Raw genomic sequence first — 72,089 nt, forward strand, 5'->3', positions numbered from 1 at the left:
AGCTTTAAAGCTTGACTCTTTTTTTCAGCTTATTGAAGTATAACTGATATACAAAACTGCACATAATTGACATATAAAATTTGGTGAGTTTGAATTCTGAACTAGAGTTGTCAAAAACTGCCTCTGAAAATTTCAAAATAAAACTCATTTGCTTATTGGTGTGAGAAAATAAGTATTAATTCACTGACCTGTGCCAAAATCAAGAGTTGGATGCTTAAGAAACTGAGCCACCCAGGAGCCCCATGATTCTTTGGTTTTTAGTCAAAAGACATTTATGGAGATCTGAGACTATCCTTTTTAACAGGTAATACTCTAATTATTTCCTAAGAATTCACTCTTTTTGCAGCACCTGGGTGGCTCAGTTAGTTGAGCATCCAACTTCAGTTCAGGTCATGATCTCACGGTTCATGGAATCGAGCTCCACGTCGGACTCTGTGCTGACAGCTGGGAGCCTAGACCCTGTTTTTCTATTCTGTGTCTCCCTTGCTCCCACCTCCTACCCCACTTGTGTTCTGTGTTCCTCTCTCTCAACAAAATAAATAAACATTAAAAAGATTTAAAAAAATATTTATCTCCTTTAATACAGCAAATCTGTGAGATAATCACTCATATTGTTATTGCTATTATTACTATTCCTGCCATTTGCCAAATGAAGTAAAAGAGGGTGATTAATTTGCCCAAGATGAATCCTTCAGTTTGAAAGTTGTGGATTCCAGATTTGAACCCCTGATGCCTGATCTAGACCTTTCCTTTTAATTCCTATCTCCACACCCCACATTAGTACCTAAACATTGGACCTGAAGCAGATGTGTTTGCTGAAGGAAATTACTTTGAGATAATTGTGCATCTTTTATATATGGGTATCAAGTATGTGGGGCTGATCCCAGCAGGCCTGAGCTATTTTGAATAAAAGACTGTGAAGCCTCCTAGTTTTTTTCTATCCATCCCTACAGTCCATTTCTGAACTAGTCTCCTGCTTCCTGGGCTTTTATTAAGCTGCTGGACTGTGTCTCAGCCCTGCAGTGTTTATACCACCCCTGCAACTGCCCCCCTCCCCTCCCCTTTTCATTCTGTGGACTAAGTTTTTAGTGCAGCCTTCTCAAGTGGAACATTGTTTTCATTCATTCCAATTGGATATATAAATTCTGACCAGTGAGGAGCTCTTGTGCTGCCCTGAAGACTGATGTGTGCACAAGTTGGCCTTAGGTCACATTTCCTGAGGCCCTTGGTGTGTTTTTTGGGAAAAGAGCACTCAACTGAGCCAAATAACTGGAGACATGATCAGATGTGTATTCTCAGAGACTGTGTGAAAACATCAGTGCTTAAAAAAATAAAACATAAAACATAAGAAAAACAGGGCAGGAATATGGACTATGACAGTCAGAGACAATTCTCTGAGAATAGATATGTGACCCAGATGGGAAGAGTCTGCTTATTCTTTCAACATGCCCTGCCCCATTTCCAGTTGTTTCATCTCATATATTAAAATCATGGGGTACAATTTCAGTTTCTAATAGTGTATATGAAATATTTGCATTATAAAACTAAAACACATAGTTCACTATGAGATGTTAGGACATGAACACAATTGGGAGCCATTGAGGTGGGGTCTGAAAACAAATGCTGCTCCATGCCAGCTGCATAGCCTCAAGCAGGTTAGAAAATCTCCGTACCCTCATGCCTGAGGAGATGGGATGGTCAAATACTCTATAGAACTTCACTGTCCAATATAGTAGCTCCTAGCTCTATGTAGCTATTTAAATTAAATTTGAAATTAAATATTCAGTTCCTCAGTCATCCTAGCTGCATTTCAAGTGCTCAAGAGCCACATGGGGCTAATATCTACCATACTGGATAGGACATACATAAAAATCAACACAGAACATTCTATGGACAGTGCTGGTCTGTAAAAAGTGGATCAAATATAAATTAAACACCATGCTGGGAACATATTATCATTTAGGAAATAACAGTTTTATATTCAAGATTCTTGTTTGTGAATCTGAGAAAAGCCTGCTATATAAACCCACTCTATGCTCCAAGTCTTTTCCCTGTGAAAATCTGAGGGGCTGTCAGAGGAACACCATTAACCAATGCATTTATGAGAGGAAAGAGAATGCAAGTTAGACTTTGGAAGAACTGGCATCACCAGTACAAAAATCAGTAACTATACAAAGAGGAAAATTCAAAATCACCAAGAGTTCCTACATTCATGGTGGAAAGCAGCAATATTCTCATAATTACCAAATTAGGAAAAGCTTACCTTTTGAAAATATTCTACTGCATGATCACAGTATCCCCTGATTTCTTTAAATCTTCCCAAATAAAAAAATAATTTTAGTTTTTACAATGGTAAGTAGTTTAATTTCTAGGGTAGTTAACTTTTTATGTTGCTATCAATGTTAAGAATTTTAAGTGTTTAAATGTCATTAACTGAAATGGAAATATAACTGTTTGGTATATTGTACTTCTATCCAATGTCCTTGTTAAATATGCTTATTAAATCTAATGGCTTATCAATTTTTGTTTTTAATTTTCTGCTGTCTCCTATTAATAATTCTTTTACAATTATAACATCTTTTATTTCTTTTCTTGCTTTATGGTACTGGCTAGGACTGACAATAATAAATAAAGAAAATTTTGCCTATTTATTTCAGATAGAAATCTTTAAAATCTTTCATTTAAGAATTATTTTTAATTACAGATTCAATTTATGTAATAGGCCAGTCTTTCTTTTTTCTGCTCCTGTCATTTTTATTAATAGATGTGGCTCTAGAAATATGACCATTTTGTACAAATTTTCACACTTAATGGCTTAAACTTATTTCTGATATCCTATCACAATTTTTCATGTCTATTATTAATGTAGTGACACCACTTTAAAAATTCTCAATATTATTTGAGGCTTCTTCATTTTTTTCTTAACAAATTTCATACGTCTCAATAATCCATTTAAAGGATTACACTGGATTCATTACACTACTTCAGGTTTATTTTTTCTTTATTATTTACTTCAATCTGACTTCTGTGCTTTCTACCATTTTAAAATTTACACCATAAATCCTAAGAAATTCATTTTGGCAAACAAAATCCAATAATATATAAAATTATAAATCATCATAACACAGAAATGCTTATTTCTGAGGAAAAAATAGTAAATTTTTAAATATCTGAAAATCTATCAGTGTAAATAATCACATTAAGAGAATAAAGGAGGAAAATAATGTAAAATAATTTCTGAATGCAGAAAACTACAAGATAAAATTCAGCATAAATCCAGGATACATACTCTTAGCAATATATATATATATATATATATATATATATATATATATACACACACATATATACACATATATATATTATACATATATATTTATTAATCTACTAAAATATATTTGCAAGGGGACAAAGAGCTCACAGAGGAAATTAAAAAGCACCACTCGTGAGCAGAATGATAGAGAATGAATACATTATGAAAGGCTGGCCTGCCACAATACCATACAAACCTCAGTGAAAGAAAGAAAGGGAGACAAAGGACCACCATGAGTTAAACCAGCAAGAGAAAATAAAAGCCAGGGTCACACAGAGGACAGTGGCTTATTATGCCTGCATCAGGATCGTACGGATTCAGCAGCTTCTGCACAGTGGGAAGGGAGAATTGGAAATCACAATAAACTAAGACATCTGAAAGGCACTAAAGTGGTCTCGCCTCCAAAGCACTCTCTGCTAATGGCTTGCTGACAAAGAGCATTTCCACCGTAAGCTTGTAAGAATTTCCAGAAAATAAAGACCAGAAGAAATCTTGTCGCATCTACAAAAAGCATCTCACAGTGACAGTCATAAGACTTAACGCGCGCCCGCGCCCGCGCGCGCGCACACACACACACACACAGTCCCACGTAGACGTAAAATGGAATGAACAAAAAAGAATTTATAATTTATATGGGAGATATTCCAGAATAAAAACTGAGTGGAGGGGGGAGGATTATGATTTTTAAAACAGACATATGTGAAAAAACAATCGAATACAAGGTGTCTGAATGAACACTGGAAGAGATTAAATAAAAACCTCAAAGAGTTGTGATTACGTCCTCCAGAGCAGCCTGCCAGCAAGAAGCGTTGGGATCCGCCAGCTGGCATGCAGACTAGCGGGGGCAGAGGCCGGGGAAGGGGCGGGGCAGCCCCAGCTGCGAGAACAAAGGAAGATCCGCAATCGCCGTGCACGCTGCACAGACCGTACGGAATGAATAGAGGATTGACGTTGCCACCACAGGAAGTGTCCGCCGCGCGTGCCCAGAGAAGGCAGTAGGAACCACAGTCACAGGAAGAGAGCAGGGGGAAAGGAAAAGAGATGCACACTTCCCCGAAACAAGGTCCCCGAGCCGGCTGCTACCCTCCGGGCCTCTAGCCCAAAGGAAGGCACACAGGGGAAGTTCCGGTACCTTTTGGGGGGAAGAGGCTGCCATGGAAGAGCCTGCAGCTCCCACTGAAGCCTCTGAGGCACCTGGGGCATCTACGGGTGCCGAGGCAGCAGGGGAGGGTGCACCTGGGCCTAGTCTCCGCACTCGCCCGGTCTTCCGGCAATTTGCGGCTACAGGTCCGGCCCCCCTTCGCGCGTCACGTCTGAGGCCTGCCCAGGCTGCAGGGGGAGGGGCTGGGCCCAGTCGCTTGCAGGGCCGGAGTGGTGGCAGCTGGACGAAGCAAGTCATCTGCAGGTATTATCTGCATGGGCTTTGCAAGGAGGGGGAGAACTGTCGCTACTCACATGACCTCTCAGGCCAGCAGTTGGCCAGGGAGGGCCATGGTTCACTGCCTCCGGCCTCTGCAGACCAAGGCCCTAGCACGGCTGCGCATACTGAGACCCTGCCTCAGGAAGTGGCGAAAGCCCCCTCTGCTGCGCCTTCATGCTCCTTGCCTGTGATTGGCTTGGCTGCTGAAAGGGGTTTCTTTGAAGCTGAGAGAGACAATGCAGGCCTTGAAGCTGCAGGAGGAGCCAGTGTAGAAGGCTGGGAGAATGCTATTGAATTTGTTCCCGGGCAACCCTATAGGGGCCGCATGGTCCCTTTTGTTCCCAGGGCTCCTCTACAGAGCCCAGTGACTGAGAGGGAACAGATTGCAGTGGGCAGGGGTCAGCAGCTTTGCCGTGATGCTGCCATGGGGCAGTGCTTTCGTGGGGAGAGTTGTATGTATATCCATGGAGAGATATGCGATATGTGTGGGCTTCAGGTCTTGCACCCTGTGGATGCTGTGCAGAGGGCAGACCATACAAAGGCTTGCATTGAAGCACACGAGAAGGATATGGAACTCTCATTTGCAGTGCAGCGAAGTATGGACAAGGTGTGTGGCATCTGCATGGAGGTTGTCTATGAGAAAGTCAACCCTAGTGACTGCCGCTTTGGCATCCTCTCCAACTGCAACCACACCTACTGTCTTAAGTGTATCCGCAGGTGGAGGACTGACAAACAGTTTGGCAACAGGATCGTCAAGTCCTGTCCACAGTGCAGGGTTACCTCCAACTTTGTCATTCCCAGTGAGTTCTGGGTGGAGGAGGAGGAAGAGAAACAGAAACTTATTCAGCAGTACAAGGAGGCAATGAGCAACAAGACTTGCAGGTATTTTGCTGAAGGCAGGGGTTACTGCCCATTTGGAGAGAACTGTTTTTACAAGCATGCAACCCCTGAGGGCCCAGGAGAGGATCCTCAGAGGCAGGGTGCTGAGGCATCCGGTGCTCACTGCAGTCAACTTTTGGAGCCTACTCAGGTGGGAGAGGGCGAGATGCCCTTTAAAAGCAGTAAAAAAAAGCTTGTCATGCTTCGGCTGGCCAATCTGTTGTTTAAGTGTTTTCTTTCACTGGGAAAGAGTGAGCTTTTTTTTTTTTTTTTTTTCTCAGAGGACCAGTGGGACTTACTTCCGTATGAGCTGGAAAAATATTCCAGTTTGAATCTGTAGCATTATGCTGTGGCATGTGGTCTAGTGTGCTAAGGCTCTGTCATCTGCTATTGCTTGTTTGTTGTTTATAGACACATCTATCATTTACAGGGGCTATGGAAGCCATTTTTACAAAGCATTCATCTCTGTTTTCTTGTCCATCCTCATTTCAGGGTTATGCTGTTTTACTGTGGTAAACTGTAACAAAGTCCTTAAAGTTATTGTTCGATGAAATGAATATTACTGTAGTTTATGGTTTATTTTGTCATCTCTGTTTTCAACAGGATTGATTCAGTTCTAGTCTAGTGTTTACAGAATTTCCACACTCATTTTGAAGTCCCTCGAGAATAAATGTGACAGGGTGAAGGGAGAAGTCTTAACTGAACAAGGAGCTTTTTGCTACTACAGCCTTAAGAAATGGACCCTCGCAGGGCCTTTGTGGTACAACTGCTCATCTTTGTTGTTTACATGTCCGTTCTTTCCCTCATTCCTCTTCAAGTGCACTCTTTAACATGTGGTTACCTTGTGGTTTTGTGTTTTACTTGACCAGAACCAAGTGCGTATGTTTACATGTTTTTATCCTGTAAAGCTTGATGTGAAATTACTTACATTTCAAAGTATATATTTAAGAATTATATATTTGCATATAAATGTGTGTAAAAGTTATATCTTTCAAGATATATATAAAACATATACACTGTCATATATCTGGAAGAGCTAGAAGCTGAAAATGAAAGGCTAATAGTATTTGCTGTTGTGAGTGTGAAGTGTGTAAATGATCTTTCCTTTTCACAGGCTTCAGTGATTAGTATCTAATGAAAACATATTCAAGTGGCTGTGGTCAAATGTAGCAGACACAGATAAAGGATTTACAAAGTAGGACATTGGTAATTCCTTTGGTGGCATCGATAGCTCACTCTCCTATTATAAATACACACATGTGTGTTCCCATGCGATTTAGCACAATCACATTCCTTTTAACAGCACAATCAGCCTTGAACTCAGATATACAGTTCTTTGTATTAATATTTTGTATTGTCTCTTGACATTAAAAAAGGGGCTTTTGACAAGTTTTCAACATACAAATGACAAAATTATGAAAGAGAAAATAGAATAATAAAAATATTGGAACCAGTCAGAATATAAGAGTGAAAAGATTAAAAAAAAAGTGAAATGTATAAAGGAACAAAAACTAAACACAATAGTAATAAGGAGATAGTATAGCACAATTACACTATCAGATTAAATGAAAATGGTTTAAAAACTAAAACTCAAAGATTATCAGACATGATTAAAATAAAAATGAAGCTAAATGCTGTTTAAAATACACATCTACAGTATAAGAATACAGAAACATTAAAAGTAATAGAATGAAAAGCTAAATAACAATGCTGTGGCTTTTGTAATAGATACAGTTGATATTAAGGATAAACACATTGCTGGAGATAAATATGGTTGGTATATAAACATAATTTACATGGAAGATAAAACTATTCCAATTTTGTATTCATTTAATAATATGCCATCCGGTAATCAAATAAATAATTGATAAGGAGAAAAATAGAAAATTTAAATGGGCAATTTTCATACATATTTTCAGTAACTGAACAAGCAAATAAAGAATATCAATTGAATAGCACAATTTTAACAATTTATCCAGTGTAAAATGTGTAAAACGCTGTATGCATCAACTGCAGAATTGTTATCTTGGCTAACATGTGGAAATATACCAGATGCATGAGTTCCAGGAGATTCAGACTGCCCTGACTATTCAGCAAAGACAGGGTCCATTTGCAGTTTGTGACATGTGCTAAGCACTCTCCAAAGCACTAATTTAACTCCTAGACCAACTTTATGAGGTACTTGTGCTCTAATTTTTCTCATAATCCTAATGAGGTATAAATGAGGTTATATTACTTGCCCATATAACTATGACATATTGGAACTGCAAATGGAACTCTGTATTTCTACAACACAGTCTCCATGCTGCCTCTTTCCTCACCTACATGCTCAGGACCAGCTGAATATTGCTAATGGAAACACACATGCAATCTTTTAGTATGAATGGTTCAGCCAGGTGGCAAAGAGATGGACATAAATAAATTCCTAGAGAATGTGGGGCTGTGGAGCTGTTACCTTGTGGACTTGGTATTTCTTAGTCCCTTACTCATAACATGCTTTAGCCTCCTATATTTTTACACTGCCTGTTCCTTCTTACATGATTCCTAGTTTTATTGGTAAGTATATTTTTGTCATATTTCTTCCATATTGATTCCTTTTATCCAAAGAATTCACCAATCAAGAGGCTGTAGAAGTCTCACTCTTACTGTAATGCAGGGTGAGTGATTCAAAACAAAATTCAAATATGCTGGTTCCCCTGAGGCCACCCCAGTACTGCAGAGGAAAGAGGGCTCAGATGACCAAACAACCAAAGAAAAGGACCAGATGGGTCACTCACAAAAACTGTACTGAGACCAAAGTCTCAAAAAAAATGAGCTTTGAATAGTGGCTAAGCTGCTCTCAAGGAGAGATTTTTAAGTTGAGCCTGGAAAGCTTTGAAAACCTTGTCCTAGTATACACTACTTAATGTTGTGAAATAGCATGTTTTTATTCAAATAACATCTTGAATGATCATAATAAAGTTAAGGAGATACAGTGGAATAAGAATTATCAGAAGATAAAATGGTTTTGGTGACAAAGAATACTTACAATCTTGACTGCTTCTTACCAGCCGTGCAATCTGGAGAAAGTCACTTAAATTTTCTATACCTCAACTTTTTTATATGAGAAATGGGTACAGCACCATCTATTTTACAGGGTTGTTATGATGACCAAATGTAATCTGGACAAAGAACTTGAAACATAGCTGGGATTTTTAAAGTGACATGTGTAAAAAATAGGGCTTATGTGTGTTTGTGTACTTGAGAAGAGCTTGCACAAGAATTAATACTCCATGAAGTTTTTCTTTTTGAAATCTTTGGAACTTGTGTTAAAGTAACATTATTAGTTTAAGATTTTGTGTAGCATGGAGGCAAATTACCTTTATAGTCATAATTTCAAAAAGATGGAGTAATTTTTTCAACCAAAGTCATTCAGTTAAAACTAAAAATGTGCTATTTAATTTCTGATATATAGTAAACAACAACAAAAACATGTATTATTTGTGATGGATGTCTAAATAAGAAAATAAAAAATAAAATGATGTTTAAAAAAGGATTTCCTGTTCCCTCCTCAGCTCATTTAGAGGTCAAATAAAGGGATGTCACTGCCACCATAGCTATACAAAGTATTCCAAGGGCTTGTTCATGAAGACAGCTGGGCCACCCCTGTTTCAGTCAGAAACAAAGGAGCCCTTGCCACACAAAAGTTTGTTCTGTGAGTGATTCAGAGTTGTGCTGGCCCCTCCTCCACTTGGATTCATGGACTCAACCCAGGAGTCCAGACAGACGGTATCACTTTACACAAAAAATGCCTGTGTGAAACGAGTCTGATTTGCTTATGTTTCACATGACTAAATTTGGTAGATGTGCAGACTTAAAATATGCTAAAAGTTTACTTAGTACCCCTTCCCCTCTAACATATGGAAACCACTTTGTCTCACATGGCATTAAATCCATTTACTGAATTTCAAGATCTTAAAGGGAAACATTTCCAGTCCATAGTTGATACCCATATTGTCTTTATTTTGCACTTTTGTAAACATTTTGGGATCGTGGTTTTTGTTTCCACAGCAGATGCTAAACTGCAACCTCAGTGTGAGATGGAGTTGGGGTAGGGATGAGAAAAGGGAGTCTTGGAAAATAACACAGCACTAGTGCAAAAAAGTAAATTAATATGTGTCAGAATTTTTGCCATAAAAAATATATATCACATTTTCCAGTGTTGAATGCACACTAACAAAAATAACTATCAGATCATAATGAAACACATTTATATGAAAAATTATTAGTACAGGCAATATTTTCCAAGTTCAATACAAGAAAATTTGCCACTACCATTCAAAACTTCTTTTAAATATCTCTTACAATAATTGATGAAAGAGTGCATTCAAAGTAATTCATCAATATACATTGTCTAGAAAGACAAATTACATAATTAGGTATTCAAATCTGTAAATTTTAAAGAAATTGCAAAATACACATACAGAGGTAAGCAGAAAGAATTAAGAATCATTAAAGCAAAAATTAGTGGATCAGAAAATAGAAATATAAACCTGTTTCTTTGAAAAAATAACATAAAACATTAACTTAAAAAATAAAGGACAAGGTGCAATTGAAGAAAATAGGAAACAATAAATAGGAAGAAATCAATGATAAAAACACAGTAAAGAAATAGATAAATTCTTGTTACACTGAAGTCAGTACACTCAAATGGGAAAGAAATTTAAAATCTATATTAATATAATTTTTCAAACATTAGAAGACAAAGATCAAACCAACTGCTAATGAAAATTTAAAGTCGTCAGGAATGTACTTAGCCCTGCCCCCCAAAGAAAGAAAAGGAGAAGACATTTGGCCCAGAAATGTACTAAATCCTTTAAATATATTGTAATGCTATATAAGCCAGTCCAGAAGAAAAGGGATAGTTAATATAACTTATGCATGACCTATATCATCAGTGTCAGAATGTTACCAACACAATACAATGCAAAGATAACTAGAGTTCAAAATCATTTGTGAATATTGATGCTAAAACATCTCAAATGAAATATTTAAAAAATATATAAAAATCAGAAAGGAATAGGTTATATTCCAGGAGAAAAAGAATGGAAGAATATGAGACAATACTTATCTTAATATATCAAAATAATCATTTGGACATCTTCATATATCCAAATAAAAGAAAACTAAATTTGTGATCAATATGCTTATTTAAAACATAATACAGATGGGGCGCCTGGGTGGCTGAGTCGGTTTAGCATCAGACTCTTGATTTTGGCTCAGGTCATGATTTCATGTGAAATCAAGTTCCATCTCAGCTCCCTGCTGGGCAGGAAGCCTGCTTAAGATTCTCTCTCTCCCCTCTGCTGCTCACTCATGCATGTGCTTGCTCGCTCTCTTAAAAAACAACAAAAAAAACATAATACAGATGTATGAAGTATAAATATTTACATATGTATATAGATACATATATTGCATACATATGCAGTATAATGTCTATTTTTTAACGTTTTTATTAAAATTCCATTTAACATCTAGTGTTATAGTAGTTTTGGGTGTACAATATAGTGATTAAGCACTTCCATACATCACCTATGCTCGTCACAAGTGCCCTCCTTACCTACTTCACCCTCCTGTCACCCACCCTTCTCTGGTAACCATTAGTTTGTTCTCTAGAGTTAAGTCTGTTTCTTGGTTTGCCTCTCTTTCTCTCTTTTATTTTTCCCTTTATCATTTGTTTTATTTCTTAAATTCCATATATGAGTGAAATCTTATGGTATTGGTCTTTCTCTGACTTATTTCACTTATCATAAAACTCTAGTTCCATCCATGTCATTGCAAATGGAAAGATTTCATTCTTTTTTAAATGACTGAATAATATTCCATTATATGTGTGTATAGTGTGTGTGTGTGTGTGTGTGTGTGTGTGTGTGTGTGTGTGTATCACATCTTCCATAAGCATTCATCAATCCATGGACACTTAGGTCATTTATGTAGTTTGGCTATTGTAGATAATGTTGATAGAAGCATAGGTGTGCACACATCCTTTTGAATTAGTATTTTTTATATTCTTTGGGTAAATACCTAGTAGTGCAATTGCTGTATGATAGGGTAGTTCTATTTTTAAGTATTTGTGGAACTGTTTTACAGTTTGTACCAGTTTGAATTGCCCCCAGCAGTGCAAGAGGGTTCCCCTTTCTTCACATCGTTGCCAGCACCTGTTGTTTCTTGTGTTGTTGATTTTAGCCATTGTGACCAGTGTGAGGTGATATCTCATTGTAGTTTTGATTTGCATTTCCGTGATGGTCAGCTATGTTAAACATCTTTTCAAATATCTGTTGGCTATCTAGATGTCTTCTTTGGAGAAGACATGTCTTCTGCCCACTTAAAAAATTTTTTTAATGTTTATTTATTTTTGAGAGAGACAGAGACAGAATGCGAGTGGGTTGGGGCAGAGAGAGAGAGGGCACAGAATCTGAAGCAGGCTCCAGGCTCCGAGCTGTCAGCACAGAGCCTGACGTGGGACTCGAACTCACAAGCTGTAAGATCATGACCTGAGCTGAAGTCGGAGGCTCAAATGACTCAGCCACCCACGCGCCCCACCTTCTGACCATTTTTGATTGGATTGTTCATTTAGGGGGTGTTAAGTTTTATAAATTCCTTATATATTTTATATACTAGCCCTGTATCAGATATGTCATTTGCAAATATCATCTTACATTCTGTAAGTTGCCTTTTATTTTTGTTGTTTCTTTCATAATGCAGAAACTTTTTATTTTGATGAAGTCCCACTAGTTTATTTTTGCTTTTGTTTCCCTTGCCTCAGGAGACATATGTAGTAAGAAATTGCTATGGCCGATGTCAAAGAGTTGCTGCCTATATTCTCCTCTAGAATTTTTATGATTTCAGGTCTCACATTTAATCCATTTTGAATTTATTTTTGTGTATTGTGTAAGAAAGTGATCTATTTTCATTCGTTTGCATGTTGCTGTCCAGTTTTCTCATCACCATTTGTTGAAAAGACTGCCTTTTTCCCATTGGCTATTCTTTCCTGCTCTGTTGAAGATTAATTGACCATTTAGTTGTAGGTTCATTTCTGAGTTTTCTATTCTGTTCTATTGATCTATGTGTCTATTTTTGGGCTAGTACAATATTGTTTGATCAATACAGCTTTGTAATAGGATTTGATGTCCAGAATTGTGATGCCTTCAGCTTTGTTTGTTTGTTTTCAAGGTTGCTTTGGCTATTTGGGGACTTTTGTGTTTCCATACAAATTTTTGGATTTTATGCTCTACCTCTGCAAAAAAATGCTGTTAGTATTTTGATAGGGATTGCATTAAATCTGTAGATTGCTTTGTGTAGTATATGTCTTTTTTTAATGCAGACAGTCACAAAAATACATAACTAAGAAAGTAAATAAAGGAGATGAAAGAAAGTAAATAATATAAAATATTAAATATTAAGGCTGATTTGATTTTTTCACAATTTATAAAATAAACTATTATCAATTAAGAAAATGAAAAAATAGGAATGAAAAGCACATTATGCAATCACACACACATTAGTGATCAAGTTTATGAAAAATGCAAAATGCAAAAAAATAAATATTAGTAAAATTCAGAATAAAATATTTCAGCATGCTTATCCTTTTAATAAGTCAAAGGAGTGTAGTCATATAATTATCTCCTTTAATCAGGCAAAAACAAGGAGATCCCTCCTCTTCACTGCCAGTTAACATTATAGTTGATCCCTCAACAACATGGAGTTAGGGGTGCCACACTCCCATCCTGTGTAGTCATAAATTCACATACTTCTTTTGACTTCAAAAAACTTAACTACTAAAGGCCTGCTGTTGACCAGAAGCCTTACTGATAACATAAAAAGTCAATTTAAAAATATTTTTAATGTTATATGTATTATATACTATATTCTCAGAATAAACTAGAGAAAAGAAAATTCTATTAAGGAAATCATAAGAAAGAGAAGATACATTTATAATGCATACTATATATTTTTTAAAAATCTGCATATAAATGGACCTGCACAGTTCAAACCTGTGGTGTTCACGGGTCAACTGCATTTTGATAATGCAATTGCATACAATACCAAAAGAAATAGATATATAAACTTCAAAGGAAAATATAAATTTATTTCTTTCAGCAGATGATACACTATTATATGTTGAAACTCCAAAACTGTCCAGAAAACTTCAAAAGAAATAAGTAAGGTGCTTAGAAAAAAATAATATAATAATAATACATTTCACTTATAAAACAGCAGCCATGTAGAAAATGTAGGAGGGGCACCTGGGTGGGATAGTTGGTTAAGTGTTTGACTCTCGTTTTCGGCTTAGGTCATGATCCAATGTTTCGAGCCCCACATCAGGCACTGTGCTTGCAGCTCAGAGCTTGCTTGGGATTCTCTCTCTCTCTGCCCCTTCCCTGCTCTCTCTCTCTTTCTGTCTCTCTCTCTCTCTCAAAATAAATAAACAATAAGACATTAAAAATGAATGTAAGAAAGACATTTTTTAATGGAAACTAATTTTAAGTACATAAGAATAAACTTAAATCTGAAAAAGTTGAAAAGGAAGGAGAAAAAGAAAGAAAGAAAGATAAAGAAAGAAAAAAGAGAAAGTAAATTTACTTAAACACATGAAGTATTCTGAGAGTACTTGAAGAAATGAAAACATATACCATGGGATTTGATAGAGAACAAATATCACCATTATGTCAATTATTTGATTTAATTTATGGACTTCACATAATCCTAATAATGTACTGCTTTGGACTCAATTTTTGTGCCCCCCCATTCATATATTGAAGCCCTAATCCCCAGGAATTGGGGCCTTTCTGAGGTAATCGGATCATGAGTTTGGAGCCCTCATATGTGGCATTAGTGTCTTCATAAGGAAAGATGAGAGAATCTTTCTCTATCCACAATATGATGGTATAGCTAGAAGGTGGCTGTCTGCAAAACAAAAAGAGGGCTGTCACCAAGAACCCAACATGCTGGCACCCTGATCTTGGAGTTTCAGCCTCCAGAACTGAGAAATAAAAGTTAATTGTTTAAGCTGCCCAGCCTATGATATTTTGCTATAGTAGCCTGAAGTAAGACAGAAGTTGGTACCAAGTAGGGTGATACTGTAACATATATATATATATATATATATATATATATATATATATGTGTGTGTGTGTGTGTACATATAGATATAGATATATAGATATAGATATATAGATATAGAGATATAGAGATATAGATATATAGATATAGATATATAGATATATATGGTTACGGAACTGGTAATAGGTAGAGACTGGAAGAGTTTTGAGATACATGCTAGAAAAAATGATATTGGTGTGAAGAGACTTTTGAAGGTCTTTCACTCTAGTGAAAGTTCAGGAAGGAAAGAGGAGAGCTGTAGGGAAAGCTTGTATCTTCTTAGATAATACACAAAAAACACACAGAAATTGGTAGAAATAAAGACAATGATGGCCAATCTGAGAGGTTTCAGATGGAAATAAAGAATATGTCATTGGACAGTGGAGAAAGTGTGATTTTTTGTTATAAAGTGGCAAACAAGTTAGCTGAATTGTGTTTACATAATAGCATTTTGTGGAGAGTAGAACTTGTGAGTGACAAAGTGAATATTTAACTGAGATTTGTAAGCAACGTGTTGAAGGAGCACCTTGGCTTCTCTTGATTTCATATAGTAAAATGTGAGAAGAAAGAAATGAATTGAAGACAGAATTATTAAGCAAAAGGGAACCAGAAAATAAAGATTTCAAAATTATGTCTGCCTATATTACAAAAATAAGTGTGTTCAGAAGAGAAAACTAAGGTGTGGCAGACCAACTATTTGATAACAATATTTGTGTGAGTGTGAACCATAGGCCTAATCAGCTGCCCCAACAAGAACACTACCAATTTGAGTTTAAGGGAACAGAGAGAGAAGATAGAATGAAGGAAGGCCATGAGTGAAATTTGTTGGATTTTACAAGACAGGACTATAAGAACTATTTGGCTCTCAACATGCTCTATTCTTCAAGACAAGACAACATGCTCTATTCTTCAAAGGTGACTCAGAGATCATCAGGGTGCCTCCTCAGTTTCAAAAGTGAGTGTCATCACCTTGGCTTCAACAGGCCAGACAGCCTCTGCCCTAAGCTGTGGGGACAGGGCTGCACAGAACCTTGGGGACATAACATCTACTTGGCAGAGCCCTGGGGGTGTGACTCCCACCTAACAGTGCTGCAGGGAGAGGACCACTGCCCATTGGGTCCAGAAAGCAGACCATAGAGCCAAAGAAGATTGTTCTCAAGCTCTAAGGTATGGAGTTTGCCTTGTTAGGTTTTGGACTTGCTGAAGACCTGTCATCCTTTTCTTGTTTCCTATTTCTTCCTTTTGTAATAGGAATGTCTATCCATGCCTGCCCCACCATCGTATTTTGGAAGCACATAATTTATTTGGTTTTACAAGTTTATAGTTGGAGAGTAATTTTGACTCAGAATGAGTAGTACCTCAAGTATCCTCCATATTGGATTTAGTTGATATTTAGATGAAACTTTGGAGTTTAGAGTTGATGATGAAATCAGGTAATATTTTGGGGGCTGTTGGATGGAATGAATTTATTTTGCATGTGAAAATTTTGGCTGGAGATGGAATGCTCTACACTGAATATTTGTATTCACCCAAATTCATATATTGAAGACATAATTCCCCATGTGATGGTGTTTGGAGGTGAGAACATAAGAAGGTAATTTGGTCATGGGGATATGGGGACACAACTAAAAGGTGACCATCTGCAAACAGAAAGAGGGCCCTCACAAAGAATCCTACCATGCTGACATTACCAATCTCAGGCATCCAGCCTCCAAAAGTGTGAGAAATAGATGTTTGCTGTTTAAGCCAACAACTTGTGATATTCTGTTATAGTATCCCAAACAGACAAAGACAAGTAAAAATAGATCATGTATAGCTAAAATAAATAAATAAACAAAGGAATAGAAAAATAAACAAAGCTATTGTGAAAACTTATATGAAGAAATGCCAGAACTTTAACATTTTAGAATTGAAAAGTAGCCAGTCTTGAACCCTACCAGATCCTAAAACTATCATATGCCAGCACCACGAAGAGTGAGGTATTGGCACTTGAATTTAGAGATCAAAAAGTTATATAAAAAGGGTCCAGAAATAGAGACAGACACGTATGGGAATTGAGTTTATGGTAAAAATCCTAACAAAAATAACTTAGATTATTTAATAAAAATTGATAGGTAAGCTCAGGAAACTAAAACATGGGATTCATATGTTATACTTTACACCAGTATAAATTTCACTTATATAAAAATATAAAATATAATTGTGAAACCAAAAATCAACAGAATCAACATAAAATAATGTTTTTTATTTAAATCTTAATAGTCAAAATTCTGTCTATGACCTGATTTACAGAAACCTTAAAGAAATTTTGACAATAACTGTAGCAACTCCATGGAGCTTTACTATGTTCCAGTTTCTATTGTAGGATACATTATCTCATTTAATCCTTTCAACAAACCTAAGAGGTAAGTAAGATTGTTATCCTCTTGTAACAGCTGAGAGAAGTGAAGCTCAGGGAGGTTAAGAGATGTGCCCATGGTGACAAGGTTGGTGACAGATCTGACTCTAGGGCCCATTCTCGCAGCCACTGCACTGCCTTATATATGTGACCAACTTAAAATGACCCTAACAAGTTTGACATGAGCAAGACCAGAACAAAATATCAAACTACAAAATAATGGAATTCATAAAACAAGGAAAGAACTTATTTCCATAACTTATAAGGTGATCCAATAAAACAACAATGAGAGACCAATAACAATAAAAATTGACAAAAAGTATCAGTAGACCTTGTACAGAGAACAAAATACAAATAGATTTAAAGGCAAGAAGAGTTGTTAAACATCACTAATCATAATGCTTATTTATTGTTTTAATTTTAAAAATATTTATTCATTTTTTGAGAGACAGAAGGAGACAGAGTGCGAGTGGGAGAGGGACAGAGAGAGGAGACACAGAATCTGAAGCAGGCTACAGGCTCTGAGTTGTCAACACAGAGCATGATGTGGGGCTCAAACTCATGAATTGCTAGATCATGAGCTGAGCTGAAGTTGGCTGCCTAACTGAGACACCCAGGCACCCCTCTGATCCTAATGCTTATTAAAACTACATGGAGTTTCAATCTTCTTTCATTTTGTCAAAGACCCAAACATTTGAAAGTACATTGTACTGAGAGCTGGGGAAATAGTCACTCTCATTTATTGCTAGTAGGAGTGTAATTGGTACAATTTCCATAAAGTAAAACTTGATCATATCAATCAAATCATAAATTCACATATACATACTCCTTGACCAGCCATTTTTTAATTTAAATGTGATTTACAAGATATTCTACACGTATGAAATCATTCAAGTACAATGAGTTAACTGCAGCTTTTATTATATAGTAAAAGATTATAAATGACTAAAAAAATCCAACAGTTGGTAACTGGTTAAAAAACAGTATAGACATACAGAGGCATATTATGCAGTTACATTTAAAAAATAAGCAAGCAAACAAAAAAAGCATGAGGAAATCTGCATGGGCTAACCTGGAAATATATAGTGGTAAGAATTAAATGTGCAAAAGTTTACAGAATTATCTATAAAGTCAGTAATAATTATATTAAATGTATATAATATATAAAATTATACTTGCTTTGTTTTGCTTATATATGAATAAAAATCTCCTGATAAATCATTTGTATGTCAAAGAATATGTGTATTTTAAAAATATATACATATATGAATGCATGTATTTATATAGATAGATAGATAGATAGATAGATGACACTTAAACAATGCACGGGTTAGGAGTACCAACCCCCACACAGTTGAAAATCCATGAATAACTTTTACTCTCTAAAAACTACTTATAGCCTGTTGTTTTCTGAAAGCCTTACTGTAACATAAACAACACATATTTTATATGTTATGTGCATTACATACTGTATTCTTACAGTAATATCTAACATTTCTCTTACTTTTTCAGTATTTCTAGGTTACATGATTAATCCGTGAGCTTTTTTAAATTGTCACAAATATCCCCAAATTTTCCAATTTGGAAAATTGGATCTGTGCCTTTCAAACCTATCTTGTTCAAGGGTCACTATACACATGCACACATATACATATTTGTGTGTAAATATATACATATAATTAAGTAAATATACACACAGGAAAATATATGTGGGTATCTCCACTTTTTGAGAGTTTGAGTTACAGCACTTGATTCATAAAAGATCTACATTAGTACCTGTTTTCACTAACTGAAAGAAATCCAAACCCTTTACCAAAAAAGGTGAAAATAAAAAATAGTGTTCAGCATTTGTTTTGCAGGGAGCTGTTATAGAGACAATGCACACCCAGAACAGGAAGAGTGGCCCCACCAAGCTCCTTTCCAGGGAACTGCACTCAGCATGTCAGCATTAAGGCTCCATAGCTTTGAGTTGTGTCTGTGAGCGTCTGCACTTGATCTTTATTCTGTGCATCCATTAGCAAGATGTGTCTTATGATATTATAAAAGCCCAAGAGAGGTTACTTTTTGAGTCTGAGAATATTAAAAATATTTCCATGTAAAGGAATGGTAACGACTTCTTTATGCCATTTTGGTTTAAGAAATTTTCATAGGAACACTCTACTTTTAGATTGTGGGGGAAACCTGTGTGTGTGTGTGTGTGTGTGTGTGTGTGTGTGTGTGTGTAAAATAAAATAAATGCAGGCCTGAAAATTAAGTGTTATGGGTTAGTACATTTAGTTCCTTTATGAGTATGGGTTGTGTGAATAAAAGATGCAAAGATATGATTAATTAGAGTCCAGTGAGAAAAAAATGTTTAAGTGGTTTCATCCAAGCACAGCACATTCTCACTGTAGGGATCCAATAATGACTCATTGCTGGTAATCACTATGGCAACAGAGCTGACTCTCAGGTCTCCCACAGATGTAGACATAGGTTTACCGATAAAGCTTGGTACTGTCTGCTATTGACATATAATAATTCAACCTGTAACTCATATGCACAGGTCTTTATATTCAATATTCTGCATTCTCATGGTCCTCTCTAAACAGGATGTTTTTTTTGAAAAATTATTAGAATAGTTAACTATAAAGTGGAAAAAGGAGGATAAAAAATAATAAGTTTGTAAGAGTGTAAGAAAGAAGAAAAATGGGCATAGCACAAGCAAGAAAAATAGAAAGTAAGCAGTAATACTGGAAATTAAATGCAAGTAGACTTAAAGGAATATTTTCTAAATTTATTTATATCAAAGTTAATTTTTAAATAATTTATTTATTTTTAAATTTACATCCAAGTTAGCAAATAGTACAATGATTTCAAGAGTAGATTTAATGCCCCTTACCCATTTAGCCCATCCCCCCTCCCACAACCCCCTCCAGCAAACCTCTGTTTGTTCTCCATATTTAAGAGTCTCTTATATTTTGTCACCTTCCCTGTTTTTATATTATTTTTCCTTCCCTTCCCTTTTGTCATCTGTTTTGTATCTTAAAGTCCTCATATAAGTGAAGTCATACATTTCTCTTTCACAGAGAAAGTTAATTTTAAGGCACAGTAAAGCAGAGAAAATGTCAATTTACCAGGAAGTTAAAAACATTTTAAATTTGTGGTCATGTGATTACATAGCCTCAGAAAATACAAAGACAAAATGGCAGAACGTATAGGGGAAATTCAGGAATTCACGAGGTAGTAGATATTTTTAACACCGTGTGCAGTAACTTATTTAAAATGTACAAATAGATTATTTGAATAAAACTATTTGACTATTTGAATAACACAGTGACCACTATGGAGTTAATTGTCATGTTTAGAATCTTATGGAATCTTTAGAATCTTTAGAATCAAATGGAAAAAAAATATCACTTCTCCGGGTGCCTGTGTGGCTCAGTCAGCTGAGCATCTGACTTCAGCTCAAATCATGATCTCGAAGTTCATGAGTTGGAGCCCCACATTGGGCTCATTGCTGTAGGCACAGAGCCTGCTTCAGATCCTCTGTCCTCCTGTCTCTGCCCCTCCTGTGCTTGTGCTCTCAAAAATAAATACGTGTTAATTTTTTTTTTTTTTACATTCACCTTTCATGGTACAGAGAACAGATAAAAAAGGAATTTCACTGGGCTAGAAGCCCTGACCCAGAAGCCTTTTCTTTTCTTTTCTTTTCTTTTCTTTTCTTTTTTTTTTTTCCGGAAAAAAGTAGATCCTTTCAAGTAAGTTTTTACCTTGTAGTAGAGAATGTGTAAATAAGTCTATAAGGATGGCCTCGTTCTCACAACACTCAGGAGAGAAGTTAAGTACTTTGCCCATGGACAGGCTCACATCCAGAAAGTTGCAGAGCCAGGATTTGAACCTGGATTGTCTGATTCCAGAACTCTTGAGTTGACTCCCCCCTCCCATTCTTCCCACCCTTTTGATTTGGAGTAAGCGTATGTGGGGGATGGGAATGGGTGTCCTAAAAAGAGAAAGATACAAGGAGAAAAGCACATATATCTTCATCATAAAAGGGGCCAGTCACAAAGTTAAGGACTGAAATCTCTGAGCTGCTGGGCACACAAGACTGCAGGATACTCTGGATCTTATCTTTCCTTATCTGTCTCTGGATAAGGGGCCAGTTGTACCATTGCCTGGAGTCTGCCTGGTTCATTAGATTTGTAAAACAGCACTCTTCTTGCTATGCTTCTTTGTTTCCTAGGGCAATGGTTCAGCCTCAACTTTGGCTTTTCTTATTTCTTCCAACATTGTCTCTTCCAAAAGAATGTTACCCAAATGGTTAACAAAGGGTGATAGCGTGGGTCATCTGAGAAGCATGCATCAAGAGAGAGTTAAATATGCAAGGATTTTACTTAGGTAAACTTCTATAAGAAAAAAAAAATGTGAAGAGGTCCAGGAAGACTGGGAGATACTTTAGACCAACTTTGACTGCAAATGAAAGACAGAGAGAAGGAAGGTAGGATGGAAGCATCCTAGACAGCTGTGAAGTCTAATGGGGGCTCAAAAGGACATTCATAAGTCCTTAAGCCACAGTCCATCATCACTAGAGTCCCATTTCTCTCAGAAATAGACCTAGCTATATTCAGCCATTAGTTGGGAGTAGCTCATGGGAAACATGGCTTTGATATAAATACAAGAATGGATTTCAAAGAACAGTAGTTAGGTCCCTTGGTCAATTAAAATTCTTTTAGTTGGAAGTATTTCAGGTGCATTCTCATGATTGGTCAAATGAGCCAGAAAGCTTGAATGTTTCACCTGTGCTGTGGTGCATGGTGATTGGCATTTAATGAGATCTTAATCATGACCAAGACTTTGATTCTTAATATAGTTTCCCTTTTAGGGCTTTGATTAGCCAAGCAACTAGAAAATGAGGCCAGATTTCATGTTCTCTGAGACTCTGTAATAATAAATGCAAATGTTCCAAAACATAAGAGCGGCATAGTAGGCTAGGGCATTTGGGGCAGATCTAAAGAAGAGGCATTTAGGCTGAGTCTTGACAGTTTACAGATTTTTCTTCTTTGCTACGTTTCTCATAATTGCTGGTGTCATATTTTATTTTACATATATAATATATATGTATTGTACATATGTAATATATATATATATATTTTAATGTTTATTTATTTTTGAGAGAGAGAGAGACAGAGCACGAGCAGGGGAGGAGCAGAGAGAGAAGGAGACACAGAATCTGAAACAGGCTCCAGGCTCTGAGCTGTCAGCACAGAGCCCGACGTGGGGCTTGAACTCACAAACCATGAGATCATGACCTGAGCCGAAGCCAGACGCTCAACCGACTGAGCCACCCAGGCGCCCCTGTAATATATATATTATAATATGTAATGTATATTATATGTAATGGCAGTGTGTGTGTATATATATATATATATATATATATATATATATATATATAATTTTTAGAGAGAGAGAGCAGCAGAGAGGGATAGAGGGACAGAGAGAGAATCTTAAGCAGGATACACACTCGGCATGGAGCCTGATAGTAGGGCTCAATCCCACGACTCTGGGATCATGACCTGAGCCAAAATGAAGAGTGGGACACTCAACTGTGTAGACACAGTAAACCCACTAAACTGTGTAGACAAAGTAAAGTCATTTTGGGTCTAGATATGTGAAGGATTAGAAGATAACACCATCTATTTGTCTTCTTAGCTTTGACAAGTTACTTAAGTGTCCCTACAGCTCAGTTTACTCATCTGAGAGAAAATGGGAATAGCACATTTGCAGGGTTGTTTATATAAAATCTAGATGAAGAAAATCAAATGGAATCTAGATACAGTTTAAATGAAGAATTTTTGAGTGTTTGGGGGTTTATGATGAGCATGCTGCTCATACTCAGGGATATGTACTCCACTAATATTTTTGAGGTGAGATCTATAGAGCTTATTATTTCCCTATGAATAATGACTTAAGAAAAAGGCATATTAATTCAATGTCCCCCAAAGTTTAATAGTAGGGTATTATTATACAATGTATTTAGATTAAGATCATAAATTTTGGTGACCTCCACTCAGAATTCCTTTCCTGCTCCCCTTGAATTTTTGCTTTTGGTTGCTTAAGTGGGAATTCTTGACCAGGCAACTGCAAGTCTTCACCAGAATTATCCCCACCACTTTTATGACATTCTCTACCATATTTTCTTATATAACTTCCACAACACCAGCAAGTTTCTTTACAAACACCATTGACAGTTTTATACAATGGGCTGTGAAGGCTACCCACAAATTGGGAGTCAAAAATTGCTGGACTTGTCATTTGGCCCCAATTGCCTGCACCCTGCTTACTTGGCTATATTCAATTTCAGTCAACTCCAATTAACAACAATGTATTTGCCCCAAGTTTCCCTTCAATTAGATGCCTCACCCATTTTCTGCCTCAATTTCTCTTCAAGGAGTCCTGTTAGAGTAGTTTTCAAGGCTATTTTGGTGATTTGGTGCCCAGATACAAAGATCTCTTGGTCTGCAGATCCCTTTAACACACCACTGGGACTCTAACAGCAGAGTCAGTGAATGATTATGAATTCCCCAGTTTCTTACCAGAGGATTCAATGAGTCCTTTACACTGAGAATTTCTGCCTTTGGAACTTATTTCAGGGTCACATCACAAGGCTCTCACCTAGTATATTTTTTCCACCAGCCCTCTAACTGGCTTCCTCAGAGCCACATACTGCACTACACCACATACTATATTGCCTACCACTGGAGGTTTATATTGAGGGTAGAGAACCCCTGCATTTCCTATTCTGGCTTGCTACCACCAACTCAAAAGATCTGTTTTCATCCTTCAGTCCTGGGTGTTTAGGTTCTACTAGGACTGAATGGACTGGGCACAGGTGCAGTGGACCTAGCCACCAAAAATTTAGTAATTAAGATCAACCAACAATTATCAGCCACCCTAACCCGGCACATATAATGACTCCATAAAACCCTGTTACTTGGCAACAGTCCCATAATTCTCTTGCTCAAATGGTTTTATGCAACCACCTGGCCCTAAATTATCTACTGGTCTAGGAAGGAGAAGTTTGTGTCTGCTCCAGGACCACTTGCTATATGTATGTCAACAACTCAGAAAAGTTTTATACCTACTTGTACCAGAATGCTTAAGATGTTAAAATAGTCCACAATATTTCCCAAATATTTAAACATAACAACCAGAGCCTCTGAGGTCACTGACATATTTTTCATGGCTGGACCCTTCAAGTTGGGGAGAATGGTTACAGATGGGATTTCAAACTATTGACTATAAAATTCTTTTTTTTTAATGTTTGTTTTTGAGAGAGAGAGAGAAACAGAGAGACAGAGGGAGACACAGAATCTGAAGCAGGCTCTAGGCTCTGAGCTGTCAGCACAGAGGGGCTGGAGCTCACAAATTATAAGATCATGATCTGAGCTGAAGTTGGATGCTTAACCGAGTGAGCCACCTAGGTGTCCCTTGCCTATGTAATTCTTACAGGATTTGTTATTGCAACCCTAAGTAGATGTGTAATCTCTGGGTTACAGTGTGCCCTAACACTGACTTTTAACATATCTGCTTCCCAGGCTGTTTGTGTCCTCACCATTAACTCTGATACCATGGCACACCAGAATGGATTAGTGTAAGTGCCTGACAATTAGGGGTCTTTTAATTATAATGTAAATTCCTGTCATTACACTTTTTATTATAAAAGTATCTATTTATTTATATTTATCTATTTATTTATTTTCAATTCTAGCATAGTGAACATACAGTGTTATATTAGCTTCAGGTGTATAATATAGCACTTCAACACTTCTTACAACACCTAGTGCTCATCACAACAAGTGCACTCCTTAGTCCCCATCACCAATTTCACCCATCCCTTCCCCCCACCTCCACTCTGGTAACCATCAGTTTGTTCTCTATAGTTAAGAGTCTGTTTCTTGGTCTCTCTCTCTCTCTTTTTCTCTCTCTCTCCCTCTGTCTCTGTCTCTTTTGCTTATTTGTTTTGTGTCTTAAATTCCACACATGAGTGAAATAATATGGTATTTGTCCTTCTCTAACTGATTTTGCTTAGGATTGTACTCTCTAGATCCATCCATGTCATTGCAAATGGCAAGATTTCATTCTTTTTTATGGCTGGGTAATATTCCACTGCATATATGTACCACTTCTTCCTTCTCCATTCATTACTCAATGGACACATGAACTGTTTATATAATTTATCTATTTTAGATAATGCTGCGATAAACATACAGTGCCTATATCCCTTTAAATTAGTGTTTTCATATTCTTTGGGTAAATATCCTGCAGTGTGATTACTGATGGTAGGGTAGTTCTATTTTTAGCTTTTTGAGGTACCTCCATACTGTTTCCCAGAGTGGCTGCACCAGTTTACATTCCCAACAGTGCATGAGGGATTCCATTTATCCACATCCTTTCCAAAACTTGTTGTTTCTTGTGTTGATGATTTTAGCCATTTTGACTGATGTGAGATGATATCTCATTGTAGTTTTGCTTTGTATTTCCCTGAGGATGAATGATGTTGAACATCTTTTAATGTGTCTGTTGGCCATCTGTATGTCTTCTTTGGAAAAATGTCTATTCATGTCTTCTACCCATTTTAATTAGATTATTTTTTTAAGTGTTGAATTTTATTTGTTCCCTATATATTTTGGATGCTAACCCTTTATTGGATATGCCATTTACAAATGTCTTCTCTCATTCAGTAGGTGGCCTTGTAGTTTTGTTGATCATTTCCTTCACTGTGCAGAATTTTTTTTTATATAGTCCAAATAACTTATTTTTACTTTTGTTTTTCTTACCTCAGGAGACATAGCTAGAAAGATGTTGCTATGGCTAATGTCAGAGAAATAACTGCCTGTGCTCTTTTCTAGTATTTTTATGGTTTCAGATCTTACAGTTAAGTTTTTCATCTATTTTGAATTTATTTTTGTGCATGTTGTAATAAAGTGATTCCATTTCATTCTTTTGCATGTAGCTTTCCAGTTTTCCCAGCACCATTTGTTGAAGAGACCATCTTTTTCCCATTGTACATTCTTTCCTCATTTGTCAAAGATTAATTGGCCATATAATTGTGAGCTTATTTCTGAGTTCTCTATTCTGTTCCTTTGATATCTGTGTCTATTTTGTGCCAAGGCATCCATTTTAAAGACATCTCTTTCAAATAAAAGTATTGCCAGCCACTCCAACTAGTAAAGAGCCAGTCTGTCCCACCCATTAAGTTTTCATTTTTAGAAAGCTGTCATTGACCTAGGTGACTGACCACTTGAGTGACCCTGCTTTTCCTTTACAACACTTTAATTCCCACTATTATGTCTTAAATTGGCCAATAAGCCCACAAAACTCTAGACACCCCAACTTGGACGCCATTAAAGGCAGAACCATCACCTTTCTCCTTTGTCTACACATCCCACAACATCACTGTGTGATTTGGATGTGCTTTGTACCCTCCAGGAAATGTAACAAATAAACACTGTTTTTTTTTTTTCAAAGTTCCCTAATGATTGTTGCTTAGGTGAGTTCTGCAATCATAACAGGAACCATAAGGGTGTGTCCAGACACACCATTCACTGCAGGAAAATGTCTATGAGGGCTGCCACAAGTAACATGGGCCCAAGTGAGTGCCTCAGGCATTCTTAGCTGACAACATCACTATCACTAGGCTGAGGCAGACACAACACAAAGTGAAAGGTAATAATGGTGTGAAGATGAGGCAATGATGAAAAATGAAGATAATCCTCACAACAGCCATTTCCTAATGAAATAAAGCCTTTGGAGGATACAGGCTAAGACTTAAATGTAAATACATGTATAAGTATTCAGATAGACAAAATAAGATAACTAAAAGGGATATCATATACCTAAATAAATAACTTTCAATAACTATAAAACATAATTTATGACTAATTAAGCAATAAATTGACTAAATGAAAGGTTTTTGAGAATTCAGGGGTCCTGGACCACATACGCATGCCATCTGTAAACTGTAAGAATTCTTATTTAATGCCAGGCGCCATGCTGATGCATTATATCCCATTCTTTCTTACATGTTTAATGAGATCCTTCTGCAATTCTTCCATCTTTCTATATATCATTAATTTATAACTTATTCATGAGTAATACATATTGTAAGGAAAAACTCTTATTCAAACTTCTACTACCAGCTATTGCCTAATTTCTTTGATTCTCTTTGAAGCAAAACTCTTCGAAAAAGTTGTTTATACCCACTCACCGTCTCCAATTCTTTCTCTTCTCTTTTAAAAGCGTTCACCACCTCCATTCAACTGAAACTGCTCTTACAAAGTTCAAAGACGACCTCCATGTTGTTAAACTCAATGCTTAATTCTGTCATCATCTTGCTTTATTCCTCATAGCATGTGACACAACTCATTAGGTCCTCTTCAATGAGTCATTTTCTTCATTTGGCTTCCAGAACCCAAATCTCTTATTATATTGTTATTATTATATTATATCTTATTATTATATTATATATGACCTGAGCCAAAACCAAGAGTTGGAGGCTTAGCTGACTGAGCCACCCAGGTGCCCCTCACTTTAATCGTTTTTTTAAGAGGTTTCCATGGGGCACATGGGTGACTTGGTCAGTTAAGCCTCCAACTCTTGGTTTTAGCTCAGGTCATGATCTCACTACTTATGGGTTTAAGCCCCACATTAGGCTCTGCACTGGCAGGAAGGAGTGTGCTTGAGATTTTCTCTCTCCCTCATTCTCTACCCCTCCTGACTCGCTCTGTTTCTGTCTCTCTCAAAATAAATAAATAAATAAATAAACTTTAAAAAAAAGGAGGTTTCCCTTTTTCCACCACTATCTTCTTGTACTCTATTAGTAGTGAACCAAGCATAGTGATTTTTTTTTAAAACCTAAGTCAAATTCTATTACTACTTTGGTCAATGTCCTCCAACAGCTCCCTATCTCACTAACAGGAAGAGCTGTGAAAATGGTTAACTATATCTTGACCTTATCTCCAACCACTTTCCCTTCTTTTGGATCACTTCAGTCACAAGGGCCTCATTGTTGTTGTTTGAACACTGAGCATAGTTCAGCCTTGGGACATTTATGATGACTCTCACTCTGACTGGAACATACTGCTAAGGCCCTCACTTTCTTACATTCTTTGCTCAAATGATTCAATATTATTAAAGCTTACCAGAATAACATAAAATTTCAGCCCTTACTCACTCATGGAACTTTTGATACACTTCACCTTAATCTAACTTTTGCTTTATCTATAGCACATTACTTTCTAACATATTGCATAATTTGAATTTTTATGTTTATTGTTAACTGTGTATTTGTTGTTAATTATGTATTGTTAATTGTGTGTTTGGTTGACTGTTAATACACTATAATGTAAGCTCTTTGAACATTTGGCATATTCAAAGCTCCTAAAATAGTTCCTAGAGCATGCTGGAAAATTAATATATTTGTATTGAATAAATGAATAGTGGAATGAATGAGTATCTAGGCACTTCACTTTGAAGGTAATCAAGGGTAAAAAGCACCTTTTCATGGCATCTAACTCTTGCTTTCCTAAAATCTTTGTCTCAGTGATTTAAAATAATTTAATAAAGTCTGACCCAGAAATGGCAACCCCTAATTTAAAAGGTCTGAAAGAACCCAGAAAGCTGGAAGATTTGAGAAAATCCAGGCTATGGATTTATGACTATTAAGATCATTATAATAATATAGCTATTATAGTATTTTATTTATCATCATACTGCAAGTAAGTCAGGTTCCTAATGATGAGTGACAGGATTCTGACATAAGGCAGGATTCTGACACATCCCTGTGTGAATCTCTCTCTCTCTCTCTCTCTCACATACACACACACACACACACACACACACACACACACACACACACAGTTACTTCCCCTTGGCCTCCAGCTATTTTCCTCTACAATTCCCTTTATTTAAAACTCATTTCTGGAACCTTACTTTTTCTACTTATCATTTTTTTTTCTTATGCTTAAATCATTGTTATTAGAATTCCCTTACTTATTTGCCTTATCACTGCTAAACCCAATGAATAATTTTTTATCACCATCTAAGTATGTGTGCAGTGCTTAATTCTCTTCTTTATGCCTTCTAGATCACCTGAAACACTTTCCAGAATGAAGCAATAAGAAAACACATAAATTCATCTGCCTATGTGACATTATTTCCAAGATATGTGATGCAAATATCAGAAACTGAAAAAATAACTTATATGCCCACATCAGTGTCTACTCTTCTGTTTCTCCTTTTCCCATTAAGGATGCCGATATCCAACCAGTCATTCAAGCCAGAAAACTTGGCACCACACTTAACTCCATATCTCTCTGTATGTCTCCTGTCCTTGCGTGCAAAGTAGTTGACAAGTGCTCACTCTTAATCTCTGCATCAATTGTTTTTTCTCCATCTCACTGCCACATCATAGCAAGCTTTTACTCTTCACTGAATTATTGGAATGACTTCTGTCTGGATCTCTTGTCTTATTCCCACCCAATACAGGCTCTTCACTCTAGCCAGGATGATTTTTCTAATCTAAGAGGGAAGACCCTCTGTTCTTCCCCTCAGTGTATACCATAAATTTCATCTTGGGGGCAAAAGGATTGAGGGTAGCCTTAGAGCTTTCCAGATAGGGAACTAACCAGTTGGTACTTTTTATTGCCCAGTAGGGCATGAGTTGAGTGAAGTCTTGTACCATGCGATCCCTTGGAGTGGGATTTATTCTACTCCTTGAAGACACAGATTTCTCATCTTCCTTCTTTACACCAAAAAGCCACCATACCATGAAGACTGTTTAAATGTTCTTTATGAAGACCCTTCTAATTACCTCAAAGTGATGTAGATTTCTGAATTTGGGGCAGAGACCATAGGTTGTGTTTTAACCATAAATCTCATAAGCAAATTCTTATGTCCTAGATCTGACAGGAGGGCTCACATAAAGAAGGTTCTATTAACTGTTAACTCCCACTTTCTCTATGTCCTTTGCCAAAGTCATCTCCCTTAAAATATTGCCTTATCAAGGATGACAGTCCTCTCCTCCTCTATCACTTCTGGTATAATAACATTCTGGCCACCAAGACCCTTTTTGTGCCACTTAATAAGTCCAATGCCTCTTAATCACTTTTGCTTCAGCTCAGTTTATGCTGAGTCAGAAGCTGGTGGAAAGGAGAATGATTAAGAGTTTTCATTTTGTTTTGTTTTGTTTTTAGTTGTCTGTTGACTGTCTAGGGGAAGGGGAAGATGAACTCCCACTCCATGGGTGGTAGAGAAAAGGGTCCCTTTTCTGAACCAGAGCTGTTTTTTTTTTTTTCCTAAAAGAATCTTAACATATACAAAATTATCAAAGCCAACCCAGCTTAGTGCTAATGGTCTTATTATGTTAAGGGAGCATTCACCCCTTCTGAGCCCTTGATTATTTTCAAAGCCTCCCTACAATATTGAAAGTAATTTATGACTTGCCCAAATCAATTATATTTAACCCCCCAGGGTTTTCAGCCACATAAAGGCACTCTAGAGGGTAGGAAATGAGGAGGATGACAAGACAGATGTTATTTCATATCCCTCAAAAATTAAATATGATCAGTATGTCTCTGTTTTGTTTTTTGTTTTTGTTTTTTGTATAAACTTATAATAAATACAGAGAACAAATTGGTGGTTTCCAGAAGGCAGAAGGTGGGAATGAACTGAATAGGTGAAGGAGATTAAGAGGTAAAAAAATCATGTATATCAATAATTACTCCGAATGTAAATTGACTAAATCCTCCAATCAAAAGACATAGGATGTCAGAATGGATAAAACAACAAGATCCAGTTATAAAAAAAAAGTCACATAGATGATTACAGCATAGGGATATACCCAATAATATTATAACAATATTTGGTGACAGGTGGTGACTGCACTTATCTTTGTGAGCACTGAATAATGTATAGGATTGTAAAATCATTTGTACACCTGAATCTAATATTGTATGTCAATAATATTGTATACAATCTAACATTGTATATTAACTATACTTCAATATAAAAATTAAAATAGGTATATCTTATTACACTGTTCACCTGATTAAAGTCCTTCAGAGGCCTCCTCTTGCTATTAGAATAAAGGCCACAGCTATCTTTCATTGTATTCCTTCTACTTATGTTTCTAGATTCAATATCTTCCATTCCTAGCACCTTTTCATTCTCTCTCTCTCACTCTCTCTTTCTCTCTCTCTGTCTCTCTCTCTCACACACACATGCACATTTGATGTTTTACCAGTAATGATATTCTCTCATTTCTTTTAAAAAAATATGTTTTTTATTTATTTTTGAGAGAGAGAGAGACATAGAGAGTACTAGTGAGGGGGGGACAGAGAGAAAGGGAGTCACAGAATCTGAAGCAGACTCCAGGCTCTGAGCTGTCAGCACAGAGCCTGACATGGGGCTTGAACTCGTGTACTGTGAAATCATGACCTGAGCCAAAGTCAGACATGTAACCAATTGAGCCACACAGTTGCCCCGATATTCTTTAATTTCTTTAAATGCAGAATACTTTCTCCTGGATACATTACCTTCCCCCTCCCTCTCTGTGTCTCTCGGTCTTTCTTTCAAATGTCCCATGATCCCTCCCTTCCCTGAGCATTCTTTCATGCATTCCCTCCATTCGGAATATTTGACTCTTCAGTGTTTTAAAATTTACTCAGCCTTCAAGTTCCAATTTTAGTGACACTTATACTGGAAACTTTCCCTGAGATATTTAAATTTGCTTAATACTTTCTTATTTTCTTTTTAAAGTTTTTATTCAAATTTAAGTTAACTAACCTAGAGTGTAATATTAATTGCTGGTGTAGAATGTAGTGATTCATCACTTACATACAACACCCAGTGCTCATCACAAGGGCCCGTCTTAATACACATCACCTATTTAACCCACCCCCCCACCAATATCCCTCCAGCAACCCTCAGTTTTTTCTCTATAGTTAAGAGTCTGTTTCTTTGTTTGCCTCTCTATTTTCTCCCCTGTGTTCATCTGTTTTGTTTCTTAAATTCCACATATGAGTGAAATGATATGTTATTTGTCTTTCTCTGTCTCACATATTTTGCTTAGCATAATACTCTCTGGCTCCATCCATGTTGCTGCAAATGGCAAGATTATTTTCCTTTTATGGCTGAGTAATATTCCATTGTATACATATATCACGTCTTCTTTATCCATTCATCAAATATTCTTGGTTTGCAATTCCATAATCTGCTGTATTTTCACTATTATTAAACTTACATCATGCTATTATGGCTCCTCTAATGTTTACTTTCCCCCATTCTTAGTCTGAGAGCTACAAAAGATGGATTGTTCCTGCTTTGTTCACCATATATCTTATACTATTTAGGTTGTAGGTGGCCTCTCCAATCAAAAAACATCCCCCATCTAAGAAGCACTGCCAGTACAAAGAGATGGATCACAGCACATAAATCTGTGCTGTGCATTTTGCTCTCCTAGAGCTCAGTTGTGATATAGGTTTTAGGTTTTTTACTTCCAAGAACCAACAACTACGCTCCAACCTAATTATATATTGTAGATGATGTAATCAAGTTGAATATTAGACACAGTGGCACCTATATGGCCAACCCTGAAGATTTTAGACACAGAACATAGCCAATTCTTTTAAAGAAGGTTTTAGGGAACTCAAATATGTGTCACAGACATTTGCCTCTGAACTGGACAGTGTACACACATACAGAAAGTAGAGCCTTCACTGCCTAACTCTAATTCAGTTGAACAATGGATGGTTACTGGGAGATTATTAATTTATCCAATTAATATTTATTGACAACTTGCTATGTCAGACACTCTGATAAGAGCTCAGAAATCAATAGAGAAAAGGAAACACACCACTCTTGTCATCATAAAACTTGCAGCCAAGAAAGGAAGACAGGCGATTACCATGGAGCTTCAGCAACAACTATGGGGTATTCTACATGGTGAACCCATGCATATACTTCTTTCTTGAATCAGAGGGTAATTTACATCAATGTAAGTCTTTCTGAAATAACCACTGTTGAGTGGTGAGGCTTTCTTATTATGTTGCCTTCCTCCTAGGATATCCAAATAACTAACCCTCTATCCTAAAATTGCTTACAAATTTCTAGAATCTTTATCATTGTATGTAAACAAAGAAGTAGAGATAAGCATTATCTCAGACTAGATATTCAATGGCTAAAGGATTGATCTCTTGTTAGAGAGAGTTCCAGGAGGAATATGAAAGACTCAACATTGGGTCAGAGCCCTTGTTATAAAAAGGATCCATGTTGCTTTTTTGTATTGTCTCTTAAATTCCATATATGAATAAAAGCATATGGTGTTTGTCTTTCTCTGACTGAATTATTCACTTAGAATTATACTCTCTAGCTCCATTGATGGCATTGCAAATGGCAATATTTTATTCTTTTATGGATGAATAATATATATTCTTTATCTATGCATCAATCAATGGACACACGGGCTGCTTTCATATCTTGGTTGTTTTAAATCATGCTGCTATAAATATAGATGGGTTAGATAGGTATTAAGGAGGGCACTTGTGATGAGCACTGAGTGTTGTATGTAAGAGATGTATAATTGAATTCTACTTCTTAAATTAATATTGTACTGCATGTTAACTAATTAAAATTAAGATTTTAAAATTAAAATGAAATGAAAATTCATGCCTATGGGTGGGTACATGTAACATTTTGAATTAGTGTTCTTGTATTTTTTGGGTAAATGCCCAGTAGTGCAATTGCTGGATCATAGATATGCTGGACCATATTTTTACCTTTTTGAGGAAACTCCATACTGTTTTCCACAGTGGCAGCACCAGTTTGAATTCCCACAAACAGTTCATAAGTGTTTCTTTTTCTCCATATCCTCCCCAACACCTGTTGTTTCTTGTGTTGTTGATTTTAGCCATTCTGACAGGTGTAAGATGATATTTTATTGTACTTTTGATTTGCATTTCTCTGATGATAAGTGATGATGAGCATCTTTTCATGTCTCTGTTGGCCATCTGTACGTCTTCATTGGAGAAATGTCCATCCATGTCTTCTGCCCATTTTTAATTGGATTAATTTTTTTTTGGGGGGGGGAGAGTTCAGTTGTATCAGTTTTTTATATATTTTGGATACTGACCTTTTATTGGATATTTCATTTGAAAATATCTTCTCCCTTCTAGCAGGTTTCTTTTAGTTTTGTTAATTGCTCCATTCACTGTGCAGAAGCTTTTTATTTGGATGTAGCTAAAGCAATCTCGAAAAAGAAAAGCAAAGGCATCACAGTTCCAGATTTCAAGTTCCATTACAAAGCTGTAGTAATCAGAGTAGTATGGTACTGACACAAAAAAAGACACGTAGTTCAACTGAACAGAATAGAAACCTCAGAAATAAACCCACAACTTTATGGTCAACTAATTTTTAACAAAGCAGGGAAGAATATGGAATGGGAAAAAAAAACACAGTCTTTTCAACAAATGGTGTTGGGAAACTGGAAAAGAACATTGCAACTGGATGACTTTCATACACCATACACAAAAATTAATTCAAAATGAATTAAAGACTGAAATATAAGGCCTGAAACCATAAAGATCATAGAAGAGAACATAAGCAGTCACTTCTTTAACATTGGCCATAGGAACTTTTCTTTCAGGGTATGTTTCCTGAAGCAAGGGAATCATTTTACTTTCAGATTTTGAGTTACATTCTTTGATGTCAGAGTTTTGGTTACTCTTTCAAAGTAGGTAACTCATTTCTTTGGTCTGACTTCAGAGTTCAAATGGCATAAAGGGAGGGGAACCAAATGTGAAACACCCATATAAATACTTCAACATATGATCAAGCCACATGTCTTTCTCTATTCAGTAAATAAATTTACTTCATATGTCAGGCCCTCCATTTTTATCCCTCTCACCCAAAAAGGTAGGAAGTAGAATTACATATCACATCTATGATATTCTGAAATACTACTTGCCACTTGTCTCATAGGCAAATCATCCCTTGTCAGTGAGATTCCATAATTCCTATTAACCAATGACTGTTGTGTGTTTCCTTTGTCTTTCCAAATGATAATTTTCATTATGGTTCTCCCCTCGCTTTCTCCAAATGACTACTTGGTGTTGGGAGAAAAGAGCATCCTTTTTATTTTTCGAAGTCCTTAACATGAAAAGTCACATTAGGACTTCAATATTGTTCAGAAATCCTCACTTTGAGCTGGACTGAATATCTATATGAACTTCACATCGTCTCCCTTAGACAAGAAGTATGTTCAACATGTGAGAAGAAGGAATTAAATGAGTATTTGTTGAGCAAAAGAGCCACTTTGGCAGAGAAAGTGCTGCATGTTCATTGAATCCTATTTACTCTGAACTACATTTCACAGCTATCCTACCTTTCACATTCATAGTTGTCATGAGTGGGGGCCATGTGATTGAATTCCAACCAGTGGCATGTAGACAGAAATGAAGTGTTCTAACACCATAGTTGGTCTATAGAAACCTGTGACATAATCATCCACACTCTTTCACTTCCTCTGACAAGTGAATGGCATAGATTCTGAGATTCAGGTGGAAAGCAAAATCATAAATGTGTAGATACTTGGCTCCTTGAATAATTGCATGAAGCAGAACTTCTTAATCTCCACTCTCCTTAATCCATACTGACCTTTTCATGATCAAGATTATGATATTGTATATGGTATATGACTTGATACATGACATAAACATAACTGAATATAAATAAGCCACTGAGATTTGGGGATTTCTTTGTCATTGAATCTAGTGTAAATTTCTCTGAGTATCCCAGAAAGAATACATGTAGGAGGACATGGTATTTTATCTGAATCCACCCATGGTGTTAGAGAAAAGCCATCCATATAAATATCTGGGAACAAAGATTTCTAGGTAGAGGAAACAGCACATACAAGGACCAAAGTATTAGATCATGTGTTTAAGACAAAGGGGGAAATGAGTACATCTGGTTTCTAGTGAATGAAGAGAAGAGAGACAAAAAAAAAAAATGAGATTGAAGAGGTCAGTGGATTCTAAATCACACAGAACTCTGTAGCAATGATGAAGAAGTTACATTTCACTCTAATAATGATGAAACATCATTGGAAGATTTTAATCAGTGAAAATATATGTTCTTATTATGAGATATGTTTTTAAATGATAACTGGGGCTACTCTTGGGGGGACGAAATATAAGGCTCAAGAGGGAAAGCAGAGAGACTAAGAGATAAGACAGTCTTCCAAACAGGAGATGTTAGCAACTTATACAAGACAATTGTAGTGGAAAAGGGGAAAATGATATATCCCACTGAGTCATTTAATGAATTAAGTCTAGGGAAATCATATGGATCATATATTTATGTAAAAATTCTATGTAATATATGGTACAGTCAATACATTAACAAAACATATGCATACTGAAATCTGTAAAATATTCAGGACACTTTTAGTTACTCTGCAGCAAGCCTTAGTTTTAGACTTTTTAAGCTTAATATAGTTCTAGTGAAACTAAAGTTCTTTCCAGTAACAGAGAATACAAAAAACTGTTGGTTTGCCTAATGGCCACCAGATGGCCCTAATAGAATCTATTCCACGGAGAATGGAATACAGACAGAATGAAGTCAGAGCATTTTAACAGGACCAAAATATCTCACAAAACTCTTGTTCTTGTGTGCTGAGATTGAAAAATCATCTTCAACAAAATAAACATATTCACAGCCTAAGAGGCTATGCTATAGGAGCCTACAAAACTGGAATTATGTAAAATCTTACTGGGATGGGTAAATACTAATTTTAGGATGAATAATAATGTGCATGTGTAAAAAATACGTAATCTTATTCATGGGCTTCAGCTAGAAAGTTATATAGACCTCATTGCCTTCTTTTTCATTAGAGAGCATAGCTCCTAGATACTCACATTTGACAACTGTATAGACAGTGAAGAATGTAATAAAGAAAAAAGTGTAAATCTGCTTGCTGAAGACTATATGTGTCTTAAAAATCCTTTGTAGATGTTCTTTTGCTAATTTATTAGTGGGCTATTTATTTTCTATTTATTGATTTTGTGTTCCTTGTATGTTCTGGATACAATCCCTGTATCGGACATATGATGTACAAATATATTCTCTGAGGCTGTGACTTCCCTTTTTATTCCTTCAGTGGTGACTTTCATAGAGGAAATAATTATACTTTTAGTTTTTGATAAAGTTAAATTCATCAATTTTTATTTTCATGGATTATATTTTTTTATTGTATCTAAGGACCTGTCAACAAACCCAAAGGCATGTCAACTTTCTCCTTGGTTTTCTTCTAAAAAATTTTTTATTTATTTGCATTTTAATTTAGTTCCATGGTACATTTTTAGTTAGTTTTGTGTAAGTTGTGAGGTCAGTTTCAAAGTTTACTTTTGCATAGGGACATCCAAGTTTTCCACCATCATGTGATGAAAAACACTATTTTTCTCCATTGAATTGCTTTTACTTCTTTGTCAAAAACCAGTTCACTGTACTTGTAATGGTCTATTTTGGGTTTTCTATTTTGTTTCATTGATCTCTGTGTTTATACTTTCCCAATGCCATACTGCCATAATCTTGGAAGGAATTCAGTCTCTAACTATAAAGTATGATATTAGAAGTACATTTTCCATATAAATCTTTTATTAGGTGAAAGAAGATCCCTTATATTTCTAGTTTTTTGATACTGTTTATTATGAATGGGTGTTGAATTTTTGGACCTTTTGTACTGCTTCTCAGAGAAATTCTACATCTTGTAACTCTTGCTCTAACCCCCTGTTATTATTGCTGGAGGCTTGCTAGCATGGTAGTAAAGTCAGGAGTAGTGGTGTTCTCTAAACTTTTGATTAAGTCTCAGTCATTGGACCCTCCACTGTGCTTATGTCTTGAGGGTCTTCATTAGTCTCTCTGTGTTTCACCAGGGAACCAGGGATAGTTTTCCCCATTCTATACTATCTTGCTTGGCTACTATGATCCAAGACTATTTCTTTAGAGTTCTTTCCCATGTTGGCTACAGCTTTTTTGTTTCTTAGATGACACAGGAAGGCTGGGGTGAGGCTGGGGCAAGTAAACTTTCCTTTCCTGTATTGCTCTCTGGTAAAGACTTTCTTTCAGTCTATGGAGTCTTGTAGTTTCTACCGCATTATTTTGTACCTTTTATCTCCCTCGAGTCATCTTCTTTCCAGATTTCAGAAAGTTTTACTTGGTTTACTCTGCAGCCTCAGTTCTCTGATAGGTTTAGTAAAACTCAGTGATTTCCTGTTTGTCTAAATTTTTCTTCATTTAAGGAAAAGAATGAGACTTCCAAGCTCTTTACATGTCAGAGCTGAAACAAATAGTTGACTTTTATGACATATATAGGGGTTGCATAAAAGCAGAATTCAAATGTATGATATTATTAGGAAGTCTTTTTATGTGCTCTCACAAAACCTTGATTTCAGACAGTGTATTTTACCTCATGAAATGAGGTAAATGATCCGGAAATGATCAGGAATTCTTAACTTTATTATGTGATTCTCTGTCTGAATGCAAGCTGTTTTCCCTTCATTGCTGAAGACGTTGGGTTCCCTTTATAATTTATCTCTTTGCTCCTCTAGATATCAGGAATACCTAACCAAAGATTATGGGTTTTAATATGGCAGCGGAATAACAAATGTATTATCTCAGGGTTCAAAATGACCAGTGATGATGGACTTTACTTCTAACAAGCTTTATCTTTCTAGGCATTAGCACACAGCATTCTCTTAGAACATATAAATCTCTGGTGGGTCCTAGCTACCAAGAGCATAGGAATTCATTCCAGCCAGTATCACACTTCCTACATGCTTCCCCATCCTAGGAATGCAACTAGCATGATCTGTCTCTACATGAACACCATATTAACCTTTCAAGGATTTGATAGCTAAGGCCTGGATTCATTTTGGAACCTAAGCCACATAAATACTACTCATACAAACTCCATAAAGGGATATGGCTTATCTATTTTTTCTAGAATTATTTGAGTATGTCCAACAGTTTCTCTCAACACACTAAGGCAGCCATCTCTAAAACTACTATCCACTTAAACAAGGCCTTCTCTCACTCACTTCCAGAAAAATTTCCCTTCAGTGTATCCTTTTTATGATACCAGCTGGCCCTGGTAGCCCTGGCCAGCTGCAGGAATCTGGTTCATTTACCCTCACCCCATTCATTTCCATGGATGAACTTCCTGAGGGTTTCCATTTGCAATCCATAAACATGCATATTATTTATAAACCCATAATTAGCGAATGGGATAAAGAGGCAAACTAATGTTCCCAAATTACTTTGCACATTTATGAGTATTAGTATTCCCCCCCCCCAAAAAAAAGACAACCACTCACACTAACTCTTTATGAGGCTGGTTATCCAAATCAAAGAAGTCCAGAATAGTAAACACAGCACGGACAGAACCACAAAAGAATAATCTCCAGAGGTAATGCTATATATGTGAAGACCACTTACAGAGAAGCCACAGTCACACTCAAGCATGTGAGCAGCCATAACACATATTATGAGAGGGAGAGTGGCACTTGGGTTCATAACACTGGCTCTAAGATTATACAAACTGGCTATGGATTCATATCTCTAGCTGAATGACCTTCAGAAATTTACTACATCCTTAGAAGCTTCAGTTTCATTTATAAAATGGGAAGGAATAGTTGACCATTCTTCCAGGGTTTTTGAGAAAATTGAATGTGATAATCTATGAAAAATGTTTACTATATATTATCATGTAATATATATGCAATACTGCTATGTAATACATGTGCAATGAAAATTTCCTGAGAAAATGAGTTTGAGAGTCACAGAATTTTGGAATACTTGTGAATTTTTTGACATGTGTAAGCTACCAATATTTTCCTTGATTTTCTACCATCTTCAGATTTTCAAAGCCACATTTCTCTGGCAGTGGGGATCTCCCAAGCTATCTGCCTGTCATTGATAACAGGATGGCCCACAGCTACAGAAGCTCCCACTATCATATCCTGCAATAGCTAGAATGGGGAATGTGCCTTAAGGTTGGGGGTTGGACTCAGTAACTCAGTGCCAGAACTCTGAGTGTGCTCTTGAAGACCATGACAGAAAGCATGGGTACACAGCTCTACAGTAGGAAACTCAGTGGCTGTTGATATCCTCCTGTACGAAATATTATCAGTACAAGATGAAGTTGTACAAAGTTGCAATGGAGCATGTATGGTTCACTCCCAGGTTAGATGCCTTACCAAGTGGAGGTACAAAAAAAATGTTATATGTGAATGCTTACACCTGTTTTAACCACTAATCATTTGAGGCCCCAAACCATATAGAGAAACAAAAGCTGCAAGTTAATAGTGATTCAGAAGTTAATAGAGGTTTATCATAATTTAAGGTTACTGATCCTCCAAAGCATCCACCTGGCATTGAAACTCTACCAAAAATAGTATTGTCAAAGAAACATGACTGATGCATGAAATCTTGAGTCTATGGCTACTTGGGGAGAACATGTAACTTGTTGCCCAAATCTTACTGTGAAATACTTGGTATCAATTCAGATGCTTGGGACTGTAGGTAAAAGAAACCCCAACTAAAAGTGGTTTTATTTATTTTTTTAAAAAATGCCCTACATGTATCTGTTGATACAGTGGGTCAACCATATCACCAAAGTCATGGATGTTTTATATATTTGAAACCTATGCTCCTTAGCATGTTGTTGATGTTTCTTTAATGATTATATGATAATTATATGATAACTAGAATAGTTCCAGGAAGAAGTCCATGCAGATATTATAGGTTCCAGAGCCGAAGCGAGCTATTTTATAATCTTTAAAAACATCTTCTTTTATTATGGGGGAAAATATTTCTGAATACCTCCAACCAGACTTTGTCTCATGTCCCTGAATGGAGAGTGATATTTGAATTAATATGATTGGTTTAAACTAATCCTGGATTGGGGAAAAGAATCACCTTACATAAGTTCATGGTAGAATGAACATCCTAACAAAACCAAGTGTCTGCCAGCAGGGAAAAGATTGTGTCAAGGGGAGAGGGTATAAATGACAAACAGTAGAGCCCTCTACACATTTGATTTATAAATTTCTTACTAATGTGATAAAGGAAAGAGTGGAGTTTGAGTCTGGCTGGTTATACCTAATTTTTTTTTTTAATGGCGCCCCTATATAAAACTTACCAGAGTGTGCGCCTGGTACTTTATAAATAAAATGCGACTCTGGCTTTCCAATACCTGCATGGAATAATTTTAACCTTTGATGTACCCTATGTTAATAATCACACTCTGTTTTAATTATGAATTAGGAAATAGGAGGTAGGATAATGTGGCTACAAAAATGGAAGTACAAGTGGATATAGTACCTGTCATTGTCTATTTTAGATAGAAATATGTGGGCACAGATTAAACTCAATGAAAAAGGTATTAGGTATATTCAGTGGAATTAAATGGAAAAGATATCAAGGTATTGGAACTTTGTTGACATGCTTTGACTTTATATTTTTATATCTGCCACCTCATGTCAGCCTATTCAACCCTGACACTCACTCTGTTACCAATCTATGAACGTCTCCTCCTTATTACCTTCACACTAGCGAATTCCTCTACTTAGAATGTTATTCTCCTAGACTTTCATGTGGCCTGGCTACATTCTATCTTTAAATTTCTTTTATTTTCTTAAAGAAAATGAAAGAAAAGGAAAGAAAGAAAGAAAGAAAGAAAGAAAGAAAGAAAGAAAGAGTGAATCCTAAATACTAACTGCATAACTCACATAAGTCTTCTCTAACCAAAATATCTATAGGGAGCCCCCGTTCCTCTTTATAATTAACCTTGGTTTAGTTTCAACACAGTACTATCACTACTGACACTTCCAAAGATGTTTATTATACATCTCTCTTCCCTGTAATGTAAGCTCTATGATGATAGGAACATTATCTGTCTCTTCACTTTTTAGTTGCAATTGCCTAGAACAGTGTAACACTAATCTCCCCTCCCTAATATTAAGGTGTCAACCCATGAAGCAGAACCATATCACTCTTGAATTACAGCTCATCTGAATATAAGCTTTGCTTAATCACCACACCATTGTATTTTGTATATGTCTGTAGACTTACTGGTTAATATAGAAATAAATTAACTGAAATCTTGATATTCCTCTGACCAAATATGTCTGCAGAAACATGCTGGTGAATAATATGATTATGGTGAAGTTGCAAATGTATGCTATTAGCCTAATTATTGCAGAGAAACATCAAAAATATATGGTAGCTGCTCTTTTCGGCTTTTGGCTCAGAGGAGGTGAAGGTGTAACTGTTTTCAGTCATCCCCAAACCAGTTCATCTGAAAGTATCTGCCTCCACCATGCTGCCTATGTTCAACCTCAACGAGATCAAAGTTTATAACTTAGGTGCAACAGTTGGGTAATGAGTGCCACATCTGCCCTGGCCCCAAAGATTGGTCCCACGGGCCTGTATCCAAAAACGTTTGGTGATGACATCACCAAGGCAACCAGTGATTAGAAAGGTCTGGGTACTACAGTGAAACTGACCATTCAGAACAGACAGGCCCAGATTGAAGTGGTACCTTCTGCTTCTGCCCTGATTATCAAACCCCTCCAGGAACCACCGAGAGATAGATAGGAGCAGAAAAACATGGTGTAAATGGTTAAGCATATTTACACCATGGTTAAGCATGGTGTAAATATCACTTTTGAAGAGATGTTCAATATTGCCTGAGAGATATGGCACTGATATTTAGCCAGAGAACTCTCTGGAACTATTAAAGGGATTCAAGGGACTACCCAATCTATGGGCTGCAATGTTGATGGCCACCACCCTCATGACATGATAGATGACATCAATAGTGTTACAATGAAATGCCCAGCTAGTTGATAACTACAAAGGAAAATATTTCAATAAAGGATCATTTGACAACCAATATATATATGATAGTCATATATAGCCACTATCATTGTTGGTGAGAAGGCATAGAAACTGGATGTCTCATACATTGCTGGTGGAGATATAAAATGGTACAGTATTTCTGGAAAATAGTATGGTAGTTTCTTTCAAAGAGTAAACATGCACTAACCATGCAACTCAGCAACTTCATCCATGAGCATTTATCCCAGATAAATGAAAATTTATGTCCATAAAAAATCCTGTCCATGAATGTTCATAGTAACTTTGTAGTAGCTCAAAACTGGAAACAACCCAAATGTCCTTCATAAATAAACATTTTATCAATATTAAAAAGGAATGAACTATTGAAACATGCAACAGTCTTGGATGGATATAATAGCATTATAGTGAGTGAAAAAATGCCAGTCTCAAAGATATAATTCAATTTATATAACATTATCAAACTGACAAAATTATGGAGATAAAGAGCAGAGTAGTGATGACCAGGGTTTAGGGATGGTGGGAGATAAAGGGGTAGCATGAGAAATCTTGTGGTTAAGAAATATATCTGTATGCTAATTGCAGTGATGTTTATAGAATCTATATGTTAAAAGATCATTGAACTATACATACACATTTTACCAATGTAAATGTCCTTGTATTGTACTACAACTACATAAGATGTGAGCATTGGTGAAAAACAGATAAAAGGTGCATTAGCTCTGTACAATCTTTGCTACTTCCTGTAAATCTATTATTTCAAAGCAGAATGTGTTTAAGGATGTCTTGCAGAAGCCACAAAGCCATCACTCAAATTCCACAACTTTGAACCTCCAGCTAGCTAGCTCTACTTCAGGGGAAGATTATAAGCCATGACAGAGTACACTCCAGGAAATCTATTAGGTCTAGGAAATGCTTCTGTTGTTATTGCTGATTGATTGGACAACACCAATCTCTCTGTTAACCATGGTTCTCAAGCTGAATGCACTTTGAACAGGTGACAGTATAGAAAACCAGTCTCACTAGGATATGGATTAGCAGCTTTCAGAGCAAAGGCATTTGGGCTGAGAAGGGCATCTCCTGGAGACAACCAGAATGATTTCCACTATGCCACTAAGCAAATAGGAGGAATCCTATTACCTATTTGGTAATGAAGAAAGCTCTCCAGGGGCTTCATCTCTTAAGCAGATAGGGCAGGTATAACTTTAAAATACTAAAAGGATTAGGGGATTGGACCAATGGGCTCCTGGTGTTATAAGTCTCTTCGTGGAATTCACAACTAAGCCCTCTGGAAGACTTGGAAGAATTAAATTGCTTGCACTCAGGAAAATGTGACTTGGACTCTAAATATGGATCCACTCTAGGCTTCATTTCCTCGAGATTTTCTCCAGAAAAGTCAGATATATTATCCTAACAATTTATTTCCTGTGTCCACACGACTTTCTGAGTTGGGAACAAAAGTAAGCAGGAAGGGTCTGTGATCTAAATGTCAGGAGCTTCTCATCCTTGCTGACACATCTAGGTTTTCCATACAGAATTTAAGGAGTTTCTAGAACCATCCAGCAGAGGGACCCCTGACCTCATTTGTAAATCCTGATTTACCCTAGTCCACCTCTACCTGACTGCTCCTTGACCCTTAGGATGAGAAAAGTGAGCTAGGGAGGGCTGCATCGAAATCCTAGGAAAATTGGAAGCCATCAACTGCTTTACACCAAGTAAAACATTATGATCTGGGCAAACAATGTAGTAATTTGTGTGAGGGGAATTACTGAAGGTAGAGACCATGCCAGTAGCAGCTTCTAAGTTCAGGGAAGCAACAATGGCCACAGGAATGGAGAGAAGGGAAAACACTGACTATACAAGATGGTAAAACTGGCATGGCAGTATGACTGATCATATGAGGGAGATGCCCATATTTTAGCTTTGGCAACAGACGCAAGACTGTCAGGAATAATCCTATATTCTTTCAAATATTATGACAGTAAATAAGAAAGTAGCATGAGTTGTGGCTGTGCTTGTAACTCTGAAGGTAAATTAACAAGTGGGCTCGATGTCCAGTAGAGGCCATAAGGGCCCTTGGAAGTGCTCCATCCATCATAGCCACAGTTATTAATTCTTGTTTGCTGACATTGTTGATTTATGGATGGCTTTGACAAGCAACTGACCTTTGTCTTTATGGCTATCAGGAGGCATGGCTTAGAGTAACGTCATTCCAAAATTCAGGTAATCATTTTTAAGTAAATATCTTAATATGTCAGTTTGCTTATAATCCTATACAACTGTGCACTCAATTTGGTCATATAGTTTAATGTGAAATGACTTTTATTGAGATTGGTTTATGGCTTTGTTGAGAGTCTATTAGCACCTACTTTAAACTGTTTCAAGTAGAGATTGTCATGCCACTGCTCCAGAGCACATAATTTTGTGTTGGAACAAACTTCAAGTTGTTTCCTGAGGAAACATTTGATCTTTTCGGCAGAAAACTCAATATACCACCTTAATGCTTGTATGGTTGTATGGGGAGAAGGCAAGTCCATATCCTAAGTCTTCCTTACATAAGCAGTTCTTTTTGTGAGGAACTCTTTGCCCCTCCTGCAGATTATTTCCATATGAGGAATTTGTAGGTAAGATAGTATATGTAGTTTTAAACCTCTTGAAGTTGCAGTTAGCTGAATTTATTTCTGGGTAAATTATAGTAATTTATACTTTCATCAGTAGTGTATAATGAAGGTGTCAGTTTCATAACAACTTTGTGTACATTGGGTGTTCCATGGGCTTTTATTTTATTCCATGCCAATTTAATGAATTAAAACTGGAATGCTGAGCTAATATTTCTGTTTTTAGATATTAATGGAGGTGGAATACTTTTCAATGTTATTTGCCACGTGCATTTCATTTTCTTTTCTTTCGTTTTTTTTTTGTTGTTGTTATCTGATACCTTTTGCCCATTTATTTACAAAGGTTTTATTTTTTTATCCATTTTACCATCAACAGCTTTGTACTACATTTATCTACATTTTAGAACTTTCAAATAAATGGGTTTTAAATTTGTTCTTACTGCTTCTTACCCTGTATTTTCATGTATTCCCAGAGTTTTGTTTTCTGCCTTCTTACTTTATAATGTCAGCTGTTCTTTAACTTTTCCATTGAATATTTGGCTAATTATGTTATTTGTAGTTAAAAATTCATTATTCTTATAATTCATATCTCATTACCATTTAAAGCAACTCAGGTCTTAAGCCCTTGGCATTAGTTAAATAAGGTTATTTGTTTTACATCAGATATGAGATAAATGAGATGGAGGATTGTGGCTTTGCTTCACCAAGAGCAACTTACTCAAGCACCCATGAGTAAATGATTTGGAGAAAACTATAGAAAAAATAATACATGAACTAAAAACAAACAAGAAATAACTAAATCAATGGGACACTTTACTATATCATAAAATCTTCTTTTGGGCATAGTTCTCAGCTGGGGCAGTGCTGTTGCCTTCAGTGGGCATTAGTTGCTGTCCTCAAAATAAGTAAAGATTGATTTGGGGCAGAAACACAGTACCACTGACCCAAGGAGTTTACAAGAAACTTCCTCTGAATTTCTGGAAAATCTAGCCACTTGGACAACTTGCCAAAGATACCCTATAGCCAAGCAAGTCCTGTAATGGGGTCAGTCACCCTAGGAAGCTCAACTCTGTGTGTGCTGGGAAAGGACTCTCCATTTTATAAGTTCACCTCACACTATAGAGGCTCAGCTTCCTAAGTGCCAGTGGCTTGCACTTGAGGAAGAGATTTCACCTTATCCTATGATACAAGAGAAAAGAAAGCATGCTTGGGCACATATGCCAGTAAAATTATGGGCAAAGATTATGAAGCAAGTAGTAGCCAAACCCAGGTATTCAGCGTATGAGGTTAAGCACTGTAGCAGGGGCTGCACTGTACCGCTGCAGGAGCAACGGACAGAACCAGTGGCACACCACTAGGTGGCAGAAGAATTCCACTATCACCATTTACCTTACATCTGGAACTTCATCTTTACCCAGAGAAGGGGACTTTAGGATAAAATTCTTGATCCTTTTGGACAGTAAATGTAGCAGCAGTGCAGATGATTCTGGTCCACATGAAGAGTAGTAACTTCAGGAAACTCCTTTTGCATACACCACTCTGGTGTGTCCATGTGCACCTTTCCACCTTTCAGGTGGATTCACTCCCCACTTGCCTTCCCTCCCACATCAGGTTCTGTACCCAAGGATCGATCCTAAATCACTACAATGATTTAGAAACCTCAGACATTATCAGTTGACTTCCCTTGTATGTTAGGATTTATGCCCCCATCCCAACCAGGAACTTCCCCTTAGATCTCCATGTCACTAGTTATGTATCTCCTTTCCTCTCCACTGCCACCTGCAATCTGCAGGAAGATGATCTTCTTTTCCCACATAACCTTAAGGAAAAAAGTCTGCTTCAAATTACAATTTAACTAAACTGTGCCATTTAATTGATCTAATGGAGTCTTAGATACTTACCTATAAAATGGGAATGACGCCTACTTTAAAAGACTATTGTAAGGATTAAATCAGATGAGGTATACAACCTATTTCTGATTCAACCTCACTGACTTGTGAAGTTTTACTCCTGAATTAAGGAAATCTTACATTTCATCTCACAACATAAATCACTGCATTATTGTGATAAATGCAGCAGTGTCCTTGAGAAAGTTTCATCACTGTGGTTACTACTATCACCAGTAGTGTTCTTGATGTTCAGGTCTATTCAGAGAGTATGGTAAAACTGGGCTCCCACCATCTAGAGTAGAAATTAGAATAAAGACAAACACTTGCATGTTATGCTGAAAGTATATTTATATATATAGATATAGATATTTATTTTTCTGCAGACAGCTTTTACTGATGAGTCATTTTAATGTTCAAAGAACAGCCTATTTCAATACTACATAATCTGTACCAGAATGAGATGGATAGCTTCTCAATTCATTTCACAAGCCAGCACAACTCTGATACCAAAACATAACAATTATAACACAAAACAGAGAATCACAGATCTCACTTAAAAATACAGATGCCAAAATACCAAATAGAACAGTAGCCAATTGAAATCAACACCACATGAAAATGTACAAAGCTTTGGCAGATATCAAGTTGAACCAAATTGAAATCCAAACTTACACACATAGAACTGGAACATAAACACCAGAAACAAAACACCCCCCCCACCCACCCCCCCCCCGCCCCCCCGCCAGCGGCCTCTGGCCAGGGACCCAAAGGAATGAGATATCTGCGGATGGAACCACATTAGCGGGGAGGGGAACTGCTGGTGGGGTCACCAGCATTATCACCAGATCCGGGCTCATCCTCATCCAAATCTTCAGATTCACACTCTGCCAGTGCTTCAAAGTACTGGAAAGGCCAGCACCGTGGATCTCTCTTATGGAGCTTGGCCAAAAACCTCAAAACAAGCATCTTGCTGGTTTCTAGGAATGCTCGGGGGCCCCAGAGGAACTCATATTCTGCTGGCTCTGTATAGGGTATTCGCCTGTACTCTAGGTACTTCTGCCTTACAAACACTTCGGTGATGAGCTTCTTTGTATTTCCGAAGAGAGCATGTGTCTCTCGGACATCCAAGCCTAACCTGTACAGAAAATTAAAGATCATGTTCTCCCTGACACAATTGCCTTTCATAAAGATGAGACTCAGGACCACCATAAGAAGGCCTAACTTGGGCCTGTCTAAGTAGGATGCCACTGGTTCACCCTTATGGTGCCCCAGCTTGTTGATGATAATGTAAGAGTGGTTTTCAGGATCAATTTCTTTCAATTGATAACCAAAGACACACTCTAGCTTATTGTTGGCACGGTTAATGATATCCAAGCACTCATCTTTATATTCACGAATGATGAATTTCACCATCTCTGAGCGCTTGATGGGCACCTTGGCTTGGTCTTTGACCAAGAGGAACTGCACCAATGCATTTGCTCTCTCATCCAAGGGAGACAATGGCTGAGTCTCCAACCTGGGGTCATTCTGGGTGGCACCAAATCCCTGAGAGAGACTGGTGAACTCAGAGATAATCAAGGGCTGAGGGCTACCTGGGCTTTCCCAGAGACCCAGGGCCCTCGAAGTGCTTGGGCCCTCCCAGGCACTCAGAGCCCAAGTTGTGCTGGGCCCTTCCCATCCACTCAGGATCCTGGAGGTACTAGGGCCCTCCCAGCCACTCAGGCCATGGGAGGTACTTGGGCCCTCCCAGTCACCCAGGACCTGGATAGGGTTTTCAATCTCCCAGTCATTCAAGTTCAGATTTTCCCAGGGTCTCGGTGCCTGCCAGTCACGCAGGGCCAGCATTTGGCCACTGCTGTCCTCTTCGGTATTCAGATGTTTCTTCTTCCGGGTAGCTTTGCCAGAGCGACGTGGAGGCTCAGCAGAGGTTTTTGAGGCCTCTTGAATGGTGGCCATTGCCTTGGGGGCAGCTGCCGTAGCCATCAGGATGGTAGGCACTGCCTGGGATGCTTTTGAAGCATTCACATTGGGCTGTGGAACCCATGGAACTGCAGGCAGGGCCTCCACACAGGCAAATGGATCCTGCAGAGCAAGTGGCAGTGACTTCGGGGTCTCTGAGGGGGCAGATGGGCCCTGAAAGGCATTAGAAGAGGCAGGCTGGAACCGGGAGGTAGTTGGAAAGACTCTTGAAGTGGCAGTGAAGTTCTCCGATGTGGCAGGCAAGTTTTTCCAGGCAGTCGGCAGGTGTGCTCGGGCAGCTGACACTGCCTTTGGAGCACAAAAAGTGGCAGCGAAGATCATGCGATCCTTCGAAGGGGCCCTGCGTTCCTTTGAAGAGGTCCTGCGTTCCTTCGAAGAGGTCCTGCGTTCAATTGAAGAGGCCCTGGATTCTCCCGATGGAGTCATCAGTGATTTAGCGGAGCCCATGGGAAAATTTGCTGCCGCTATGGGAGCTCCGGGCTGGCCCTGCAAGGCTGTAGGGGGGCCTTGCCAGGAGGGCTGGAGTTGCAAGGTGGGCAGCTCTGCTTGCGGGCCCGAGGGCTGGGCCTGCTGGGTGGGTAGCTGGATTTGGAGGGCCTTTTGGGAGGCCGGGACCCCCTGAAAGGGCTGCTCCATCTGAACCAGTGGTGGGCCCTGCCTCTGGGCCTCCTGGGTGGGCACAGGCTGCCAGAACTGCCCAGGAGCCTTAGGAGCCTGCCAGGCCAGAGCCTGGGCTTGCTGCACTTCCTGAAACTCCATCGACGTTGGCAGCTCGTGTGGCACTGGGGCTTGGCCTTTGGGGGCCTGCCAGATGATGGGCGGGCAGTGTGTAGCCTGTGGGGCCGACAAAGGGGCCGACAGCACAGCCTGGGGTGCCTGCGGGCCAGCGGGAGGCGCCGTGGGCACCTGCGTTGCTGGTGGGGCAGTGGGCACCTGTGGCGCTGCCCGCACCTGTGGCGCCGCCCGCACCTGCGTGGAGGGCAGCCTAGCCTGCGGAGCCTGCCGCAGCGGCGGCGGGGGCGGCAGGGCCTGCCAGAGCGGTGGTGGGCTGGCCAGGACCTGTGGGGCAGGCCGGATGGGTGGTGGCGCCTGGCGTATCAGCGGTGGTGCCTGGCGGATCGGGGGTGGAGCCTGGCGCACTGGCGGGGGACCCGGCCGGATGGGCGGTGGGCCCGGCCGGATGGGCGGTGGGCCCTGGCGCACAGGTGGTGCCTGCCAGGTAATTGTCGGAGCCTGCCAGGTGACCTGCGTGGCCTGCCAAGCCAGAGGTGTGGCTTGCCAGCCTTGTGGCGGGGCTTGCCAGCCCGGCGAGGTGGCCTGCCAGCCCGGGGGTGTGGCCAGCTGCGCCGGCGGGGCCTGTGGGCCCTGGGGAACCTGCGGAGGAGCCCTTATAACCTGAGACTGGATTTGCAGAATCAGAGGCTGAGCCTGTGGGGCCCAGGACGCCAGAGGCTGCTGTGCAGGTGGGGCTGTCGGCTGTGCCATCGGGGTTCCTGAAGCTGCAGGCTGCGTGATCGGAGCTCTCGAACCTGGAGGATGAATCATCAGGACTCCGGGACCAGGAGGCTTGGCCATCGGGGCTCCTGGAGGCGGAGGCTGGGCAATCAAGGCTGCCGGGGGCGGAGGCTGAGCCATCGGGGCTCCCGGAGCAGGAGGCTGGACCATCAGGACTCCCGGAGTCAGAGGCTGGGCCATCAGGACTCCTGGAGTCGGAGGCTGGGCCATCGGGGTCCCCGGAGGGGGAGGATGGGCCATCGGTGTCCCCGGAGGGGGAGGGTGAGCCATCGGTGTCCCCGGAGGGGGAGGATGCGCCATCGGTGTCCCCGGAGGGGGAGGATGAACCATTGGGGTCCCCGGAGGGGGAGGATGGGCCATCGGGGTCCCCGGAGGGGGAGGATGGGCCATTGGGGTTCCCGGAGGGGGAGGATGGGCCATTGGGGTCCCCGGAGGGGGAGGATGGGCCATCGGGGCTCCGGGAGCTGAAGGATGCATCATCAGGACTCCCGGAGTCGGAGGCTGGGCCATCGGGGTTCCCGGAGGGGGAGGATGGATCATCAGGACTCCGGGAGTCGGAGGCTTGCCCATCGGGCCTCCCAGAGGGGGAGCCTGGACCATCGGGCCCCCTAGGGCCGGAGGTTGGGCCATCTGAGCCACTGGGGTAGGCGGCTGGCCCTGTGGGGCCTCCCAAGCAGGCTGAGGTGCCTGCCAAGCGGCCAGTGAAGCCTGCAAATCAATCGGAGGTGGATCCCAAGGGACTGGCGGAGCCCGAGAGGAGGCGGGCGGGGCCCGCATCAGAACCGTAGGGCGGCTATAGACCGGAGGCTTGGGGGCCTCGGCCGGGGGACTCGAATCACCCAAATTCTTACTTAGCTGCGACATGTCCCTTTGCTCTGACAGCTGGTGGGCCTTTTCCTCCGACAGCTGCTGGGCCTTTTCCTCCAGAGAGAAGAGAATGCCTACGTGGCTGATCAGAGGATCCCTCCCTGCTGACTGGTGAATAGGAAGTAAGTGCCCTTAGCTCTGCAGCTTTCCGCAGTAAGGAGGAGGGGGGAAGGGGGCTCAATCCCGCCCCTTCCCCGCCCCCGACCACCACAAGTGGATAGTGCATAGGGGCGTCTACCAGAAATCCTGGCTGACACAAGATCCCTTCTCACTCTGTCCAGTCCCCAAATGCAGTCTGGTCAGACTTACCATGGATGAGTTTTCACAGAGGAGTGACAGGAACAGATCTATGTTTTAGAAATCACTGTACTGCAGTATAGAGTAGGAAGAGACCACTGGTAACATGGAAGGCATCCATGAGGGGGGAGATGGTGTGGTCTGAGCTCAGATACAGCAAAATCAGAGCCAGAGGATTAGAAAAAAAAAAGTGCATATATGTACACGAGAGATTCAGGAGTCATAGTAGGCAGCTACTATAATTTAATAAAAAGAGATATAGAAGGCATATAAGTTTGTCCTGGGAAAAAGGGAAATTGCTGGTATAGTTAATTCTCTTAGGGACACAGTGGGAGGCACATAGGAAGAGAGATTTATGAGTATTGATTGGGACATGGGCATTTGCAGTGCTGTGAGACTGCCAAGGAGAGATGCTCTGTAGACAATATTGTATGATGGCTTGGGATTCTAAAGAAAATTTGACTGCGCATTAAGGTACTCCTTAACTGTGGGAGTGAATGTGTTTGTAGGAAAATCATTTAGAATGAAACTCCTGAGATGTGTCTTGAAGAATACAGGCATTTTTAGACACAACAGAGAAAAGTGATGGCAAAGACTACAGAAAGAAAGAAAGAAATTATGGAAATTCAGATGCTTGAGACATCAATGGAAGATAACATTTTCAGTACCAGGAAAATTTCCTGTGGAATGGCTGGCACAAGAGAATGAGGTGGGTTTCTTGGTGCTGTTCATCAGTTACAGAGCGGGAAAGAAACTGAAAAAAAATGAAGGCCAAAAATGCACTAGAAAATAGCAAAATGAGTGAATAAATAGATCTAAGACTAATATATAGGGAAAACAGATGATGAATAAAATATGAAATTTTGGGGGTATGTACTCATGAGCAAAATCACTTTAAAATTAGACAGATATATACACAGATAAAGTAGAAGTCCTCAAAATTATTGGGTAACACTACACTACTTCATGTTGAAAGGAAGTGATAGTCTCACTTCTAATTGGATAGTTTTATGGGAATACACAAAATGATAAATAGTAAGGATGTTTAGTTTAGAAGAGACTGCTTTCACCTAGGGCAAGAGTCCAGAGTGACAAAAAACATGAATGATACCACAAGGGGGCAGAAGAGAATGATGAAGGCTATACCCTACTCCTCCTGAAGTACCTTTAGCCAATGTTCCTCAAATTTGGTAATTTATGAATCCCAATCAAGACATAAACACACTCCCAAGGTTATAATTGCCTTAAATAGTGAAGGAATAATTTAAGAGGGAGGTTTCAGGGTTTTATTTTCTGGTAACTGAAAGGATGAGGGATCATTTATTATCCCCAGGAACATCTTCCTTTTCAAAGATAAGCAACTCTTTCATGGTGCCTAATATGTAATTCCCATATATACCCACAAAGCTGCTTCTACAGAATGGATGCCACCATACTTCATGGCTTCCAGGTCCTTCTTGTGCACTAATAGTCCATATAAGACTTCTCATTTTGGTAGGGTTTAGAATCACTTTAGAGGGACCAGCTAGGCATATAACCTTGGTGTTCCCCTATCACCAATTCTGCCACATGACAGCTACTGTCTATGAAAAACTTTGGGATATTGAGTTCATGTTTCAGTCTATGACATTTATACCCTCAAAAAAGCATACTTGCTCCTCCTCTAATTAAAATGTATAAATTTCTGAGAGATTAAGTTCTTTTACTAACCAATTTTTTTTTTCAGGATTATGGCATATTTAACCTTCAGTCCACCATGCTTTGGGACATTCTACACAATCAATGGCTGCTAACAGGGTTCAGTTGTTCTCACTGATTGGTGCTCAATGAATAGCATCACTGCTCAATATCAACTCCCACTAAATTCATTATGTAAAAGGGGGCCCAGTTTATGCCTAAAGGTGATACATAAATGAAAAAAAGAGGTAACGGGAACTAAACAAACAAACAAACAAAAATTATGTCGTTATAAATGGAAAGTAGTCAAGTTGTACATTAGCACCAGTATGACTCCTTGTAACATTTTTTAACTGGTAGAGAAAAGTGTGACTATAAGTATATAGTGATTCTCAAGGGGCCAGTAATGGCAGATGAAATGGGCTTATTTTTCTCTGGAAAATCTGCCTATTTTGGACCATCAGTGCTCTCAGATCCAGGCCACTTGACAGCCTAGCTACTCACAAATGATCTACTCCCAACATCAAATACACCTGAGAAATCAAGTAACATACAACTCTTTTGTGAAGACAAACTGCTTAAATAACAGCAAAGCCCAATACTGTCCTGAGTACAGTGGGTAATTTGGACTACAAGGTTTAAATAGGTCTCCTAAAACATGCCTTCTCATTATGGGATCTTTGAGCATCCTGAAGCCCTACAACCATTCTGTGTGTATATTCTTCCACTTCTATGCCTCTGAGCCAAGTATTAGCAAAATTTCTTTTCCTAGCTTCCCCATGAGACAGTTTAAAAACCCAAGGTGAGGGGCACCTGGGTGGCACAGTCAGTCAAGCATCTGACTTTGGCTCAGGTCATGATGTCATGGTTCATGAGTTTGAGCCCCACATCAGGCTCTCTGCTCTCAGCACAGAGCCTGCTTCAGATCCTCTGCATTCCCCTGCCTCTCTCTCTCTCTCTTTCTTTCCCTCAAAAATAAATAAAAACATTAAAAAAAATCCAAGGTGCTTAGAAAGCAAAAGACAAATATATACAAAGCATTCATGGGATGTAGATGTCTGTCTTGTAATTATACAGGACTTTCCATATTTTCATAAGTATGTAATGAAAGGATAACAGAAGTAGTTGAAAAAAAAACTGGTGGAAGGAGAACTGAGAATAGACAAATAGAAGTAGGAAAATCATGAGTCATACAAAAATTAATTTTTTTTATATTTATTTGTTATCTGGCTCACCGCAAGAATAGAGCCTCCGTGTAGACAAGAGCTTTGTTTTGTTCACTCTTGTATACCCTGTTCATCCTGAGTGATCAGTAAAAAGTTCTTTAATAAAAGTGTAAGATTAGCACAAGAAGTACCTATATTTCACTCCTATATAGCTTTCAGACTTAGTGTATATATTTATAAGTGGGTAAAATAATCTTTTATGATTTCCAAAAAGTCCAAAATAATTTATTTATGAAATGCCTTTTATTAAGGATTCAGTAGGTGCCCAGCAGTGTGGTATGAGCAATGCTGCAGAGAAAAATCTGTCACCACATCTTATAGACACATACATAGCATCTATAGATATTAACATAGTATTTTAGTGAATAAAGTGTTACTGTTTGCATTGTTTAAAACTCATAATGGTCATAGATGCAAAGAAATGAGTAGTCATTTATACTTGAAGCATGGGGGGGTGTAATTATGGAAGTAGCAATGAAAAGAAAAACAAACAAATAAACAAACAAACCCAAAGCTGTTGGAACTTAATGAGTGTTCTCCAAATAGACAGACTGAGTGCTGAAAGGTGCAGAGGAAACAGGATGTATCAGAAAAGTACAAGGCATGAAAGAAGAATTGCACAGAGTTCATTACAATTGCATAACTGCTATTTATTGAATGCTTATTATGTGGTCAAATACCATTATAATATATTCATCACAAAATCCTCAAGTGTTTGGGCCCATTGTATACGTCAAGAAATTGAGGCTTATGATGGTAAGTAATTTGTCACAGATATGGCAATATATTGCAGAATCTGAAATTAAAGCCTATTTGTTGCCAAAAGCCAACATTCTTAGCCATTACACTGGTAATTGAAAAATAATAGTAACCTGTGTAATGGCTAAGAATGTTGGCTTTTAGCAACAAATATATATTTATATACATTTAAATTTTAGATATAATTAGAATAAAAAGATGTGCATATATCTAAAGTATTCTATTCAATAACCTTTGTCATGGAGTAATCATCTCTCAAAACAAAATAAAGAACATTTTCTTTACCAAATAAATGTCCAACGTGTCGTTTTCTAGTCAATTCCTCTATGTCCAAAGGCAACCACTTTCTGATTTCTCTCACCATATATCAGTTTTGCCTGTTCTCAAATTTCATGTAAATGGAATCAGTACAGTATATACTATTTTTGTATGGAGATTCAATTTTTTTAAAAAAGTTTTAGGGGCGCCTGGGTGGCGCAGTCGGTTAAGCGTCCGACTTCAGCCAGGTCACGATCTCGCGGTCCGGGAGTTCGAGCCCCGCATCGGGCTCTGGGCTGATGGCTCAGAGCCTGGAGCCTGTTTCCGATTCTGTGTCTCCCTCTCTCTCTGCCCCTTCCCCGTTCATGCTCTGTCTCTCTCTGTCCCAAAAATAAATAAACGTTGAAAAAAAATAAAAAAAAAAGTTTTAAACAAGTTGTTGGCTGCATCAGAAGTTTGCTATTTGTTTAATGATAAATAGAATTCCATTTTACTTATGCTGTACCTGTTAATCTATTTATTTATCAATCATCTGTCCACATTTCAGATACTTACAATTTGGGGCTAGTATGAAAAAAAGGATGCATTGAAAATTATTTTAACTATTTTCTTATTATGTTATATTTATAGAGAGAACATGAATGGGAGAGAGGGGGAGAGAGAGAGAGAGAGAGCACATGCCTTAAGGAAGCTCCACACTCAACATGGAGCCAGACATAGGGCTCAATCCCACAAACCTGGGATCATGACCTGAGTTGAAATCAAGAGTCGGACTCTTCAGGGAACCACCCAGGCATCCCTAAAATTACTTTTTGAGAAGGAATTTTCATATTGAAATGAAATACCAGGTTGAATGATGTGTCATTAAAGATAATATAGTAGATATTATCTTTAAAAACTAATTCCAGTGTAGTTAACATACAATATAATATTAGTTTCAGGTGTACAATACAATGATTCAACAATTCCATATATCACCCAGTGCTCATTATAATTGCACTCCTTGATACCCATCACTTATTTCATCAATCCCTCCACCCATCTCCCCTATAGTAACCATCAGTTTGTTCTACATCGTTAATATGTGTGCTTATCTTTATAAGAAGTTGCAACAGTTCTCCATGGTTGAGTTAGACCATTTTACATTCTACCAGAATGTATGAGAATTCCAGGTGCTCAACAGCTTTACAAAATGTTATGTTGTTAGTCTTTTTTTATTTTGTTTATTCTAGTGGATGTGAAATCATGATTGTAAAATTTTACACTCCTATTTGCAATGTATGAGATTCCAGGTGCTCCATGTCCTTGCCAAAGTTGACATGATTGGCCATTTTGATTCTAGGAATTCCTGTGGGGGGGAAAAAAGGTGTATCGGGGTATTTTTGTTTGTATGTTTGTTTAAAAATAGGTTATTGTTTTATTTATTTATTTGTTTTATTATTTTCTTAATGTTTCATTTATTTTTGACAGAAGGCAAGCAGGGAAGGGGCAGAGAAAGAGGTACAGAGAATCTGAAGTGGGCACTGTGCTGACAGCAATGAGCCCAATGTGGGGCTTGAACTCATGAACTGTGAGATCATGACCTGAGCTGAAGTTGGATGTTCAACCGACTGAGCCACCCAGGTGCCCCAATAAGCTATTTTTAGAGCAGTTGTAGGTTTACAAAAAAAAAAAAAAAAAATTGAGGGGAAGAATTGAGAGTTCCTATATATCTCATGCTCCTCTCACACATATACCCACAACTTTCCCTGCTATCAATATCTTTGCATCTGAGTGTTATATTTGTTACAATCCATGAACCTACATTGACACATCAATATCATCTAAAGTCTATAGTTTAAGGTTCTCTCTTGGAGTTGTACAACCCGTGGGGTTTGATATATATATGGCATTAATCCACCATTATAACATAATCACAGAATAATTTCACTACCCTAAAAATCCTCTTGTGGTGCCTATTCACCCTCCTTGCTCCAAATGCCTGGCAAACACTGATTTTTTTTTAATGTCACCATAATTTTGCTTTTTCCAGAATGTCACTTACTTTACAGTATGTAAACTTTTCTGATTGACTTCTTTCATTTACTAATATGCATTTAAGATTTCTCCATGTCTTTTAATGGCTTACTAGCTTATTTCATTGTTAGTTTTGAATAATATTCCATTGTCCGGATGTATGACAGTTTATCTATTCACGTATCTATCTTGGTTTCTTCCAAGACTTGGAAAATATGGAAAAAGCTATTAAAAACATTCATGTGTACATTACTCATTTTTATTGTGGTATAATATGCCACTTTATAGATTTTCCATGGTTTGTTTATCACCTATAATAGGACATCTTGTTAACTTCCAAGTTTGGGAAACTATGAATAAAGCTTTTATAAACATTTGTGTGAAGAATTTGTGTAGACATACATTTTCAACTCATTTGGGTAAATACCAAGGAGTACATTTGTTGAATTGTATAAGAGTACATGTAGTTTCATAAGAAACTGCCAAACCGACTTCCAAAGTGGCTGCACTTGGAGGCCATTTGTATATATTCTTTGTGTATTTCACTCTTTTTCTCATTTCTTAAATTGGCTTCTCTCTTTATTGTGGATTTTGACAGAATTTACATTATTCAGATTTTCTATTTCCTCATTTGCCAGTTTGAGTGAATTCTGTTTTTAAGAATTTTTTAATTTCATTTGAGTTGTCAAGTTTTAAAGTTAAAATTGTCATTCTTTGTTAATAATATGTTAATTGTAAAAAAGTTTAAACTTAACAGTTTCTTTTTACTAAATGGAGAATAATAAAATATCCTTTTATTATTATCTCAGTATCTGTATAATATGCAGTATTGCCTTTCTTTCATTCCTGATTATGAGTGATTTGATTTTTTTTCTCTTTTATATTATTTTGTTCTTTCATTAGTTTTTCTAGGGGTTGCCAATTGTCTTATTCTTTTCAAAGAATAAATGATTGACTTGTGTAATTTTCTCTATTGTTGTTCTGTTTTCTATTTCAGTGATTTCAGTTCTTATTTCTATTCTGTTTATTCTTCTTGTTTTAATTTTGATTTTTTTATTTTACATTATTAGTGTGGAAGCTTAGGTCATTTATATTAAATATTTCCTGTTTTGTAAACTAGTCATTAAAGCTATACATTTCTCTTTCCATCTTATTGTAGAAGCATTTTACAAATTTTAGAATGTTATGTTTTTATTATTATTACTTTGAAATATCTTATAATTTTCTTTAGGATTTCTTTTTTGATTTATGGGTTATTTGGAAGTATGTCATTAATTTTCAAATATTTGAATATTTTATATATATTTTCATAATGCTAATTACTAATTTAATTCCAATGTAATAAAGAATATGTGCAATATGATTTTAGTTATTTTAAATATATTAAGATTTTAATGTAATGCCAGTAAAGGGTCTATTTTGAAAAAAAAAAAAACTCTGTATATACTTGAAAAAAATGTATTCTGCTATTCTTAGGTATAGTTCTATAAGTGTCTCCAAGGTCAGTTTGAGCATGTGTTCACATATTTTGTACCTAACTTTTAAAAATCTGGTTATTCTATCAACTACTCAAGCATGTTCTAATTTTTTAATATGGTTATAGATTTGTCTATTTCTCCCCTTAGTTACACAATTTAATATAATATGCTATAAAACCTAGGTCACACACATTATGTGTGTGATTATGTCCTTTTGTTTTTGTTTTTTCCTTCAAGTTTTTATTTAAATTCCAGTTAGCTAACATACAGTGTAATATTAGTTTCAGGTGTAGAATCTAGTGATTCATCACTTACATACAACACCCAGTGCTCATCACAACAGGTGCCCTCCTTAATGCCCATCACCTATTAATCCATATCCTGACTCACCTCCCCTCCAGCAACCCTCAGTTTGTTCTCTATAGTTAAGAAGCTGTTTCCTGATTTGCCTCTCTTTTTTTCCCCTATATGTTAATGTTTTATCTATTAAATTCCACATATGAGTGAAATCATATAGTATTTGTATTTCTGACTGACTTCTTTTGCTTAGCTTAATACATTTTAGCTCCATCCATGTCATTGCAAATGGCAAGATTTCATTCTTTTTTATGGCTGAGTTATATATATATGTATACACACACACACACACACACACACACACACACACACATATATATGTATATATATATATGTAACTGTGTGCATTTTCCTGGTTATTAGTGATGTTGAGCACTTTTTCATGTACTTGCTGGTCATTTGTATGTCTTCTTTGGAAGAATGTCCATTCACTAACTCTGCCTATTTTATTTTATTTATTTTATTTTTTTAATGTTTTTTTCAATATATGAAATTTATTGTCAAATTGGTTTCCATACAACACCCAGTGCTCATCCCAAAAGGTGCCCTCCTCAATACCCATCACCCACCCTCCCCTCCCTCCCACCCCCCATCAACCCTCAGTTTGTTCTCAGTTTTTAACAGTCTCTTATGCTTTGGCTCTCTCCCACTCTAACCTCTTTTTTTTTTCTTCCCCTCCCCCATGGGTTTCTGTTAAGTTCCTCAAGATCCACATAAGAGTGAAACCATATGGTACCTGTCTTTCTCTGTATGGCTTATTTCACTTAGCATCACACTCTCCACTTCCATCCACATTGCTACAAAAGGCCATATTTCATTCTTTCTCATTGCCACGTAGTATTCCATTGTGTATATAAACCACAATTTCTTTATCCATTCATCAGTTGATGGACATTTAGGCTCTTTCCACAATTTGGCTATTGTTGAGAGTGCTGCTATGAACATTGGGGTACAAGTGGCCCTATGCATCAGTACTCCTGTATCCCTTGGGAAAATTCCTAGCAGTGCTATTGCTGGGTCATAGGGTAGGTCTATTTTTAATTTTCTGAGGAACCTCCACACTGCTTTCCAGAGCGGCTGCACTGCAATTTGCATTCCCACCAACAGTGCAAGAGGGTTCCCGTTTCTCCACATCCTCTCCAGCATCTATAGTCTCCTGATGTGTTCATTTTGGCCACTCTGACTGGTGTGAGGTGATATCTGAGTGTGGTTTTGATTTGTATTTCCCTGATAAGGAGTGACATTGAACATCTTTTCATGTGCCTGTTGGCCATCCAGATGTCTTCTTTAGAGAAGTGCCTATTCATGTTTTCTCCCCATTTCTTCACTGGGTTATTTGTTTTTCGGGTGTGGAGTTTGGTGAGCTCTTTATAGATTTTGGATACTAGAACTCTGCCTATTTTAAAAATTAAAATAATTATAATTTTTTCTAGTAAGTTGTATGAGTTTTTTAAATATAGTTTTCATATATTAACCCCTTATTATATATATAACTTGAAAATATTTTCTCCCTCCCATAGGTTGCCTTTTCATTTGCTGGTTGTTTCTTTTGCTTTTTAGTTTGATGTAGTCCTACTTATTTACTTTTGCTTTTGTTGCCTTTGCTTTTGCTATCAAAACCAACCAAACAACTTTGCCAAGACCAATGTCAAGGAGATTTTTCCATGTTTTCTTCTAGGAATTTTATGGTTTCAGGTTTTATTTTTATTTATTTTTAATTTTTTAAATATTTATTTTTGAGAGCAAGACAGAGAAGGGAGGGACAGAGAGAGAGAGGGACACACAGAATCTGAAGCAGTCTCCACACTCTGAGCTGTCAGCACAGAGCCTTATGTGGGGCTTGAACTTGTGAGAGATCATGACCTGAGATGAAGTCGGATGCTTAACCAAATGAGCCACCCGGGTAACCCAGGTTTCAGGTTTCAAATGTTCAAGACTTTAATGCGTTTTGAGTTTATTTTATATATGATATAAGATAGTGGTCCAGTTTAATTTTTTTTTTTTTGCATATGGCTGTCCAGTTTTCCCAACACCATTTATTGAAGACACTATTATTGGCTCTCAGTTTCATTGTTGAGGTGTATTTTTGCTAGATATGGAATTATAGACAGACAATTTTATTTTTTCCTTTCAACACTTAAAGATGTTATCACATTATCTTTTGGCAATAAGACATCATTCTTAGTGTTCTTTTTCTGTATGTAATGTTCTTTTCCACTCAACTACATTTAATAATTTGTCTTTATCTATGGTTTCCATAAATTTGATGATAGGTTTACTGTGGATTTATTTTGCTTATCTTAATTGGGGTTCACTGAGCTTATTGCATTTGTAGGTTAATACATATCACCATTTTAACAAAATTCTCAGCCATTAACTCTTCAAATAATTCTGTCTCACTCTCTCTCTCCTCTAAACCCCCTCTTCTTTTTATTCCATCTCCTTTAAACCCAATTGACAGCTTTTTTTTATTCACTGAGGATTTTTCTTTACTCATTAGCTCTGCTTCTACATCTTCAAGCCTCAGGAGGTCTTTCTTATTCTTAATTTACCAGGCCACTGTAATGTACTCAATGAAGATTTATGTGGACTTTGGGAGAAATTGCTAGCAGTTTTCTTTCGCTGCTTAAGCCTCCTGCAGACCGCTGTCTTGCACTCAGGGAAGGATCGGTGCATCTTGAGGGGATAAGCTTTAGCTCTCCTGTCTTCCATAAGCTTCCTCCTCCTCACTATCTTGCACTCAGGGAATGATTCATGCATTTGTTTCATCTCCCCTGGCTTGCTCTCAGCCATTGGTGTGCTACTCACATGTAGCCAGTGAGAGACTTGAAGGAAATATTTGGCAAGTGGATTTGGACTTCTTTTAGACTCTTGAGAATTTGATTTTGTCATACCAGACAAAGTGTAGTCAATAAAAGTTTGTTAGTAGTTTGAGTGGCTTCTCTTTATAGCCATCCATGAGTACTATGCTTCTATTTTTGCATCACCCCCAGAGACTAAACCAACAACGGGGCTCTGATCCTAGGAAATTCTTGCCATTTCTGAAATGTAATTCATATAGGTTTGTCTGTATTTTTACCTTGCTAATGTGTTTTATAATTTAGCCATATTGCTCTCATGACTTAGGTGAAAATGTGTTTGCTTCCAGCACAGAAGTGGAAGTCCTTTCCAAATCTTATAGCCAAAGAATCTCCACAAGCATAGAATATTTCTCATTGCATGATAATCCTGAAGATACTACTATAATGGCCCTTCTTAAATATGAAATTGTTTGAAATTTCTTGATTTTATTTAAAATTTTATTCATAATGTATATTCATCATCAAAATATGACATGATCTTAGAATAAAGGTTCCAGTGACTTGATGAAGAGTCATTAAGTTTCCATATCTGTTTTAATTTCAAATTGCAGTTTGAATAACTTTACCACACTTTGCCATTAGCCTAGGAATTACATATTTGTGCCCTAAGTTGTGAAGCACTTAGCATGGTCTGGAACAGGAAGTTCTGATAAATAGCACTGCCATTACTGCCAATACTAAGTGTATTCAGGGCTTGCATCTATGATGCTGAGAGGGAGAGGTGGAAAATGCACTAAGATGAGCGGAAGGAAAACTGTTTTCTCACTAGAGATGGGTGTAATGGTGGGACAATTGTATTTATAATTAATAAAAAGCAAAATAAAAGCAGAAATGCTGGTTCTAGGCATCTATCTTGAACAGTGTAGGGACTAAGCATTGAAAGAACTCCTGAATGACAATCTAGATTTCTTCATGAATTAGGAGGACAGAGTGGGCTTGAGGAGAGTGAGTATTAATTGGGGGGGAGAGGGAGTTGTCTATAAGCAAGCAGATACATTTACTGACAGGGGACTGTGAATGTGCAGTAGCTTCAGTCTCAGGTGGGCATATAAAGAAAGGAGATGTCTGATTCACTGGGGCTTGAGTATTTGTCATACAGAAGAGATAGACAATCAAGTGGAGTGCCAAGGAAGAATGGTGTAGGAGAAATACTTGTCACTTAATCCTCTAGTTCTTTCTCACACCTAACCTACTTTCTTTGCTCTCATTACTTCTCAGGCACTTGTAAAATATACATGACCCCCAAGGCCTCTTCTTCACAATCTACTCTACATTGTATTACCAAGTGTATCTTTCAGTTTAGGCTTAACTTTGTGTTGAAAATTCCTTTGTGGCTACTCTTCCCCATGTTCTTTGATCCTTTCAAGAGATGCTCCTGAAAACTAAATTCCCATTCAAGGAGTTTCTAGAGAAGCATCCATCAGATGGGAAGGGAGAAATGGAATCAGTCACAAGGTGGCAGAAGAGTTCAGCCACACCCTTTACTGTCTTAAGAGGCTTCAATTTCTTCTTGAACTTGTGGGAGGGTTTGGAATTGAGTTTTCATTTGATCTGCTGTGATTTCTGAAAATGGGGAATCAAGATTGACACCAGCTTCACTGAGCTCTCTCAGGCCAAACTCAGGTAAAGCCCCAGAAGAGGTGTCTGTAGAGACACATCTTCCAAATACACCTAAGGGAATCCAACCAATGAAAGGTGGAAATGAATGGACATAACACTATTACCTACACATTGGCTTCTGGATTGGGAAATACTACATTTTTTAAAAACAAACAACAAACAAAAACAGAGAAATGTAAGTAGTGGTTGCGTAAAACAAATTTCTCAATGAGCCATGTAATCTGGGCAGTAGGACATGATCCTGGCCAGATGTCTATCTACCACATTTCATCTTCCTTGCCCAATTCCATACAGGTAGACCTCCTTGTAGACCTTGGATTGAGCCCCAACACCTGGGCAATTACAGGTGTAATGCCCTCTGCTAAGAATGTTCTAATTTTTCAATAAATCCCTATGGCTCAATCTCTCGCTTCTTTCAGATCTCTACCCAAGTGTCATGTCTTCAGAGATGTCTTCCCTAAAAATTCCCTCTTGATCTTAGTCTCTTATTTACTTTAAGCCTTGTCACCTAAAATTTTCTTATGCAGTTTTACTTGTGTTGTCTGTCTCCCCAGCATTAGATTACATGACCCATGAAGGCAGGAGGTTTGTTGGTTTATTTCACCACTATAACCCACGTTTACAGAACAAATATTGGAACATCATACATGTTTATTCAATATTTTATTTATTGTCAAATCAAAAAATTAATGAAAGAACACATACCAAAAAGAGAGTACATTAAAATGCTAGTGGCATTTTCCCCTGTGTAATTGTATTCCTTTTACCACTTAGAATTGTTTTTACACATTTTTCTACATTCTATACAGATTCTAGGGTCAGACCACCTCAGGTGAAAATCCCATTAAGATTATTAATTAGTTCTGTGATCAAAAATATTAGCTAATATCTATGTGTATCAATTTCCTCATCTGTTAATATTGGTAAAAATACATACTGTCAGCTCATTGTCAGAATTACATATTAAGTGAATTATAAGTATTAGCCATTGTTCTTAACATCACCATTAACATTTTAGGTCATGCAGAATTCTATAATTTTACAGCCATATATATGTGTGTGTGTGTGTATATATATATATATATATATATATATATAATTCTAATATATATACATAGTACACATAATGCATATTTATGGCATTCATATATATATGGAATTATATATATATATATATATTGTGGCATTCTATAATTTTACCATCATATTTGAGAGAGAGAGAGAGAGAGAGAGCATGAGATGGGGAGAAAGGGGGAAAGAGAGAGAGAGAGAGAGAGAGAGAGAGAGAGAATCTTAAGTAGGCTCCACAACATGGGGCATGATCCCATGACCCTGGGATCATGAACTGAGATGAAATCAGGAGTAGGATGAGCCACCTAGGTGCGCGAATTTTACAGCCTTCTAAAAGTGCTATCCTTTATCCTTTTATCTTTCCAATCTGCCGTTTGTAAAATGTTGGTTTTAGTTTTCTCACATTACCAGGCACACTGGGTAGTCAGAAAGACAGATACTACACTTTTCTTTAAAAGTAGTTCTAAATAATATGATTTTTGTCTTTCTCTGTCTAATTTCACTTAGCAAAATACCCTCCAGTTCCATCCATGTAGTTGCAAATGGAAAGATTTCATTCTTTTTGATTGCTGAGTAATACTCCATTGTGCGTGTGTGTGTGTGCGTGTGTGTGCGTGTGTGTGTGTGTGTGTGTGTATACATACATATACCACATTTTCTTTATCCATTTATCCATTGATGGGCATTTGACTTCACTCATATGAGGACTTTAAGAGACAAAACAGATGAACATAAGGGAAGGGAAAGAAAAATAATATAAAAAACAGGGAGGGGGACAAAACAGAAGTGACTCATAAATGTGGAGAACAAACTGAGGGTTGCTGGAGGGGTTGTGGGAGGGGAGGATGTACTAAATGGGTAAAGGGCACTAAGGAATCTACTCCTGAAATCATTGTTGTACTATATGCTAACTAATTTGGATGTAAAGTTTAAAAAAAAAACTGTAAGAAAATAGTTCTAAATCACTACAGCTTTGTAATATAACTTGAAGTCTAGAATTGTGATGCCTCCAGCATTGCTGGTCTCGTCAAGATTGCTTTGGATATTCTTTTGTTGTTCCATACAAATTTTAGGATTGTTTGATCTCTCTGAAAAATTCAGTTGATACATTGATAAGGATTGCATTAAATCTGTAGATTGTTTTGAGCAATATAGATATTTTAATAATATTTTTTTCCAATCCATGAGCATGGAATGTCTTTCTATTTCTTTGTGTTCTCTTCAATTTCAGAATGTATTAAAGGCCTAAATGTGACACATGAAACCATTAAAATCCTAGAGGACAACAAAGACAGTAAACTCTTTGACATCAATCATAGCAACTTCTTTTTAGATATGTCTCCTGAGGCAAGGAAAGCAAAAGCAAAAAATAAACAATTGGGGCTTAATTAAAGTAAAAACTTCTGCACAGCAAATGAAACATTTTGAAAACTAAAAGGCAATTTATGGAATGGGAAAAGATGTTTGCAAATGATATATCTGATCAAGGGTTAGTACCCAAAGTATATAAAGAACTTCTAAAACTCAACATTTTATTTATTTTTTAATGTTTATTTTTTGAGAGAGAGAAAAAGAGCATGAGTGGGGGAGGGAGAAAGATGGAGAGAGAGACACAGAATGTGAAACAGGCTCCAGGCTCTGCACTGTCATCGAAGAACCCAACATGGGGCTCAAACTCAGGAACGAAGAATGGTTAGATCATGACCTGAGCTGAAGTCAGATGCTCAACCAACTGAACAACCCAAGCTCCCCTAAAACTCAACAGTTTAAAAAGTAACAATCGGGGCGTTGAAAAAAAAATTAAAAAGTAACAATCAATTAAACAAAGATCAGAGGACATGAATAGACTTTTTTTTTACAAAAACATCCAGATGGCCAATAGACACATTAAAAGATGTTCAATATCACTTATAATTAGAGGGATGCAAATTAAAACCACAATAAGATATCACTTCACACTTGTGAGAATAGCTAAAATCAACAACACAAGAAACAATAGATTTGTTGAGGATATGAAGAAAGGGGAACCCTCCTACAGTGTTGGTGAGAATGCAAACTGGTGCAGTAACTCTGGAAAACAGTATGAAGATTCTGCAAAAAGTTAAAAATAGAACTATCTTATAATCTGTCAATTGCACTACTAGGTATTTACCCAAAGAATACAAAAATACTAATTCAAAGTGATGCATGCACTCTAATGTTTATAGTAGCATTATCTAAAGTAGCCAAAGTATGCATATGTGTTGGTATGTGTGTGTGTATGTATATATACTCCTCAGCCATAGAAAAGAGTGAAATCTTGCCATTTGCAATGACATGAATGGAACTAGAGAGTATTATGCTAAGTGAAATAACTAAGTCAAAAAAGACAAATACCATATGATTTCACTCATATGTGGAATTTAAGAAACAAAGCAAAGAAGCACAGAGAAAAAAGAGAGAGGGGCAAACCAAGAAACAGACTCCTAACTATAGAAAACAAACTGTTGGTTACAGAGGGGAGGTAGGTAGGGGGATAGTTTAAACAGGTGATGTGGATTCAGGAGCTCACTTGTTATGAGCACCAGGTGTTGTTTGAAAGTATTGAAACTAAATTATACACATGAAGCTAATATTGAACTGAATGTTAACTCACTGAAATTTAAATAAAAACTTAAAAAAGAAAAAAAATTAAAAATATTTTAGAAGTCCTATTTCTAGTAGTGCTATTTTTATTTATTTTCTATTTTTTATTTCAAAATAATTTTATAACCTCATAGAAGTTGCAAATATAGTACAAAGATTTCCAATGTATCTGTTATCCATCTTCCCCCAGTAATACCAATTTATATAACCAAAGTACAATGAACAAAACTAGGAAATTGACATTTGTACAATACTATTAAATAAACCATAAGCCTTATTGGATTTCACTGATTTTGAAATGCATTATTTTTTTAGGGTGTGTATAGATCTGTGAAATTTATTATAGGCACAGATTTGTGTAATCATCAATATAGTCAGGATACAGAACTGGCCAACACCACCAGGAAATTTTCTCATACTACCCCTTCATAGTCACACTTTCCCACTAACCTTTGTGAATACTTATTTGTTCTCCATTGCTATAATTTTGCCACTTCTAGAATATTATAAAGCTGGAATAATATAGTATGTAAACTTTCATTTTTTTACACTTAGTATGATGCCCTTAAGATTCATCCAAGTTACTATCTATAACAATATATAGTTCTCTTTTATTTCTGAGTAATATATTACCATCTATCCATTTACTGGTTGAAGGACATGTGGGTGGTTTCCAGCTATTGCAAAATAAAGCTACTATAAACATTAGTGTACCCGGTTTTTTTACTCTATACGTACATAGAATAAACTCCTGGGAGTGAAAAAATCAGGTCTTATGTTACCTCTATGTTTAAAGTTATACAAAACTGCCAGACCATGTGGAGTGGTTATACAAACTTACAAAATGTTTGAAAGTTCCAGTTGCTCCACCACACTCTTTTGGATATTGACAGTACAGTTTTCTTTCAGCCATTCTAATATGTGTGTAGTGGTATCTCATTGTAACTATAATTCACATTTTCCTAATGGTTAATGGTATTGACAATATTTCCCTGTGCTAATTTGCATCCATGTATCCAGGTTGGTTAAGTGTCTGTTCCAAGCTTTGACTATGATCTAACTGGGTGGTTTGTTTTCATAATGTTGAATTTAGAAAGTTCTTTAATTGTTTTTGTATACCTGAAACTAATATTAAGCTGTATGTTAACTAACTGGAATTTAAATAAAAACTAAAAAAAATAGAAAGCTCTTTATTCTGAATACAAATTCTATTTTTGGATATATGTTCACAAAGACTTTACTCCAGCCTGTTGCTTGTTTGTTTGTTTGTTTGTTTGTTTGTTTTCATTGTCTTAATGGTAACTTTTGAAGAACAATATTTTTTAATTTTGATGATGTCCAAGTTATCCATTTTTCTCTTGTGGATTATGCCTTTGGTGTCTTCATTTAACACTAGACCATGAAGTCCCCCCTCCCATGTTCCTCCCCTCTCAAGTTTTAGAGATTTACATATTACATAGAGTTCTATAATTCATTTTGAGCTAATTTTTGTATGAAATGTGAGATTTATGTTGAGGCTCTTGGGATTTTGTTTTTTTTTTCCATATAAATGGCTAAATGCCCCAATATGATTTGTTGAAAAGAATATCCTTCCACTGAATTGCTCTTGTACCTTTGTCAGAAACCAGTTGGATATACTTGTGGTGAGCCTATTTTTTAGTTCTTTATTATGCTCCAATGATCTTGTGTCTATCCCCTTGCCAAATACTACACTGGTTGCTGATTTGTATAGTCAGTCTTTTTTTTTAATGTTTACATATTTTTGAGAGAGAGAGAGAGAGAAAGAGAGAGAGAGAGAGAGAGAGAGAGAGAGAGAGAGAGAGAAAATGAGCGGAGGAGGGTCAGAGAGAGAGGGAGACACAGAATCCAAAGCAGGCTCCAAGCTCTGAGCTGTCAGCACAGAGCCTGACTTGGGGCTCGAACCCACAAACTGGAGATCATAACCTGAGTTGAAGTCAGATGCTTAACCGACTCTATCACACAGGTGCCCCTATACTAAGTCTTAATACTGAGTAATTTCTTCAACTGTATTCATCTTTTACAAAATCATTTTAGCTATTCTAGTTCCATTGTTTCTCAATATAAGTTTTATGATCAAGCTTGTCTATACCTAAGAGGGCCAAACTTTTATAAAGTCAACCCTTTTAGGATTTAGGAGAGAATCATACCAGGCAAAATAAGTCATACAGCATAGTATTACAATATATAATAAATAATTATACATGTGTTATTATTTTAATATAACATGAAAAACAGGAGTTTTCTCGAATACATATTTTTTTAATTTCAGTTTTATGTTACATAAATTATATTAAAAAATAGGACTAGTTAACAGTGGCAATTAATAGTAATTGATAGTTGAATTAGTAAGTAATACGTGTGAGGAAATATAACAATATTTTGAATTCTGTCCTCTGATACATCAATTTATTTTAACTCTTGATTGTATACTTAAATACTATAGGCTGTATTTTAGTTATTATTAAGATCTATAAGTATAAGAATTTCAGGATAGCATAAATTCAAAATGATGTAAGGTATTAAAATATTTAATTTGAAAATAACAATACTGTAATTATTTCTGTTCCATAAACATAGGATAAATATTTTCTATTTCTGTTTCCTTTTACAATAATATTTCCCTACAACACTGTAGCATTCATAATATACTTTATTTCTTTTATGCAGTGATAAAAATGAGTAGAGTCAAACATATATGTCACTTTGACTTGAAGCACTGCTCCTACTGAGTTCCACATCACACTAATTTCTTGTGTAAGTCCAATGTGATGACATCAAGTTAAATGTTTCCTCAGCAAAAGCTTTTGTGCAAAGAATACTTACAATTTTACTTATCATCAACAGTAGAGTTTTAGATTTGCAGGAATTAGCTTCTGGCTTTCAAAAAATATTCACTCTCAAAAAATGTCAAAAAAGTACAATGTACTTTGAATCTATAGCTTTGCTTTCATAGGCTCACTGTTTGTCAATCAGATCCTTTGTGTCTATAAATTCTTCATGCAGACTATCAGCATCTAAAATGTTCATGATTTTTAAACACTCTGAAGTACACTGGATATTACCATAAGTTAACCCTCTTTCTCAGAGAAATTTTTTTCAAGACACAAAAGATAATTTGAATTTGTCAAATCAAATTTCGTTTTATTTTATTATGTTTTTGTTACAAGTTTTTTTTAATTTATTCCAGTTAGTTGACATGTAGTATAATATGAGTTTCAGGACTAGAATGTAGTAATTCATCACTTAGAACACACAGTCCTCATCACAACAAGTGCTGCCTTAATATCCATCACCCATTTAATCCATCCCCCCAACTAATTCCCTCCAAGAATCCTGCTTGCTCTCTACAGTTAAGAGTTTATTTTATGGTTTATCTCTCTCTCTTCCTCTCTTTTTTGTTTCCCTTCTCCTATGCTCATTTGTTTTGTTTCTTAATCCACACATGAATGAAATCATATGGTATTTGTCTTTCTCTGAGTTATTTCACTTAGCATAATATATTCTCTAGCCCCATCCACATCATTGCAAATGACAAGATTTCATTTTTCTCCATGGCTGAGTAATATATGTATATATTACATATTACATATTACACACATATATGTGTATATTACATATTACATATGTATATTACATTACATATATGTATATATTACATGTGTGCATATATGTACATAGGTACATATATGCACACATGTAATATATGCACATATTACATATACATGTATATATTACATATTATATTACATATGTATATATTACATCAGTAATATTCCATATTACATATCTTTATATATATGTATGTAATATATCTATGTATATATGTATGTAATATATCTATGTATATATTACA

At 37.3% G+C, this 72,089-nt stretch overlaps 2 protein-coding genes and 1 long non-coding RNA gene across 4 annotated transcripts; 2 read left to right on the forward strand and 1 right to left on the reverse strand.

The window, feature by feature from the left end:
* The first annotated feature begins 4,331 nt into the window (after nt 1–4,331).
* On the forward strand, nt 4,332–8,352 carry MKRN3 (makorin ring finger protein 3). Its single transcript, XM_040493863.1, has one exon. It carries the CDS (start codon nt 4,468–4,470, stop codon nt 5,950–5,952), a length of 1,485 nt encoding a protein of 494 aa, XP_040349797.1. The 5' UTR covers nt 4,332–4,467; the 3' UTR covers nt 5,953–8,352.
* A 4,187-nt stretch (nt 8,353–12,539) lies between these two features.
* Nucleotides 12,540–33,860, forward strand: LOC121042525 (uncharacterized). The gene is made up of 3 exons (XR_005796269.1): nt 12,540–12,550; nt 25,471–25,474; nt 33,707–33,860. It is a non-coding gene; the product is annotated as an uncharacterized LOC121042525 (long non-coding RNA).
* Nucleotides 33,861–48,333: 14,473 nt separating this feature from the next.
* Nucleotides 48,334–52,126, reverse strand: MAGEL2 (MAGE family member L2). Of its 2 annotated transcripts, XM_040493866.1 has the most exons (2): nt 51,425–52,126; nt 48,334–51,364 (listed from the first exon to the last, which is right to left on the reverse strand). In XM_040493866.1, the coding sequence occupies exons 1-2, from the start codon at nt 51,965–51,967 to the stop codon at nt 48,407–48,409; spliced, it is 3,501 nt and encodes a 1,166-aa protein (XP_040349800.1). In that variant the 5' UTR covers nt 51,968–52,126; the 3' UTR covers nt 48,334–48,406. The 2 variants fall into 2 exon arrangements, with proteins under 2 accessions (XP_040349800.1, XP_040349799.1); XM_040493865.1 differs by having other exon boundaries at nt 48,334–52,126.
* Between the last annotated feature and the right edge of the window lie 19,963 nt (nt 52,127–72,089).

The sequence above is a fragment of the Herpailurus yagouaroundi genome, unplaced genomic scaffold (genome assembly GCF_014898765.1).
Source record: "Herpailurus yagouaroundi ecotype Mexico unplaced genomic scaffold, PumYag 185, whole genome shotgun sequence".
In the NCBI taxonomy this organism is placed as follows: Eukaryota; Metazoa; Chordata; class Mammalia; order Carnivora; family Felidae; genus Herpailurus; species Herpailurus yagouaroundi.

Excerpts from the sequence above, each read along its gene's own strand:
- MKRN3 (XM_040493863.1), top strand. The coding sequence starts at position 4,468 with ATGGAAGAGCCTGCAGCTCCCACTGAAGCCTCTGAGGCACCTGGGGCA.
- MAGEL2 (XM_040493865.1), bottom strand. The coding sequence starts at position 51,967 with ATGTCGCAGCTAAGTAAGAATTTGGGTGATTCGAGTCCCCCGGCCGAG.